Here is a 72089-nt window from a genome sequence, read left to right on the forward strand (position 1 = left end):
AAATGCATTTACTAAATAAAATACATTAATAGATCTAACAAAAAAATGTAAAGAAAAACAATACCTGAAAAATCTCTCTTTGCCATCAAGGCGAACCATGTGCAAAACTCAGGGAAGCAAAACAAACATCAAAATTGAACCATAAATAGCTACTAAAAGAATTCATAATCTGAGTGCTACCACGTTATTCTTAACCATTATAGAACAGAAAACCCAAATTTGCAGAAGACAAGGAAATTTAGCATTGGTTCTGCTCTGTTTGGGGGAGGGAGGAAGACTATTTACTAAAGTACTACAGGTACAGAACAGTGCCAGTCTTTGCAAACAGTACTAAAAAGGAATTTAGAAAGAGTTAATGCAGCAAAGCCCTTCATAAAACGGTCACTTTAAGTAATCCCTACACCTGATTTAACTATTTTCTCAGCAATAAATACATTTAGTTGTATCCTGTGTCACAGATCTAAAACGACACTATTGGCAGTTCTCAAATAAGTACCTCACCCAAAGATGGTTGCTATTCCAGGCAAATATTCCAACTTCAACTAATATGATAATAGTTCTCCTCCTTCTTGAAATGAGACCATTTTGAAGGCTGATTCTTCAGTGGTTCACTGCAGCACTTCAGTTTTAAACCTGATCTAATGAGCAGCAATAGAAGTTACGGCCTCTAAAGATAAACAATTGACATGTTAGCATATTAATGTACTCATATGTTACATAACTCACTAGAAAACGGTTTGCAGAATGACCCATATATTTGACCCTATACATGCAAACCTTGTTCACTTCTTAAATATAAAGCTACTTTCTGCTGGCAAAAGTCCTGATTAAAATAATACAGATTGTAGTCATTTAGAACCAAATTCTATTGCTTAAAATTCCTCAAAGTTGCAGATAATATATCATTAGTTATAGTAAAGCTTTAAAAATCAGTCAGCAGAGTCCACTTCAATCTCTGCATGATAATAAAGGATTATTATGTGGAGCAACCTATTTATGAAAAGGAAACAGTGTGCTTCTTTCAGACTTCATCAATTGCTTTAATAAGGAGTTGAAAAGCCTGGCCTACTTTATATGCAGATCACCATCCCAGTTGCATAAGGATTTACAATAGACAAAACAAAACTTTTTGTTGTAAATAAGGGCTGTTTGTTGAAATCACACAATGTTTGAATCTAAAAATTATTTACAGGCTACTAAGGCTCTATAAAGTTTGTATATCTCACTTGTTAATTGAAATGTTTTCAATATTCTCCAGGGAGGAAAAAAATGTACATTTAAGAAGTTAAGGTAAAGATTCAAGTAACACAAGCCCAAGTCAAAGGCAAAACAGAAAACATATTGAGTATGTTTACTGATGTTCTTATGAAAACCCATATTGAGATTAAAAGGTAATTGATTGATAAAGCCCTCTAAAAATTTAAACTACTGTACTTAGAGGGAGCTTTTTATCAGCTAGGTTAGGATTGTTGCACTGTTACTTTCTATTTAGATAGGGAAAACATGAAATAGTTCACAGTGCTGAAAGTTAGTATGATGTATTGATCAATCTCAAGCAGACTGAAGAGACCCAGGTTCTAATCTCACTTCTGAAATTTCTCTGAGAGTTTGTTTATTCATTTATATGTATGGCTGTGTGTTTAATGAGGTTATGTGGCGGCCCCTGCTGGTGTGCATGCTTATTTTAAAAGTACTACACCTGGCAAGAAAACAAACTGGTAATTTCAATTAAGAAGTTAGAAAAATAAACTCTGTTGTTAAATGTATAAAAATATCTAATTTAATGAAGAAATATATATTACAAGTAGAGTAATGTTTTATTAAGTATGAAAATAATCTTAAACCACTGAACATTATTGGCTGTGTTAGAGCTGCAGTGTAATGAATTAAGAAGGGACATTAATTGTTCAGTTCACTATGATGTCATGTTAAATGTCTTTTATTAATGAACTGTTACTCCCATCTGAGGCAGCTGATTACTCTAGTCCATTGCTAAATCCTCTTAGTGGATTTCAATGAATCACTTAAACCAAACCCAAAGGGGGGGGAACCCAAATAATTTACAGTTCAATATTTAAAGTCCTAGAACTACATTCCCTTAAAGAAGGTCTGGCTTCCTATAAATCAAGCAAGATTGTTTGATTTAATGCAGCTGACATATAGATCTATTTTACATTTTTTTTTAATTTCAAAAATACAACACATTAAAATAGGTTCAATTTATGAAAGCTAAGAGCAACAATTAAGTAATAATGTACTTAAAGTGCAAAGGCACTTTAACACAAGAAAGTGATGCCCAGTGGCTATACTTGTAATTGAAACAGCAGTATTGTATATATTATTTACAAAAAAGAGTTATAGTCCAGGAAAAAGATCTTTGGAGATCTTCTACATAATACATTACCTTTCCACTTTAAATTGAAGAGAAAAAAAAGGCCCCCTTCCTCCCAACTCAAAAAAAAAAGAGGGAATTATGCAAAAATCTATTGTCGAAACATTCATTTGCAGAGACAATTCCTAAGGGGAGGGGGAAAAAAAGAAAGATGTAGAAATAACTTAAAGGGACCTTTGCAAAAGCAACACCATACCTCCATAGTATAGTGTTTGCTTGTTTTCAGAATTTAAAAAGTGGAAATGTTGAGAATGTGACAAATCACATTGGTATAGAGTTCTGAATCAATCAAGTTTGACATTTAAGACCCTTTTAAAATGCTTCCTCCTCCCCCCAATCCACCCTCACAGCTGACTAATTGCAGTTTGTTTTTCCAGAACTTCGAGGTAGTCTGGTTCCGTTTGTAGCTTTCCTTGCAGCAAAGGATGCTCGGGTTTAGACTGTTCTGCAAAATATTTCCTGGGAGTTCCATACAAAACAGTCTTATTTATCCTGTCCTGGTTTTGGCGTCTGGATTCATAGGATGGAACAAACTGCCTTTTGGGTAAGGTGCAAAAGTTATAATGAACAACCCCTCCACTGGGGAGTTCCTTGACCCTCTCTGCAATGTTTTGATACAGCAGCTCTGGTTCCCTTGGCGAGGACTGCTTTTCCAGCAATTCAGCCGCACTGATTGTAAATGCAAGGCTGGCTGAGTCTTCCTTTTTGTGGTCAAGATTGCTATAGCTAAACTCATGGAGATTCCTGTAGTACGCAACCGGATCCCCTTCCTTCTGCATGTAGATAGGGTTTTGGCACATCTGCCCGACAGGAGGGGGGATGTAGTTATAAACGTGCCCTTCAGTTTTATCATGGCTCTCCATGTTGTAAGACCCATACTGCAGCTGAAATGAACTTATGTCTAAGTTGTTTGCGCTGTTGGGCACGCTTGGCACTCCCTTTCGGCGTTTCAGAACAAAGACAAACAAGCCTGCCCCAAAACAGACAGACAAGATGAACACAACCAGCAAGCCTAAAATTAAGACAGAGAGTGGAACTTCGGTGTGTATTTCTGGATAGGAGCTGGGCGAGACGCTAAGGGAGTGTGGTGTGTCTGTGTTATGACTCATAGAGAAGAGAGTAGAATCTGACAGGTTAGGGTTCTCCGGGCAGATGGCCTCTTTGCTCAGGAATTTCAGATGTTCTCCTGAGTGCTTAGCTGGAGACTCACATATCACCTCATTGATAACTACAGGGGGACTTGACTGCTGATTGTTCTGCTCAGTGACATGCTCAATCCAGTTCCTGAGCCCCATTATGTCACACGTGCAATCCCAAGGATTTTCTTGGAGGTCTATCTGAATTAAAGCCGAGAGCTGGTCGAGGACTCCTCTCACAGGCAAGTGTGAGAAGTGGTTGTTCCTCAGATTGAGCCTCGTGAGGGAAGTACCACCAAACACATTATCAGGCAAAGACCTCAGCAAGTTGTTGTTCAGAAATAATAGATGAAGGTTACTCAGAGCATCAAAGGTGCGTGGCAGGATTTCCTTAATGACATTATACTCTAAGTAGAGATACTGCAAGCTCTGCAGTCCATTGAACATAGAAGGGTACAGAATTTCAAGGTAATTGCCATTGAGATAAAGTCTGCGTAAACTGGTGAGGTTTATAAAGGCACCTTCCTGTATCACTGCGATCCTGTTGTTTCCTAAATGTAACAAATCCAGAGAGCTATATTCAAGGAGATCGGTTTTATAAACAACCTGTAGATAGTTACTTGTAAGGTAAAGTTTCTTTGGACTGGTGGGTTTGGGGTGGAGATCTGAGATGTTACTGATCTTTTTCTCTTGGCAGTTCACATTTAGACCATTGTCAGAGCTTTGTGAAGTGCAAACACAGCCACTTGGGCAGGTGATGGGCACAGGGGACTTGGTCTGGTAAACCATGATAGGTCCGAAAATTTGCCTGTCTTTTGACACCGTAACCCGAGGCGTTGGACGGTTCCTCATTTTGGGTGACCGGCTGGCTTTTGGGGCTCTGGTGGGGCTGATGGCAGGGTTGGCCGTCGGTGAGAGCCTCTGGATGTGCGTGTCTGAGTTGGAAGGATGCTTTTCCCTCTGGTGAGAGTCACTGGAACTTTTCCGAGGGCAGAGGTCTTGCCGGGTGAGCTGGGTCACGTCTTTCCCATGCAGCCGGAAGGGCGTCTCGCAGACGATCTCCCCGACAAAGACGGTGATGGTGTCCAGCCAGGCTTTGAGGGGGAGCAGGTCACAGGTGCAGTTCCAAGGGTTCTCCTCCAGCTGGATCTCCATGATCCCACCAATGTGCTCCAGGACGCCGGCAAACGGCAACATCTTCAGCCTGTTCCCCCTCAGGTCCAGGTGGGTGAGCAGGACGAAGCGGAAGACGTTGCTGGGCAGGGACAGCAGGAGGTTGTCGTTGAGGATGAGCACTTTCAGCTTGTTGAGCTGGCTGAAGGCCCCGGCTTCGATGGCGCTGATGTAGTTGTAATCGGCCTGCAGGTATTCCAGGCTCTCCAGGCCCAGGAAGGTGTCCTCCCGCAGCACCTCCAGCCTATTATTGTTGAGGTGCAGCCTCTTGAGGGTCCGCAGGCCACTGAAGGCCCCGGTGCGGATCTCCTGCATGTCGTTGTTGCCCAGGTGCAGGGTCACGGCGTTGGAATAGTTGACAAACTCATTGGGGTGCAGGCGGGTGAGGGCGTTGCCGCTGAGGAAGAGCTGGTAGATCTTGGAGGGGGGCGGCTGCAGCAGGCTGACGGTGGTGAAGCCTTTATTTTCGCAGTTGATGTTCAGCACGTTCTCCTTCTCCTCGCAGGGGCAGCGACTCCGGCTGCAAATGTCTTTGGCGGGCTTGCGGCTCTCGGTCGTGGGCGAGATCCCAGCCACTGTCAAGACGCTGAGCAACCAGACCCCCTTCAGCATCTTTAGGCGCCGCGGGTCCCAGCTCCGGTAGCTGCAGTCAAACCTGCAAGCAGGGGGGGAGGGGGGGAGGAGAACCCCAATTAAGGAGACCAGGGAACTGGGGGGGCAACAAGGCAGAGCAGGGCAAAAGCTCCCCCGCCCCCCGTCCGTCCACTGGCCCCGGGGGACAGCTCGCCCTGCCCCAGCCCAGAGCGGCCCCCCAAGTTCGCTGCACCCTCCCGCCCAGACGGGCTCAGCGCCCGCCGCCACCCAGCAGCTCCCCCTGCCTCTGCCAGCCCGGGGCTGCCCCACTGCCCGGCGGCTGCTCCTGCCCCGACTCCGGCCGGGGCGCCCCGGACCCCCCCCCCAGCCCCGCGCCCCGCCGCGGTACTCACGCATCAGGCGCGCCCCCGGCTCCCCGCCAGCGCCCGGACCCGCGCGCTCCGCATCCCGCCGCCCCGCTCCGCTCCGCCCCGCTCCGCAGGGAAGTTTGGCCCCGCGGGCCGGGCAGGGGGAGGCGCTGCCCCGGGAGCCGCGCGCGCTGCCCCGGCTGCCGCCGGTGCGCCGAGCACTTTGAATCGCGGGGCTTTTGCAGGCTGCCCTTGGACCGAGCCGGGGCTGACGTCACGCCCGGGGATGGGGCTGCCGGGGGAGGCACGTCCCCCCCCCCCCCCGCCGCCCTCCCCGCCGCCAGCCTCTTCTTTCGGGGACCCCAAGCCCGCTCCGCGGCAGGCTCGCTGAGCTCGCCGCCCGGATTCAAAAGCCGGCTTCACCTGGATCCTGGCGGGGGTTTGGCCCCGACCCCCCCCCCACCACCCCACTCTCCCCCCCCCTCAGTCCAAATAGAAGAGGCGTCCAGCTGCTTCGGCTGCACACCAAAATCTGGCGGCTGGAGCAGAGGGTTCTGCAAAAAACCCGGAGCTGGCATCCGGCTCCAGCCACATTTTGGCCCCGATTTAAAAAAAAAACAAAAAACCCCCTAGCGCCTACCTCCGTATCCAATGCAGGGAGAGGTCCAGAGCCGCCTAAGGGATCTAAACACGCGCGCCTCCCCCTCCACGGGGGTTACCGTGAATGGAAGAGGTGTTTCTAAATCCCTTACGTTGCTTGGACTAGTCAGGCAAGAGCTGACCCGGCTCAAACAACAACATAGTGTGATCGTTCACACCGCCTAGACTAGCGGGGCTGCCAAACTGCCCGGGGTACGGCGTGAGATTTGGCTGCATCTAGAAAGAACGAGATGTCAGAGCTGGGTTGTGGTGGCTTCACTTAAGCACAATGCATTGGATACAGTTTTATCTGATGTCAAAGGAGGGCTGAACTTGCTGTCTGTTGTGAAGGTAAAACTTTGGGGGGCTATCTGGGAGGGGGGGCGAAAAACGGACAAGATCATTCGTGATGATTGTTTTCCAGTGCTCCTGTGCCAAGATGTATCACCAGAGTTTTAAAGCGGAGGATCTCTATTTATGAAGTTAAATGTAGAGATTTTATGGCCAAAAATTTGCAGGACCTGGCAAGACCTAGTTGCGAGCTATATGAGGTTGTGTTGCTATTTAACTAGGTTAGGTGAGAGCTCGGATTTTAGGAAAAGCAACATGTATTGTCTATTCTGATAGGGCCTTTGGGCCAAAAAAAGGTAGGATCCATCAGGCTTCCAGCGCTGGATAGATGTCTCTGAGCTGGTGCTGAGCAGAGATGCACTGGGCTTGCATTGCAATCTGAGCAGCTGTACTTACTCTCTATTTAGTTATTTTAAAAAATGGGGAGGGAGACCCGAAAAAAATGATCCTGGTGTTGGAGTCACATTTTTGCAGTGCTGCTGCTCCAGCCCATGGGGTCTGAATTTTTGTGTTCCCTAGGAGTTGTTACATTCCCCCCCCTCCTCACACACACACACACATACAGTGCTGCGTGGGGCCAAAATTTGCCAAGCTCCATGTACTGGATCCAAAGTTTTGCGGTGGGATGCATCAGCGTCCACAATTTTTTGCAGCAGTTTTTTGCTTGTTTTCTCTTTAGACAGAATTTGAGGGCAAAATTTGGCTGGATTCAGAAGAATCCATATGCTGGGTCCAGGTTTTTGTAGTGCTCCTGCTCCAGATGATTTTTTTTTTCAGTAGGCGTGTTTAGATTGTTCTCTATTTTGATGATACAAATTGGAGACTTTGGGGCTAAAGATATGCAGGACCCACTTTTTCCCTGGGGGAATATTTTGGAGTGCCAGTGCCTGCACACACAGGCATTCACCCACCCGCTTCTGGCCTCCTTCTATGCACCACATTTACACACAACACTGTAACATCCTTAACACTCTCTTGAGAAATGCACAACTCTCTCCATCAGACGGCAAAAGCAGAAGGCAACAGTAAGTCCGCTGCATTTCTTTCTGATGGCTTTATGTATGCATGTGTATTCTTGTGCATGAACTATTTTGACATGTAGTGTGTACTGGTGTGAAAGTGTCCTGTCCTGGACTTGGTTTGTGGGACTGTATATGCTGTGCTTGCATATGTGTTCTGTAGAACCAAGGTGCATTTATGTCAGTTGCTAACAATGTCTGTGGAAGCAATATTCACGCACTGCACATCTCAGCAGTAATTGCCAGCTGTATGTGGGATGGAAGGAAGAGCATGTCAGGGGATGGCAGGAGTAATAAGCACAGAGAAGATGCTGATGCCATTACACGACAAGTACATATGTACAATGATCACGGTAGTAGGAGAAGTAAAGGGGATTTTGAAAATACACAATTGATTTTATTTAGGAGCAAAGTTATGATTTTCTCAGTACACCATAATTTTTTTATAATCCCTTTACTTAACAAGTACATGGTCAAAGCATTTGCTTTTCTGACTGTTTTTCTCCCCATTGACTTTGTTTAATTAAATCCAGATCAATTCCAGGCATTAGGATTGTGTGAGAGCCTCCATCTGATGGTGGTCTTGAACAAATTTCAATTTATGCTTATATTCTGGGTTGTCAAAGGAGTCAACAGGCGGAGAGGCTGTAGTGGTTTAGGGAGATGCTGGTTTCTGCCCAGAAACGCTCGCTTTCCAGACAATTTTTGTTGTTCCTCTCTCCCTCCCCCCCACACACACTTGGCGGAAAAGACTCATAGATAAGGTCATTTTTGATCATCTAGTTTGACCTCCTGCCTAATACAAGCAATAGGACTTCCCTGGATTAATTCCTGTTAGAAGTAGAGCACATCTTTTAAAAAAACAAAAACAAAAACATTCAGTTTTTTGATTTAACAATTTTGTGGGATGGAGAATCTACCTTGGTAAGTTATTCCAATGGTTAATTACCTTCACTGTTAAAAAATTGCACCTTATTTCAAGTTTAAATTGGTCTAGCTTCAGTTCCAAGCTATAGGATCTTTTTATATCTTTGTCTGCTACATTGACGTCGTATCCTCTGTTATCAAATTTCTGTTCTCCATGTAGGTACTTTTCGAGTGTAGAAGGATAGGCATGAAGTGAAGGACTTGCCTGATCCAAGCCTAGACAGCTTGAAATAGTGTGAGCGCACCTTATGCAGGTTAAATAAGCTACAGAAGATGTAGGCACTGCATGGTCTTAGAGCCTGCATGGTATCCCTTAGCTATTAAAAAGAATTGAATAAAACACAAAGGGACACAAAATGTCAATACCCTTACAGAACTCCACTAACCATACTGTCTGCCCCTTCATGTGTCTGGATATTGAAGAGCAGGTTTTCTAACTCCGTAGAAACATGGACTGGGGATACTTTCTTCAGTCATAATATCAAATTTTCTGAAGGAGGAAAAGTTGGCGAGGGTCAAAAACCTTTCCATATACAGGCGGTAAAAATTTCTGGCAAAAATCTCATCATCCAGTAAAAGAGGAATGAAAAAAAGAGAGAGACCTTCTCTAAGGTCCTGTGGTGTGAGATGCAAGACGAGAATGGGAAATTTCTAGAGAGGTTAGGTGAGCAGTAGCTACCTTTACTCATCAGTTGGAAACCATTGCCTGAAGGCGAATGTGTGCTGGAATGGCTAGGTGGTCTGTATGCATTTGTCAGGAATGGATACAGGAAATGCTTAAGCGTCCGGTTAGTTAAACAAGGGGTTAAGACTTGAGTTGTGAAATGATAACTGCAAAGCATTTGCATCCTCGCATTCCCCTTGTAGCTGAAGTTTTAACATCTATTTCAGTAGCTCTTGGTATTCCCAGCCCATCTCTCCTTGAGCTACATAATCTGAGAACTGTAATAATCTCACGGACACAAACCAATCCACTAAGTCTAAATGAGGGAAAGTGGCAATTTTCACACTACTTCTGTCCCCAAATGGTGCTAGTGCTTAGGGTCCTGAAATGAGCTCATAGACTTCACTACCTCTCTGTGTGTGCTCCCAGAGTCATTGTTACTCTGCCTGTGTATGTTTTCCTAGATATGCGTGGGTGGGTGGATGGCTTGAGTCATTGTCACTCTGTGAGTGTGTGTGTGTGTGTGTATGTCAAGTCATTGTTATACTGTGAGATATTTTTATTCTTTACTAACAGTGATTATTAAGAAAATAAACAGTTGCTGCATTTAGAAGTAAACAGGCAATAATTGTGACATGTAGTACAAGGCTTTATCTCAGCCAGCAGCAATAAAAAGCATGTTATAAAGGCGAGGGAGAAAGAGGAGGTTCCTGCTGCACTGCTTCCTTTGGGGAACGGAGGAAAAGGGATGGGAATGCAAGAGTCAATGTGAAGGGCACAGAGGAGAGAGAACTAGCAAACTCTGCCCACGACCTGCTGTGCCTTGATTTCTTTTCTTCCTCGCAACTGATGCTCAGCAGCGCACCGGGGAGTGTGTGCACCTGAGAGAGGCAGAGATGCTGCCTCCAGCAAAGAGCCAACAAGCAGCCACCAGACATCTCAGCTGAGATGCTGGACAACTTACCACACAGCCCAGTGGCTACCTGCGATGTGGACAGCTGGAGTTTGCCCAATAGGCTGAAATGTTTAACCGACAAGGCCATTGGCTAGAATACATTTCTTAAGTCCCGTGAGTGCATTTATTTAATTCAGTTCCCCTGCCCGCCCCAACACCCTAAAATCTCTGTGCTATATTGGGATTGTGTTTATTAAAATTTCATGACCATTTACTACAGGGGTAGGCAACCTATGGCACATGTGCCGAAGGCAGCATGCGTGCTGATTTTCAGTGGCACGCTGCCCAGGTCCTGGCCAACGGTCTGGGGGGCTGTGCATTTTAATTTATTTTTAAATGAAGCTTCTTAAACATTTAAAAAAACCTTATTTACTTTACATACAACAATAGTTTAGTTATATGTTATAGACTCATAGAAAGAGACCTTCTAAAAATGTTAAAATGTATGACTGGCATGCGAAACCTTAAATCAGAGTGAATAAATGAAGACTCGGCACACCACTGCTGAAAGGTTGCCGACCCCTGATTTACTATATAAACAAAATAACTCAATGATACACCTTAAAACAAACCTGCCATCAACTCCTATTCCCAGCTCCAGGCTCCTGCAGGAACTGAAATCTTAACCAGGTTTCAGAGTAGCAGCCGTGTTAGTCTGTATCCGCAAAAAGAACAGGAGTACTTGTGGCACCAGCACCTTAGAGACTAACAAATTTATTTCAGTAATTTACAGTGTTTTAATGGCTACTCTCTCCTCTCTAGACCTGAAGAGGTCACTCTCATCATCACCATTGTTTTGCATCATTTTTGTGGAATCCTGATTTAAAAAAAAATAAAAATATTTTTTTGAGTTATAACAACAAAATCTGATTCAGTGTGAAACTGGATATACAAGCACTTGCGGGGGGAGGGGGGCGAGGGGGGCGGGGAGGGAGGGAATAACAACTCTCCAGTCTGCTAATGCACTGGGTATATTGATACATTCTGTACCATGTTATTACCAACGCATATTTCCTTAGCTTGAGCCCAGTCCCTTCAATCTTTACTTTGAAAAAACTCCTCCATCCCCACCCGTCGATGTGAGGCCCAATTCAGTACAACATGTGCGTAAATGTATGCAAGTTCATATGTCCATCCACGTTCAGCAAAACACTTAGGCCTGATCCAAAGACCATTGAAGTCAATGGAAAGAATCCAACAGACTTCAATGGGTTTGGGGTTATTTCTTTAAACAAATGCTTAACTTGAAGTCTCATTGAGTTAAATAGGTTAAGTATCTGCTTAGCTGCTTTGCTGAATCCCTTAAATGGGAGTTTTACCCTAATAGGGACAGCAGGATTGGTTTTTCTAATGACAGATATTCCCATTATACACCATCAATGGATTTATTGTTCCTTTCATAGTGAGACGGTAACTATTAAACAGCTAATGTAGAATATATTTTAAACATATTTTTAAATGTGAGTGTCCAGTTCTGCAAACACTTATGATGTGAGTATCTTTAATCATGCAAAGAGTCCCACTGAACACAATGATCTTCTTGCATGTTATTTACTTTGGTGCCTCAGCACCCATATTTGCATGCTTTACCTTAAAATTTAAGGTCAAATATGCAGTAGGCTATGCAGGTACCGTTAATATTCATTGGTAAAAATCTGGCTGTGAGATATGTCTTTCTTTTGCTTTATTATACAGTAAACACCATAGTTAAATATGTTTCCTTATTATTTGTATGGCAGTAATGCTGAAAAAACCACAATCAGGATTCAAGTCCCAATGTCCCAATGGCATATATAGAATGGTATGTGAAACAACAAGAGCAGAGGGTGAAATTCACCCTGTACAGAGAGCCAGCCCAACAATTATACACCACCAAAGTTCCCAATTAAGTCCTCAAAACATAGGTTAAGTGGGACTTCAGTGGACATTAGTCTTTGTGCTGGTTTTCTGCACAGAGGTGAATTTCAGTTGGAGTGACTAATTCATAGTAAATAATGTATTCTGCTAAGTTAGCCTCTTTGTCTTGTTTTCTTGAATTTATTTAATTGAAATTACTCACCAGATAATTTCTATGAATAATCATGGCCTGTGGAGTTTTTTTCAGCACTTCACTATGAGCATTTGTATTCAATATGCCAAATGTGAGTGCTGTCATTTTGTTCTCAGTACACACAAAGGTCATGTGTTACTGCTTTTTCACCACAGTTAGTACAAAAATTACCCAGATTAAGGTTTCCAGCATGAGTACTTGGACATGCAAATTCAGAATGTGCTTTCTGCAAATATAATTGACTATTCATTTACAATTCAATATGTCCATGTGCTGGGTGAGGATTACCACATGCTCAGAGTCATTAATTCAAACCTTTATTTGAACCAAAAGCATGGTCTTGTGTTTGCAATTTGTATAAAAAACAATGAATGACAGATGTATTGAAAAAATATTGATCAATCGTCTTCTCCTGGGGCGTAGACTGGTCATGATGGATTTCTCCTACAAGTTTCTACCTATGCCTTTCCACTCTAGCATATTTATACCTTTCAATATTATCTGACCACCATAATTTGTACAATACGCCATACACCATATAGGGATTTTCCTGCTTTTCCTAATTATAGGGACTTTTTGGCATTATATTTTGTGTATTAAGAGGGTATGATTAACTCCCTTTTATGTGCCCTCCAACACAATAGAAAACATCACATTTATCCTACATAGCTATAAGCATCATTTAAGCAAGTCCACATGGAGCAACACTCATGTCAAGCAAAGACTAGGGCAAAGTCAGTTAGTCTTAGCATAAGTCTTACCCTGGCCAGTAGAAACGATCCACACTGATATTTCCAACACATGCAAATATATTCAATTAAACTCACTCACAACGATATTTGTAGAAAGCAAACAGAAAAAAGGGGTGCAAAAGGCCAAAGCAAATTCAATATTGTTAACTTGAGCAAATATTTGCCGGGTTGTGGCTTTATTTATTTTAAAATATTTGCCCCTTCCTAAAACTACTACTGTGTTAGCAATCCCCTGCAATATCAAGCCACGGTGGGATGGGTTAAATAGGGAGCATCAAATTTTAGCTCTGCAGTTTGTGAATGTTGTGGTTTCAAATCAGACTCTCATCATTATTTCTAAGGCTATTTCTAAGGCCCTGTTTCGTCAAACACATGCCTGAAATCAGTGGGATTACTTATCCCTGTGTAAAATTATTTATGGGCATAAAGGTGCAAGAGTGAGGTCTTGGTGGTGCTAGTTTATGTGGAGCTTTTCGGTGGCAGTAACCGTAAAACCCAGTGCTGATCAAGAGGTCACCTAGAATCAGTAGTAATGAGGAAGCTGTGCGGAAAAGGCGAGCAATATCTCTCTGAAAAGGGGGCGCAGTAACAGCTAAACAAGAAAAGAAATCAGTACCTTTCAGGAAGTGCTCATTTCTGTTCCAGTTGCCACTGGACAGAAAAGCCATCTCTAGGAACACATAAGGATTTTCCCCTTCTTCTGACTGGAGAAAAATATTTTGTGCTGTCTTTCAGTTTAAGCTACACTCTCCTTTAGGACAAACCCTGCTGCCGTTGAACAATATTAACCTAGCTAAAGAATACCCTACAATATTTCTCTTTATAGAAGTCAGGCTGCTTCAGATATAGAGTTTGACATCTGAGGATGTATAATTCAGAGTGGCAAAAGGAAAGTGGATGAGGCACTTAAAGCTTATCAGAATGGCAGTTGCATTGATAGTGTGTGAAGAACTCAATGGAAAATGGTGAAAAAAATTCAAATATATATATTTATATGAAAGTAGCACCCAGAGGCCCCGTTGTGCTAGGCACTGTACAAACACATATAAAGATGTGGGGGGAAAGCCTGGCACCATTGAAGTCAATGGCTAAACTCTTATAGACTTCAGTAGGGCCAGGATTTCATCCATGGTCTCTGCCCTGATCTTATATATATATGTATGTATGTATGTATCCCATGATGCCCTTGGCATTTCATACCATCTGTCACGGGCATTTGTGTTTAAATGACTCCCCATCCCTTTATATTTCATCTTCCCTTTCTACCTTTCAACATTTCCCCCTCTGCAGATGGCTCACTGAAGGAGACTTTGATGTCATAAATGCAAGATTATGACTTTACGATCAGGCAGCGAGAGAAGCCAGGATGAGAGAAGGAAAATAGGACATATTCATCTTTGGAAACCAGCAAGGGAAATCCAGAAAATTAGACAAGAAATGTTATAAATTTCCCCAAAAATGTCTTTGTGTCCAAGCTACTATGCTGATTGACATCTGGTCTTTCTAGCTATTCAAGTAGAAGCCAATTGGGATCAGATTTATCACTGGTGACATCAATAGAGTTTCACCAGGATGACCTGGGACCTTTATGCCTCTAGGGGGAAGATACCTAGAGATCTCAAATGCAAGAGTCACAGCACTTTATATGCTTCTTCATCCTTACCTACATTATGAAAGCTTCCTGTGTGCTTATATTAATTAGCTGTTTTACCAATGTAAACTATCTTTCTAAAATACATTTACATCATCAACGTGCCATGGGGCCTAATTTGCCACCCATACGCTCATTGAATAATACCTTATTCTGTGAATAGTTTGAATGGGCTACTACACAGGAGTAGAAGTGGCAAAATTTGGCCCAAAGTTAACTTCAGGAACAATCTGATTGTAATTAACAAAAAATGTTTGGTGTTAATTTTGTTCATGTTGTTGTTGATTTTTGATATTAGTGTGATTTATTCTTGTATTGCAGGAACCCCTAGGAGCTTCAGTCATGGGCCAGGCCCCCATCATGCTGGGCATTATACAAACAGAACACAGAGATGGTGTCTGCCTCAAATAGTTTACAATGATATGCTGAGAATTTTACCCTTTTTTTCCCCTTTGGCTGGATCTTAAATGGAGAAAATGCGAGTTTGTTTTTATATTAAACAACAAAAGTACAACTAGATTGACAACTTGCATGTCAGGGTTTTACCTGATGTAGTTTGAGACAGCTGAGATGTTATCTCAACCATCCCTCTTGCAATGAGATTTATAATGGAAATGCTGACAAGACACCTATGTTTGGAGACGGCACCATGCACTGCTTTAAAAACTTGTTATGAATGTTAATTGGTTATCTGAAGGGTTTTCTTTTTCCAGGTGTAGGCAGCCCAGGACACAGCCTCGGTAATACAATGTAACGAATGCGTGAAAACACAGGATGCTTATGTGAGTATTAGAATGGCTGGCATAACTGCAAACAGTGTTGCCGTTTTATTTTCAAAGTTTAATCAATAATAAGCTCTTTGATCTTGCTATGTACTTGGAGAACAGCATTTCCTTAGGATGACAGCAAAGCAACTTTCCCACGGTTTTATATCTAGGTTTGGGTTTTAATCGGTCTGCTTGGGGGATTGTCATGAACCTCAGTGCTACACAAAATAGATAGAAGGCAAGCCGCAAAATGGTCATGCGTTAGGGTGGTAATTGTTCACCCATCCTGCTGGTAGCCCACCATATTCTGGCTTTTGCAAATGGGAGCATTGGTGAAATTCACGGCCGTGTCACTTAATTCCCATTTACTGGAAGCCCTAATAGCTCATGTCAGAGAGGGCTTTGAGGGCTTAATTGGTGCATGGGCCTTATGCTTGCTCTCTGCATAGGGGTGACAGCAGGCAAGGACAGCAGGCAACCCATAGGTAGGGCACCATGCTGTGGTACAGCCCCTCAGCCTGTGGGCTACCTCAAAGCCTGAGTGACTGCTGCAAGGTACCTTTCTCCTGGGCTGTCACAGCAGAACCACTGGGTCCATTTAATCACTGATTCCTTGCCTCTGCCTTCAGATCTTCCCTATGCCCCAGGCTTTTTCGGGCCCACCTGGATCCCCTCTCAGTGGCACCAGGGGGGACAGAGAATCCTCTGAGCAGCCAGCCCATGCGGCACTCTCCCTGTGCACCACACAGCTCACCTCAGAGGCTTTGTGGTCTCTCCATGCAATGGGTGGATGTCACTCTTTCTGGGAACACCTTTTGTTGTTGTTGTTTGTTCAAAACTATACCAATTCAGAGAGCTGGCCCGCTACGGAGTTAACCTTTAGCAGATCACTAGCACTGAAGAGCACATTTCCTGCCGTGACGATAGGAAAGTGCTAGATAACAAAAAACAAAAATGGCTTTGTTCTCTACGTTGCAAAAGTCTGCACAAAAGCTGGGCTGGCTCCACAAAATAGATCTCTAGGAGCCTGCTCAGTGTAGAAGACAAGATGATTTATTAAATCTGGCACTGTGAGGGCACACGATATCAGCTTGGAGATAACCTTCGGCAGGGAACTCTCTCACAGACAAAGCACAGTAACTGGTAGATGCTTGGAAGACAAGAAAGCAGAGGCATTTCAGGTAGCTTGACCTGAATGTAATGAACTGCCATTAACATTCATGCACTCCCACTGATGTTGATGGAAGTTCTGTGCATGGCACCATTGCAGGATATGGCCCTAAAGGCATAGGGTCTGGTTCTGCTCTCAGTTTCCAAAGTAGCTTCACTGAAGGCAATGGAATTACATCAATATACAATCAGTGTGAAATCAGGGGCTCCCCTTGGCGTGTGCTTAACTCTCTTTAATGCTAATAAGAGTAAAGAGAAGAGTGGATGAGCCTACAAAGCTGTAGTTACTGTAGTTGCTTTAACTTTCATCAAGAATATGTTGTTGGAATTCCCAGTTGCTGTACTTCTAAGACATCGCTTTAGGTTTTCATACAGCTGGGGGACAGACATCAGATTCAAAATAATCCACTCAGGATAGCAAAGGAAAACTTTATTTTAGTTAAAAGAAACTAGGTCCCCTTACTAAAACCGAGTAAATCACTGATTCCCTGGGATACCTTTGCTCCTGTTGAATCATACCTGACACATTGATTAGTGCCAATAGGACCACCTAGTGGAATAAGGTACTACTCAAATGTGAGCAGGGATATCACAGTCTGACCCCCAGGTCTTGCTCCTTAATCAAAACTCCATTTAATGAGACCCATCGTTTGTAGCAAAAGTCATTCTCTGCTGCATTAAAATGCATTGGAAAAGCTGGAGCCTAAGTTTTAAAGGTTAATTGGATCCCACAAAGAAGAATTAACTGAGCTGTTTTCTCTCCTTTTTAAAGAGCCTTTATAGTTATTGTAATCTCTACTTTATTTCCTCACAAGGCAACCAACATACAGGATATTTTTTGACATTTTAATGTTGTTGTTTTTTAACAAAATGGTTAACAAATAATGTACAGATTTTGATTTATCTATAATGTACATACTGTAGTCTCATTGCATGATGATTTATGCACCAGATCTTCATATACATGCATATGAGCTTAACTATTAATCTTTGCTTATGTTTAACTATGTGCTAACATTATTCACTACTCCAGTATTAAAGGAGAATTTCATTTTCAGATGCTTACCTCTTGTTTGGAAAATAATAGCCTAAGGCACTGCTATTCAACAACTATTGGGAGTGGGGGCGGGGGGAGGTTGAAGTTCTAGCCAGCCAGGTTTTTCAAGCTCCCATTGCTCACCAACTGTGGAACTCTACTTTCGATTCAGGAATATAAATAATCTGCTTCGTTTTCCACTGAGCTTGGAAACACTGAGCTGTTGGCTACATGAAAATATGAGTCCTTGTATCCATGTATGGAAAGTAGACAAGTGACCTGACTCCCTGTCAAGAGAAAAATCACTTCCACACACCAGAGAGAGCTCTCAGAACCTGTCTAACCCTGCCAGCACAGCCAGATCACTTGATGGGAACATGCACTTGGTGATAATAGATTTAGATCACAGCTGATGACTGCCTTTTCAGGAGTCTGCCTTATGATTTCCCATTACACACCTTCCCAAATTTCTTCCATCGGCATAGGTCTGAGGATGCTGTTATCTGAGGTTGCTTACATGCAGCACACCCAGAGAAGAGAATAGCCTGCAGATTGGGAAAATCATCTTTTTCCTTCTGCTTAAAGCTGAATTGATTGGTTTTTGGAGGGGGATAGATGACAATTAAATGCCTAGTTCTCTCCACCCCACTCCAGCACCTCCCAATTTCCTCGCACATCTGTGTGTGTGTGCACCCATGGGGGAGAGGAGGGGTCAGGGGGTATATGTACTGTTTCTATAAATCCATAGTGAGAACCCAGGCCCTAGGAATCTTGGGAAAGCTCTAGGCGGAGGCAAAGATAGAGTAACGTCAAGACTCATACTGTTTTCCTCATTCTAATACGGTTCCTTGTTCAGTGTCAAATGAAAGCAACTTTCTGCAGATCCTTTACTATTGTCATAGGGGAATTTTAATGGGAGCTGGACACCTGTTTCCTTTAGGTGCCTTCATAAATCCCAGCCCGAGTAGTTTATTTTGTAATTAGTGAGATGTGTGTTGTTATTTATCATTATCATTATGGTAACTCCCAAAGGTCCCAATCAAGTCAAAGAGAAAATCTGTCCTGAAATGTATAATAGATTTTAATGATGTTGAAAGACAAGATACAGAAGTTGTATGTCAGGGATAGCCTCATAATGAAGAACCTTTATAAAGAGAAAGCTACCACACTCTGTCTGGGTAACCAATACAATAGAAATGCTACATTCATAGTTCCATGCACACTGCTAATGTAAACCCGTCCTTGCTTGGCATCTATGGACTCCTGAAACTAGCATATTACCTTGTGAACAGATGAGCCCAAGTAGGCAGCCAAGATATCATGTAGGGTCATCAAGTGTGTTTGTTAAGATCAGGGCTCCTAGAAAGCCAAATGGCAAGGGGAGCCTGTCTAGGGTTCTGTGCCTCCTGTATGTTTACTGGGTTGACCACAACCACTCCAGCTCTGATCTGAATTAATGTCAAAAATAAAAAATTAGTTCACACGGCTCTTATGTTAACACTAGGGAATTCACTGTGTAGTTAACAGTAACTGAATAAGGGAATAACCAAAGCAAAGGACTAGTGCTGGTGCATGTGTGTGTGTGGTGGGATAGGGTGGGAGAAGATGAGAAGTCTTGATGTACAGAATCTGAACATTTTCTCCTGCAATTTAAAGAAAACAACACGGTAACACAAGGGAAATACATTGTTTGAAATTAGGGATGGTAGCAAGCAAGGGGAATAGAGGGAAATGAGTCCTGGGCCTTCTCCATATAAACTCCACTCTCAGTATTGATGCACATGCGTATTCAAATTCTTCCCTCCACACCCTTTGGCCTCTTCAGAAATAGACAACTGGTGCCAAAATGCTTTTTTTTAAAGGCTGTGTGTTCTGGGTCATTTTTTGAATAGCTAGTTAGAAATGCTGACGTCTTTACTGATGAGAGCCCTATGGAATTAAAAAGTCAGCACAGAAACATACAGTTGATTAATATATGGAGACAAATCCTGCCCCAGCTGCTACCCTCTCTGAATGGAGAACTCTGCATCCAGCAGAATCAAATACATTTCTGCCATGAAGGCAGGATGGGGGACACATAGCCCTGTGGGAGGATCCCTCCCCAGTAAACATCAGCCCTTCTCAGGAATGAGAATCTGTCCTATTACAGCTAAGTGCAAAGATCTCCATTTTTTCTGGGATGTAAACATCAACAGAGCTGAGGAAATCTGTATTGCACCAGTCAGTACAACTCCTACAATGCAGTATTTTTCCCATTGCAAAAATCAGTGATTGTATTGCAGTCCCCTCTGCCGTCACTCAAAACCAAATCGGGATATATTGCAAGTCAGGTCATTGGTGCAATCAAATATGGAAGGACAGTGGAATCTCATTTGGAAAAGAGGGGTGCATAGCCTTCTTTTGTCCACATGAGAGGAGGATCAAAAAGCTTCATTAGAATTTGTGTGCAAGCATCACAATAGTCTCCACTATGTTACATGTTCAGGGCTTTAACCTATGACCCCCATTACGGGGGCTGAATACAGACCTTGCTGCAGTAGGACACACTGGAGGGATTCTGGATGGCAAAGACTATGAGGAGAGACATGCTATACAGGCAGCTAATGCAACCCTTGTAAATGGAGCAGTGTGGAGAGAAGGTGTAATCTTTTAGGGAAGCTAATACTGCCAGTGTCACGAGCTTGATGTAGTACTCAAGTATAGCATGTGCTGGAACCATTCTGGACCCCTGCACAAGGAAGCAAGAGGGGTGGGGAATTCTCCTTAGGGTTTCTACCTTATTAGTTATCACTTGTATTGTGGCAATGCTTTGGAGCCCCCATCAAAAACCAGGGTGCCATTGTGCAAGGTGCTGTACAAAAATATCCTTGCACACTTCTGCGGGCAAAGGCACAAAAGGCGCCTTCTAAATTTGATGAACTGGTGACAGACATTGCAATCCTCAGGATGTTTTCAATCAGTAGTGAATTACATCTCTTTGTATCAGTAAGCAGCTAGTTCTTTAATATCTCTCTGGATGCTAGAGAACAGCTCATTGATATTTGACTATGCACGAACATAGCTATATTTTCTAACAGGTGGACTGGCTGCACAGATTTCAGCTAAACCACACACTGAATGCTGCACACAGTATTCATTAGCAAAGGGATCAGCCTACATTGTTGTGTGGTGCATACTAACTAGTTGTTTCCATAGTTCTAGGGCATGGGAATTGCCTCAACCTACTCCACTTATGCCGATGTTCCTCCCAGCTCAGCATTTGGAACCCAACATTCTGCATTGAACAGTTCCACTCTGCACATTCTCTACTGGCGCATTTGGCTACTCAGTGGCACACTCGGGATTTGCATGAGGTGGGTTACATCAAGTGTACTTAACTTCTGATTCAGAAGGACGCTAGTTATGAAATTCAAGTGATTCTGTACAATGAGCAGAAGTGGCAGACACACACACACAGACAAATTAGATAGTAATTTGGGTACAAGTACTTTTTTTCTGACTGCTGCCTTGAGGTTTGGCGGGGGGGGGTTAACTTCCCTTTCACTAACAGGATACTACAGACCTGCAGCTATACAATATTCCCCCCCACACACACATACACAAGCAAATGGACAAGAAGAAAAATTATTCCCCCCCCCCCAAAATATATATATATCACATTACATCCCACACCCCTTCTCCCTTCTTCTGCCTGCCTTTTGCCTATAGTACTTAGTCCTAATATAAATGCAGGTTATCCCCTAATAAGTAAGTTTATCTGATAGAGGTCAAGGGTCAATCTTGACCAGTAAATCAAAATAAAAGAGGTGAACCTGAGCCTTTACTAGGGAAAAGGTTGTAGTTAAGTCAGGATCCACTAACATGCATTAGTGAACCCTGACCCAACCTTGTACTCTTCTATTGATATAGATAAACACTCTATGTTTTCTACTTAAGTCTGAACATTGTCAGGGTCGGGGACCTGCCTCTCTCTAGCACATACTTGTAGACAAAATCAATTCTTTTATATTCTCTAGGAAGTAAGAGATGAGAGACTTCTTAGGGAACTTAACATGTCATAGGAAGTGGTGCCAGCAATCCAGAAGGTGATACACTTCCTTGTGACCCAGTGCTTAATGATATCCCAGCAGGGTTTTAGGGTGAATTGTGTTACTACACGTGCTGTATTTCAGATCAGATATAAAAGATCCCCTGGCTTCTTTTTCACAATAATGGTGGGTTAGTTCTGGTATCCTGGCAAAATTCCAATTAGGTAATTACATTCTGCCTCCTGAAAATTCCTCCTTCACCTTCTGTCCTAGAATATTTTATGATGTTGTTATGACCGCTTTAAAAAGCTTACTTCATTTTACTCCACAAATGGCTGTGTTCCAGTGGTCAGGGAAATGTCCCCTGTATGCATATGTCTAAATGCTCAAAAGATGTTCAATCATGTCCCCAGATTTGGATATCTAAAAGTTGACACCTACCTTTTTGCACACTTACTTTTGAGGGCCATGTTTTTGCATTCAAATAGACTGAACCCTGGATGTGAAAACTTTGCCAAATCCTGCTCACTCCTTGAAGTCAAGGGGACTACTTGCATGAGTAAGGTTATGTCTACACTAGAGAGCTGACAGCGGCACGGCTGTACCAATGCAGCCATGCCGCTGTAAGATCTCTCGCGTAGCTGCTCTGTGCTAATGGGAGAGAGCTCTCCCTTTAACATAATTAAACCACCCCTAACGAGTGACTGTAGCTATGTCTGTGGGAGAAGCTCTCTCACCGACATAGCACTGTACACACCAATGCGCTTGTCAGTGTAACTTAACGTTGCTCAGAGGGGTGTTTTTTCAAACCCGAGTGACATAATGACATAAGTGATAGTGTAGACATAACGTTAGGCAAGCAATATCAGAAACCGTATTTGTATGTGCAAATGAGCGAGTGTAGTTTGTGCACCCAGAGTGGCTTTTCATGTGTTACCAAAAAAGAAACAAACACTCTTATGTGTGAAAATTTTGAGACTTCTTCAGAAACGATGTCACATAGTTTACAATTGATTTGAGAGGAATTACAGTGTTTATAATCTATAGGGAGGCTAATCCAGAGGATGGAAGTAGCCTACAATGTGGAAGACCTGGGGTCAAGTCCTGTGTTCTACCACACACTTTCTGTGTGACCTTGGGCAAGCCACTTAGTCGCCCCGTGATCAGTTTTCCATCTCTAAAACCTTAAAGAGATGCAGTGGGATATTGTACACTGATATTTTTGATTACATTAAAGATGTGATACCCTAAAGATTGTGAAGATCTCAGCAACGGAGACCCTATAAGTATCTAAGATATAAATTTATCAAGAATCTTTGGAATTGGAAACGAATGAGTCTATGTACATAAGAATTGCTGCTATTATGATATACAAGTGACACAGAGCATTCAAATTCTATTAAAAAAAAAGCCAGAATGGGAGTTCCTTTTCTCAATAAATATATTGAGTAATGAATATGTAGGATGATCAAAAAATTGTGTTTGTGCCTTATGTGTTGAAGAAATTAATCATGTTCATCCCTGGACAAATGTAATGCTGCAAATGTCAATGTCTGCAGGGTCTATCTGCCATATAAATGCCAAACAGACACATTTACACTTCTAAGGAGAAGAGTTAGCTTGTGCATTTGACTTTTCATGTTGCTTTCAACATTTGTTTGTGATTTCTCACCTAATTTCAGTTCGTGCACTCGGATCCTGATCCAAAGTCAATAGAGACCAGTGCAAAGATTTCTGTTGACTTTGGCCACTGACCGACAAATAATCAAATCTGTGCAAGTAACTGTTTTGTGCTCAGTAAAAAGTGGTGCTGCATTATTTTCCCACGTAACACACAAATCAAAATGATGAGGGATCCTTGATATAAGATTTCCTGTCCCTTTAATTAGTATTGTAGCATCCAAAAATAACAAACTACAGTACATAAAATGCACTAATGAAGTCAGTACACACTAAAATGTCATACTGATAATGACTTATGCTGCTCTTTATACTCTACACTGACATGTAAGTATTATATTTATATTCCAATTGATTTATTTTATAATTATATGGTAAAAATGAGAAAGTAACTAATTTTTCAGTACTAGTGGGCCATGGCACTTTTGTATTTTTAGGTCTGATTTTGTAAGCATGTAGTTTTTAAGTGCGGTGAAACTTGGAATATGCAACACAAATCAGACTCCTGACAGAGGTACAGTAGTTTGGAAAGGATGAGAGCCACTGGTCTAGTCTGCTGAGTAGACGGCCTGCTTCATGACAATCTGTCCAAATGCAAAATAAACCACATGTTTTTTATTTTCCTCTATGAAATAAAAATTAAAGCAAACAAGCCAACCACTCTCATCTCAAAATGTAACTTACATGAAGAAATACATGGTAGAGGGAATTTGTACAGTTCTAAGACCATTTTGTCTAGTTTCATGTAGGTCAGCTTGAGCTCTGAATTTCCTGTCATTTGTTTGTCAATATTTGTTATCTGAACATAACTTTTATGTATTTATTTAAGACTAAATTCCAACCTTGCCTGACAGCAGGGTGTTTTATGCGAAATAATTCTGTCTAAGATTGGGAGTAGCACTCCAGTACATTTAAACCAACTTTATTATTTTTACTTTGGGTATTCAGCTATATACTAGTTTGATGGAGCTGCAATGGGGATAGCCACTCAGCCAATGCAAATAAATAAATAGGTTGAGAACCTTAGCAGGTGTAAATCAGCACAGCTTTACATCAATCTGTGGAGCTTGATGCAAACCAGCTGAGGATCCACCCTAGATTGTATGAGGCAGTAGACTGGATTCTGTGCATGAAGATTTCATTTCTCGTGAAAGATTTTTATGAGTGTGTCTCTTTGTATTTAAAAGTTATCTATAGTGCAATAAATGAAGATTAGAATGAAGCTGAATCAGGATGTCTATTTAACTTCCCACTAGGATGATTACTGTGTGTAAAAAGGGGAAAGGGCCAGATGCTCAGCTGGCCTGGCTCTAATGAAAGCAAATGAGCTATGCCAATTTACGCCCGCTGAGGATCTGTGTAGAAAGTCTATACTGGATAGGTTTAGCATGGAGGCTGCAAAAGCGACTAATAAAATGTGCATTAAATTAGAAGCTGCGATGTAGTGTTGTGGAGCTAAAATTCTATTATGAGCTTAGCAGTATGTGTATTAATAAAATAACAAACACCTAATGGGCACAGCCGAAACACCAGTACTTGAGTAAAATAAAGTCTTCATAAACAACATATTCCATTAGCTCTCTCTTTTACAACTAATATACTTCCAGTTCATTAAGCTATTGCATGCAACAACTCCTCCTACAAATGGATCCCATAATTCAGTCTTTTCCAGAGTTGCACATTCTTTTAGTCTACAGACTACATTATCAGAACACATTTTAACAAAAAGCCTTCTGTTTAGTGTGTTTTAAGAAAAGCTATATGAAATGCATGTGGTTTTATTTGTCAGAGGTCATTTGTTTGCTTCACTGTTGCTTTTATTCTATTTGTACAATCTCTAAATTGTGGTTATTATGGAAAGTCCATGGTTATTCATCCTAAACCACTTCAGATTAATTTCCTTATTTTGTCTCAGACTTTTCAGTGTGTGTGATTGAAAGTATGATCTAATACTATCAACTGTCCTTTCAGAAACAACCACAGAGACTTTTATAGAGACCAGTCGTACTCATTTGAAGGGTAATAACTTCCGCTGGTATGCAGTGGAAAAGCTACACAGTGAACAGAAGTGGCTGTATGTTGTATCCCTTAAGCCAAAAGATGCTCCAGGGCAGGGTCCAGCTGTTGGAGGGAGATGATGAATCTTTTTGGATGTGACAATCACAAAAATCCATCTTGGGGCCTGCATCTAGTCCCCATCACCCCCTGCCATTCTTGCACACAGCATATTCAGAAGGAGAACAGTTGAAAAAACACATCGAGAAAAATGAAGAGGGGGCAAACAGGCATCTTGTGCTTACTCACAAAAGCAAACCTCTTCTAGGCTTGTATCAAGAAGTGACCAAGCACAGCCTACAAGTTGTTGTCATGCAAGATCTTTCAAAGAATTCCCAGCCTCTAGCCCACACACCTCTTCTGCATATACTCATGATTCATTAGGTGGGTAATTCTAGCCCCAGTGCAGCCCAGTGTGGTAGGATGCATCATTGAGGAGTCAGATTTCAGAGTAGCAGCCATGTTAGTCTGTATCCGCAAAAAGAACAAGATTACTTGTGGCACCTTAGAGACTAACAAATTTATTTGAGCATAAGCTTCCGTGGGCTACAGCCCACTTCATCAGACGCATCATTGAGGAAGGGAGGGACAGCGCTAACAGCTTGCTGGAGAAACAAGGAGTGGGACCTGCCCTCTCTGGAGAAATTGCCTAGCCTGTGAGTTAGGAAAGAAGACTCCACCACCTAGGGAATCATGAGTATGTGGAGAAAAGCAGGTGGGAGGGCTAGGAGTTCCTGGAGAGACCTTGCACAGGGAGGAACTGCAGTATGTGGTGGAGGGCACCTGGAATGCAGGCCAGAAGCTAAGAAATTGACCTCCGCACTCCAGGGAGTTGTGCTGGCTGTACAAAGCTGAAAATCGTCAACTTTTCTTTTGAGACTGGCTGAAAGAACCTGGGTCTTGATTTCTCTGCTTTAGAGATGGGCAGAGGAAAGGTTTTGGGGGGCATATATGGACCTGAAAGTCACAGGTTGCTGTATCTTTTTTCAGTACTGGCAACCCCAAGCATTCCTAAATTATGAGTCAGGCCCCCCAAAAAACATATAATTAGTTAAAAAATCATGAGATTACAATAATGAAACCCGATACATTTGGGCTTCTTTTCATTTTCCTTTTAGTTTTAAGCCTTTAGGGGTCCCGTGTTCAAGCTTTGCTCTGCAAACAGGAGGGCCGGAAACTTTTTTTTTCAATGAAAACTGAGAATCTCACATAATCTCCTAACTCCAGCAGCTGGGTCTTGAAGAGAAACATCAAATACGGTGAGACTCACAAAGTTGGTGGCACTGCCTTTTTTGTCATATCTAACAAAGACAATTGGCTACACATGCATGTTTTGAAGAGGTGCAGCTGAGGAGGGAGAAAAATGCCACCCTCACCAGCACACAAATTTCTAAGTGGATGGACTGAATTCATGGCCAAGTCTAACAACTGGTGATAAACCAACCTCACCATAGCCAAGCATGCTTGCTGCAAGCCAGCTCCAGTAGAGCCCAGATATATACAAATCAAGGGTCATAGGAACTCACAAGGTTCAGGTGGCTTGACAGACCCCACTAGGCCATGCAATCCTTCTCTACTCAGTGCTCTGCCCCTGAAGTACAGGGCCAATGACCTGCTATCCAGCTCTAGAATCTTGGACGGATGGATTATTCGGCCCAATTTTGTTTACCTAGTGAATTAAATCTAGTTGTGCCTAATGTGCGTTACATGAGGACGCTACTGTAAACCATAGGAGAATATAGACATGGATCTTTCCTACCCTTTTTGGTCTCGTATCTTTCTCCTCTACTGAGTCCAAACTTTCTTTTGTTCTTTGATGGAAATTAGCCGGTTAACCTTTCACAGAAGCGAAAACAGCAGATGCAAAACCTGCAGCCATTTCTCCACTACTACGATAATCAATACCCCCCCCCACCCCACACACACACATCCCTTTCAAGATCTCTGAGTACTAAACATGCCTATCACAACATGTGGGGTACCTCATCAGTGCAGCAAATGCCCCAACAACAGCTATGTGGCTGAAATTAGACAATCCCTACTATCTCACACAGAAAGATAATAAAACACAAAAACACCCTGTCACTCATGGGTGAACCCTTTTCACATAATGATCACGCCCTGTCGGACACCTCAGTGCTCATATTCAAAGGAAACTTGCACAATACCTTGAAAAGACGAGCTTGGGAGCTTAAATTCCTCTCTCTGCTAGACACCAAAAATCAGAGACTCAATAGAGACACTATTTTTATGTTTCATTACAACAACCTGTAACCCACTTACTTTTCTTTAGGTCTTATTACCACCAAGACTTTCACTGATATCCATCTTAGAGATGACTGTATACAATCAGATGTATCTGATATTGAGCAATTCAGTGCAATATGTTCAGTTCACTTATGTTTCTTAAACTACTGCCACTATTTAATGTGATTTGAGCCTTTGATATTTTATTATCAGTATGCAACTTTCATACTTAACCCATGAAAAAATATTGCTGATCTGAAATCACAAGGAGGAGAAAAATGGATCAAGAAATCTACAATTAGTTGGGACTGTACCCTCCCCAAAGTCAGTAATTTATAGAAGTGATAAAGGGCCCCAGACTTCAAAACACTTATGCAAGTGATAAAGTTACTCACATGAGTAGACCTTTCCTATCAACGCCAATGTTTGTTGTAGTGAATTATTCCAACACTGTATTTGGCCCAGCATCTCTTGACTCTCACAGTATGTTTTTAAAAGTTGCTATTATCTTTTAGCTCTGCTTTTTATCAGAGAAAGTTTTAATGAGAAAATTTAGCAGCTGCATGTCTATTTTTCTACTAATTAGGGGAAGTGTTTTTCTTTTGCAATGGGTTTTCTTTATCTTGCACTAGTCAACTACCATGTAGCATCCGTGCAAGGTGTTACCTTCTTATCTGCTTCATTGGCACATACAGCATTTAGATTCTATAAAAGTCATTTAAATGGGCATTTAAGAGCTAATGCTTGTGTTTATCGTTTCAGGTTTGCAAAGTGCTACAGCATAATGGTTGAGCATTTATATGTTGTCCCAGTTGCAAGGCAACTTATGGTCAAAACTGTTAAATTTGACAATGTACGCTTGAGGGCTGTGTCACCTGCAGTAATATAAATGATGTGTTCTTGCTTACTGGTACACCTAACTGCCTTCATTTTTGTGATCAGCATTCATTCCTGACGTGCTGGCTGCTTTTATACTAACAGCCCTAGCATAGTTAGATACAGTACTTACAGCTGTCTTTTTTAACCGGGGAGTCAGGGCTAGTGCTGGGTAAGCGATGGTGCTTTGCTAGAGGGAATGTGTGATCTATTTAATCAAAATGGCCCTTCATTGTGGGTGGAAGGCAGCCTCCTTTCTAACTCTCTTCACAGTGCTCATAGGGATGGAAATCATGGCCAGATTATGAAAAGGCAAAGCCATGGCTTGTTCTAATTGCACTGTGGTTCGAGATACTTTCCCCAGATCTTTTATGGGCAATGCAGATGTATGTTTCTTGGATCTGCACTTATTCTCTGCACAGCTATGGGTCCAGGACCATGGGGCGAAGATATCATGGGAAGCCTACAAATGTCCCAGCCACCAGAAGAACCTTTCACAACAGAACTAGCAGCAGATGCGAGGGCGAGCACACCTCAGCCCCTCCCTACTTCTCCCTCCCTAGAACCAGCACATTCGCTCTGGGACTTAACATTCTCCACACAGATGGCCAGGACCAGCCCAGAGGATGATTCAAAGTCAGCCTGTGAACGATCCACCATCTCAGGAGCAGTTTTCAGACCATCTGCCTCCTGACACCGCAACTGATATTTACGCTTGGACATTTCAAATTTTGAAGTACAAACTTCAGTCCAGTCATATGCCTCACCCTTCCACAGCAATCCCTTCAGTCATCCCTGCTCGCCTACTATCCCTTGCTCCATCCTTCTCAGTCTCTCCTTACTGACTGTCCTCATCCCGTTTTTATCCTTTTACTTATCTGCCTCCCCACAAGCAAATCACACTGAGTCCTAGCACCCGAAGTACCATTTTTCTTGTTAAAAATAATACCCAGAACTGGCACAATAGTTGCCAACCTTTGCCATGACCCACCTACTGTTATCGTAGAGACCCCTACCTGATATCATGTCCAGTTCTGGTGTCCACTCTTCAGAAAGGATATGGATACATTGGGAAGGCTTCAGGAAAGAGCTACCAGGTGATTCAAGGTCTACAAAACATGGCTTATAGTGAGAGACTTAAGAAGCTCATTTCATTTAGTTTATTCAAGAGAAGGGTAAGAGGTGACGTGGTCATGGACTATGAATATTTTCGTGGAGAAGATGTTTCTGATAGTAAATGGATTTTTAGTTTAGCATAAAAAGGCATCACAAGATCCAGTGAGTTTGAGCTGGAAGATGAAACTAGATAAACTCAGACTAGAAATAAAGTGTTTTTTTTTTAAACAGTGAGGATAACTAACCGTCAGAACAACTTCCCTCAGAGTGTGATGGATCCTCGACTACTAGAAGCCTTTCCATTAAGACTGTATATCTTTCTCAAGTATATGCAATAGCTCAGACAGAAGTTATGGGTCTGATGCAGGAATCAGTGGATGAGGTTTTCTGGCCTGCATTATGCAGGATATCGGGCTAGATGATCAAATGGCCCTTCCTAGCCATACAGTCTATAAATCGGTGTCCCTTCCTCCCACCCTTGACACAGTTTAATATCACAGGAACTAGGTCTTTCTACAGGCCTGGAAATACCTAGATACTTGGGGTACTGTTGCAATCAAATAACAGTCTCATTGATGTTAATAGGAATTCTGAGCATGAGACAAAGGCAGAGTATACAAGATTTAAAAACCATGGACAGAAAACCCGCCTTGTAAATTGCAAAGCAGAATTTTGCTTTGTCTTTTCAGATCTGTGCCTCTACATTACGAAAAATAAATAAGGGTTATACAAACTTGAAAAATAATGGCCTAAACCATGACTTCTAGATCCATTGTCCTTTTAAATCTCTTTTTTTTTCATTGTAATTGAACACGTTTTAGAATTATTCAATCACTCATGATGGATATTGGCACTTAACTGTCAATAAAATAAAACAAAATACAAAAATCTGGACTGGATTTTACCAGCTCTCTACTTGTGCTTTATAGTTTTGGATGAAAAGCTGTAGTTTTATGTTTTTCAAGCATATTGTCTACTAAGGTATTGGTTTTATTTTCTAGTTTAATTTGTTCTTTAGATTCTGTGGTCTTCAGTCAATTCACTAGCTGATTGAATTATTATCCCAATAATGAGATGTTACATGATTAGTGTCAGTTACCTATCTGATCTTTTAAGTAGGTTAATTGGGAGCTCTGAATAATTATCAGCAATCTCACCTTGCTGACTGAGACTCTTGGAGAATAAATGAAGCACAAAGACACAGGGGTGAAGGGTGGAGGGAAACAATTCTAGATCTAAACTTGAAAGTTAGTTAGTGTGAGAAAAGCAAACGTTTTCACTAATAACTTTTACATAAAATGAAACAATTTTGAAGTATTTCAAGTGTCCCATCAAAATTTTGGCTTTGTAAAATGTATATTTTTGCCCCGCAACACTGATCAAGAGTCTTTCTCAGCACAACAAGGAAACCATTGAGAGGTAGATAAATAGGTCCTACCCCTGTAATCAGATTTGCGTTGTGGGATCATTGTGCTGTCGAAGTCCCACTGAAGTCAATAGGAATCATATAGGTGTAAAAGTGTGCTGGAGTGATTCCTTCTGGTTTTTTGAACCTCAGAAGTTAATGTTTTCTTGCTTTTCTCCACAACTATCAGGGTTAAAAACTTACCTTTTTTAACTGGAAACTGAGATTATCACATATTCATATTTCTCCAGGAACTGGGATTTAAGAAAAATAAATATCATGAGAACTGGCAACACTTAAATTATGTGTATGTTATTCCTTTTTTACTTAGTCCAGTTTAGAAAAAAACTGAAGTTATGTTTCTGATTGGTTTTTACTACAAAGAGGAAGATTTGGAATGTGTGAAGGAACAGAGTAGACCATGGAGAAGCCAAGGAGAAAAAATATAGTAGACCCAGTCCTGCAGTCTTTTCTCTATTAAATCTCTGAGGAATGAAGCCGAACATATGATGTGCTTGTTTCCCATTAAAAAGCAATTCCCCCCCCCCTACATTCAGCGTTGCAGAGAGGTGGCTGTAAAAGAGCAAATAGCATCTGTCACATTCTTCCTCATGGTTTATCAACAAAGAGATCAGTTCCAGAATTCTGCTTACTTCAGTGACAAAAAGGGTAACATCCTGTTTTCCTCAATGGATGCAAATAGCCTTAAACTCAGCAGAACCAGTGTAGATCTGTTGCACGGGGTGGGTGTCAGGGCTGGGTCATGGGCAGCCAGTGTATTCACTAGAACCAGAGTCAGACATCTGGAATTGGTGGCATGGGTCAATCTGGGGTCAGGAACCAGGGGGTCAGAGTCAGGAGTTGAGGCCACGTCAGGAGCCAGGTCCGGGAATTAGGGCTGAGATCAGGAACTAGAAGTTAGAAGCAGGAGACCATTTAGCTGAATTAGAAACTAGTTATTGGAGCCGGGAGGTAAAACCAAGGTCAAGAACCAGAGATCAGGAGCAGGGCTTGTAACAGCAGCTAGCTGGGGTTCCATCTCATTGCACCGACAAATTTCCTGTATCCTCCGCAGGCTTAAGTAGTATGTTTGTATCAATCAGGAATTGGGAATGTCCTGTCAATCGGGTCCTCTGCGATGGCACGTTCCATGGTGTGTATGGGTCCTTGAAGCTCATCATCACCTGCCAAGTATTTCTGCTACCACATCTGTTAAGTGGCAGAATGAAGATGGTTGCTGCTGGGTATTCTGCAAACCCAGGTTCGACTGCTCCTTTCAGTGGGGTACACTTGCAAAGACTCAATGCCAGAGGATACCAACTGCTCCGTAGAAGCTCTGTGCCAAGGTACAGGAGTTTTTTTAAGGGAAGGTGGAGACACAGTGGACTTGGGATGTGGGTAGTAGCCAGTGTGCCCCCAAGTAAATCTCACTAAGGATTTGGAGACCATTCAGGAGCCATGAACATAGTAGCATAGGAATTGCCATGCTGGCTGAGATGATGTGTCCACTGAGTCAAATAGTCTGTCTCTGAAAGGGGCCAAGACGTGATGCTTCAGAGGAAAATGAAGGGAACCCTGTAGCAGGCAATGATGCAGTAATGTGCTCCTAGGAAAAGTCCCTAACTATGTGCCGTCACGCTGGTCTGAGAAGGCCCCAACGCACTACACAAATAATGTCTGCTGTAATTTCACATTATGACTATTCAGTTTTAAAACAATGAGTCAGATCCCTCAGGTCTGGGTCAGTGGCCTCCCACCAAAGGCTGCTCCTTGTTCCACCCAGGAACACCCTCTATATCAGGTGTGGGGAGAGAAAATGGTATAGGGCTGTATACACATGTAACCCACACACCTCCTGGGTATGGTGCTCTGTCCCATCTAGTGGCACTGAGACCACTTACTGACAGAGATTAATGAGTCTGCTCTACAGCCTTAGCTAAGAGCCATAGGGCTTTTAACTCAGGTAGTAGAGACTCATGCATTTAGCTACAGAGATCCCAGGTTCAATCACAACCAGGGTCTATCAGCATTCCATACACACCTTCCCTCTCCTCCTCCCCCCATGTGATGTAATAGCAGCTATGTGATAGATAGTATTTACTATGCAGCTTCAACTGTCTCAGGTTCATTCACCTGAGAGAGAAGCCTAAGCCATGGCTGGAACCTCCATGCCATTCTCTGCCCTAAACTCTGCAGTACTTCTAGTTATCAGCTACCTGGAAATCTCAGAAACTGCTCATCATGCATTGGTTTTGTAATGCAGGGAAATGTCAAGTAGAAATTAGCTTGATCCACGTTAAATTAATGTTCACTTCTGACCTCAGACAAATTTTAACCCAGATCCCCAGAAGTAAGAGACTTGAGTAATCATTACTTCAGATAATTTTGTTTGCAAGTCCTGGGTTTTTTATTTATTTATTTTACAAATTCACTCCCACATCCACATGCTCTTGCTATTGAAAGACAGGGGAGATACATTTCTGTGGACAACAGAAGAGTTCTTCACCTAGGGCCTGATCCGAAGCCCAGAGATGATAGTTTGAGTCTTTCCATTGATTTCAGTGGGCTTTGGATGGAGGCTTATATAACCCACCAATCCAGCAAAGCACTTAAGCGGGCGTTTAATTTTAAGCATCCGAGCAGTGCCATTGATTTCAACAGAAGTACTCACATGCTTGAAAATTAAGCACACGCTTAAGTGCTTTGTGGGATCAAGGCCATATTGAGCAATACTGACCTCATAGCAGTTACACCTGAGATGAATCTGCCCCCTCAACTCCTACCCCTTTTTCTCCAGGGCACATACCTACACTTCCATCCAGTAAACGGTGTCATTTCTGTTTCCTAAGCGCTCCTTTTATTTGAAAACTTTATGACTTGTTTAATATCTTATAACCATGGGTTGAGTTCCTTCATCTTGATTTTCTCTCAACAGGGCTTTCTATTCCTACCCAAAGGAATTCACTTGTACAAAATTTAATCAAAGCTAAATTGTTGGAGCTTATTAAAGACTCTGCCATCTCTTTGTGCTACTTCATCTACCTTAAAAAAAAAAAACTGCTGAAGATCTGATGCCAGGTGAAGCTGCTGTCTATACATGGCAAAGATAATAAGGTCTTTCAGCTCTCTGCTTGTAAAAATGTATACTGGTATGTGGTCCTGGTGACTAAAATTACAGGCATTTAGACTGTCAGACAGGGGAAAATGAATAGTAAAATAGCAAAGCGATGCTGTCGTGGTAATAGTTATTAGGTCTTTTATTTCTTAAAATAGCCTGGTTGTAGAAGGTTATTTTCTAGCAGGTATGTTAATAAGGGGTCTGCAGTATTTTGCAGCTCATTAATTGTTGATTACATAAGTGGTTTTGAATGAAGCCCCATTGGAAAGTCCTGCCACAGAGACAAGCTGACAGGATTTCGCTTTCTTTTTTATTATAGTCAATAGCTTATTTGTAAAGAACATAATTGCTCTTTGTTCTCATGTTAGGCTTTCATTTTATGGAGCAGGCTAACATTTTAGATCAACAAAAGTATTTCTAACAAAAAAAAAAGAAAAGAAAAGAAAAAAAAGAGCACCAGGCAAATCATTACAAGACTGACTGACTTTACAGCCCTTTTGATTGATTTAGCACCCATGGTCAACCAAAGATCTTTGGCTATTGACCCTGTAATTCCTGTCTGAGGTCTTTTTATTAAAATCTATATAGAAGTTGATATAACATTATTATACTGTCTCTCTTTATTAGGAATTTGCCCATGAAGTGGTTGTACGAGCAAATACGTTGTACAAATGCCCCCTACATCTATTTTTTTCTTCAACCAAAGCATGTAGTCGTCTACCTAGTATATACGGCTTTTGTATTTGTATCTCTGTGTAAATTAACAACTGGTGGATTATACATGTTCTTTTCACAATGACCATTGCTAGTGACATGTTAATAATGGCAGTAGAATATGTGTCCTGGACAAACTGTTCTGCACTATAAATAGGCACATACTGTATAGGTTCACCTGAAGAATAAGACTTACAGTGTGGAAACAACACCCGAAACCACATATGCTATGTGCAATAACCACAACACTTTGCACTTACACAGAGACTTCCGTCCAAATAGCTCAATATTCTATTCAGGGATTTGATCATTTAAAACATACAAATGCCTCCATAAGAGGAAAGTATTTTACACCCATTTTACAGCTGAGGAAACTGAGATGCAGAGCGGTTAAGTGAAGAAGCCTGTGACACAACTAGGGTTCAATCTCCCTATTCATACAGCCCATGTTTTAACCCATGTTTTATCCATCTTAATTAGACAGGGACAGCAGAACTTGGGGGTGAGGAGGGAAAGCTAGTGCACCCACAATGGCAATATTAGGCGTGATCTATGTTTCTGCCCCCGCGCCACGATATCTCATGGATGCAAAAGATGAAACCTGGAGGAGGGATTGGAGCAGACACCATGACACATGAGATCAGTCCAGCCACCGGGAGCAAGTAAGAACAGTTCTCCTCTTCCTGCCTTCCAACCAGCCTGGGTCCCATTGGAGTCCCAGCTTGGGGGGAGGAGCAGGAGCACATACGCCAAATGCTTGGCTACGGGACAGGGCACCAGCACCTGAGCCATAGGGCACACGGTGCCATCTGCCAAGGGGGGAGGGCAGCAGAGGGTGCTAGATACCAGCTGCCGAGGAACTACCATAGGAAGGGCAGAAGGGACGGTGGGGATGCCCCTTCCCATCCTGGAGCCGGATACCCTCCTCCTTTCCTCCTATCAGATCTCAATATCTCCCCTCATTCCCTCTTCTATCCCTCTGCCCCACATTCACAGCAAGCTTTCTCCCCCCCGATATTAGATCTCACATGGGAAGATTAATACCTACATGACTTTTGAAAATGGAACTTAAGCTTCTAAATCACTTAGGCCTAGATTCAAAGAGACTTAGGCACCTAACTGCCACTTCAGGTGTGTAAATCCCAGAATCAGGCCCCACTGGGCTTCACAAAATCTCTGCTCAGCTGCCGCCGAATGCCATAGGTGCCTAAACTCACTCAGCCTTAAAGTTTTTGCACTAAAAAGCTCGCTAGGTGCCTATGTGCCTGCCTCTGAACAGCTGGCAGGGACGAAGAGGACGATAATGACTTCATGCCCATTGAAGCTCTTGCACTTTGGATAAATAAGCAGCATCATGAGGGGGAGGGAAGGGAGTAGATAGAGAGGGAGCACATACATGTAAGGATGAGAATGACATGACTCCACAGCCTGGTTGGAGCACTCACTTGGGATGTGGGAGACCCAGGACCCAGTTCCTCTACTCCAGTGACTCTAATTATTCAGTCCAAAGTGGAATAGCTTCAACAGGAGAGATTGAGGGATTCCACCCATGAGAATATCCCACAGTCCAGAGGCTAGACATGGCAGATCCCTGTTCAAATCCCTTCTCCCACTCAGGCAGGGGGTGTCTCCTGCTCCCCAGGCAAATATCCTAACCACTGGGCTAAAAGTTATGAGGGAAGGGCTCATCATTCCCCAACATCTTGCAAAAATGGCATAGCTGCTTACCACCAAGAAGGGGTTTGCAGCTGAGAATCTCAGGCAGGAATAGGTTCTGAACTCCCTGGGTCAGGGGAGACACCCCACTCCTTGTCATCTCCCACTGGCTAGCTTAGGCAGGGAGTCACTTAACAGGATCATTTTTGTGATTCCTATTCTTAGGTTCTCCCACCATTCATTGGATAGGGAGTCTGAGCACCCAACACAGGCTTTGTAAATTTCAGTGACTTTCTAGGCACTTAAGAGTTAGGGGTGGTGGTGCTGAGCATCACAACACCTACGTTTCTTTGAGAATCTAAACTCCAGGTGCTTTTTTAAATGGTACCTTTTTGTTCATTCACGCCTATGTGGAAACGACTTAATGGTAGTTTGATAATAGATACTTGATTACCTCTAGCTAACTTGTCTCCAGGGCATGAGGTCACTTTATAGACTCAGATTTCTGGAATCTTAAAAAAGAAAACCTTCAGGGATAAAAGGGTAAATTTCAGATGAAAAATAGCAACAAGTGGAACCTCAGCTAACATAAGCACTTGGATCCAAAAAGACGACTATGCAAGAGAAGTGCCTCTCTCTCATCCAGCATTCCCTAATTTAAATGCCTGAGATTGCAGTAGGTGTTACAGACCCAGTTGTCTATCTGTTGCAAGCTGTGAGTGGTGTACGGTGATGTAGTATCTCAGTAAGAGATAGCTATTAATGCTTAAGAGCCGAGTAGGAGACAAGCCACACAATGAGTTTAATCAGTAACTCCTTTTGACTATGACTTTGGAGATCCTGTTTTCCCTCCCCTGACATGACCAAATTATTACTTTAACAAAATTGTTAGGAAGTGGGAGCAACACACAGACACACATGGTATACTTAGATAAGGATAGCTTATTTGGTACATATGTTACAGTTTCACAATGTTAGTGTGTAATGACATTCATAAGAATAGGTTAGAAAATGAATCAGGCAATATTAATTTGATTTTTTTTTTGTTTTTTTTAAACCATTACTAATATCAGTTTACTGTTTGATGCTTCATGCAGATCACATCTGCGTCTTCATGGAAGGTATGTATAGAAGGCTCGATCCAGGTATCCCATTTAGAATAATGATTCTGTAATAAACTTCACTAAACATTTCTTGGTAATTTTTCCAGAGCCTTTTCAGAACCACAGAGTCCTAGAGGAAAGCAGGGTCTTTCTACAGGTACTGAAGATTATGCAATGGAATTCACCCTGCCAGGAGAAAAAAATCCTCAGAATTTGTATTAAGTTAACTATATCCTACAATGCAATGTGATAAAACACGTAATAGATGGTCCGTAGCCTATGCAGGGACCCGATGACTATATCGAGATTAAGCGTGCTTGTAATGGTGATTCTAGAGAAGGGGTTCCAGAGGTAAAAGCCAACTTGGTGTTTTATAAAACAGGTAACCAGAGAAACGTTAGGGTTAATATAGAGCATAGCCAGCTTTTTAAGCTTATGATTAGGCTCCATTAGGCCCAATCCTGCTCCCACTGAAGACAATTGGAATTTCAACTTGGGAACAGGATCTGGCTCAGTATTTCAGACATGTAGTTCTGGGCCAAACTCTCTGAGGGTTAATGGTAAAACACCAAAGTCAATGGTGCTATATCTGTTTACACTGGCGAGACTATACTTTTAAGTAAATGAAAATTCCTCAGGGTCTTGAAAGCCCTGCCAAGGTGTAACACAGGTTTAGCTGTTTAAATGAAAATAATTCAAAGTGTACTGTATCCTTTAATATTGTGGTTCCTAGACATGCTTCGCTGTGAACTATTCATCACAGAAACAACATATGAGAACTTGAATAATTGTTTTTAAAAGTAAAAAGTTTGATGAGTTCTGAGCTGAAGTCCAAGGTTAAAGGCTTGGATTTACATGACATTGAAACATTTTACTATACATAGAAGGATAAAATGAACAACCTAGCCTACCAGTTGCTTGAGTACTCAAAATAAGCTTCTTTATGGCTCATTGAAGCCAATGCAAAACCCCTAGAGTGAAATCCTGGCCACACTGAAGTCAATGGAAGATGTTACCATGGACTTTAATGGGCCCAGCATTTCACCCCTATTGATATCGGTGGTGCAGGATCTGGCACAACAGGGCTAATGCAAACTCCACTGAAATCAATGTAAAATCTTCCATTTCATCAGTGGAGTTGGAACAAGTTAATCAATCAGTAAACCAGATAGGCAAAATATGCACATCGGATGAAATTCACACCTCGTGTGCAGAGCCCATGTGAGAGGCTCCACATCACTTGAGACTTTAAGTTGTGGGGGAGCACTCATGTATGGGTGGCTCTGCATCCCTCCCTTGAAAGCTGCAGAAGGAGTCTCTGCACCAACGCAACACAGAAGGATGCATGGAGTCCGTCACCCTCAACTGGAAATTCCTTTCTTATTGCACTTAATTTTCTCTTTCATTTCTTTTTGCCATTATATTAATCATTCTCCACGCATATTTTAAATTCTAAACTGGTACCTATTTGCTTCATTTCTGGAATAAAATGCAAGCAACACAAGTATCAAGAGAAATAACAGGGGTGTTGCCAATCAGAAGTGGCTCAATCCCTATTAGAGTTTGTGAAAAAAAAAATAAAACCTGAAAAATAATTTCTCCAAAAGAAGAGGCTTCCCATTAAAAATGAAAGGTTTTGCATACAAAAACCCAAACAAACAAATAAAAAAACCCACCACACTTTTAATTGCATTTTCCAGTTTGTTGATGAAAAACAGAAACCAATTTTTTTATATTTTATTTTTTATACATATTTTGGTTTAAAAAACAAAAAAAATTTGCTCAAATTGATTTTTGAAAACCAGAAATTTAATCAAAAACTGAATTTTTTTGTCATTGGAAATGTTGCCAAAAAATAAAATACAATTAAAAAACAACACAAAAACACCACACACTTTTTTCTTTAATTTTCCACAAAGAATATTCGTATTTTTCAACCAGCTCTATGCCTCATATGTACCAATGAACAAAGAATTCATTACCTGATTTCCTGAGAGTAGAAAAAACCTAAGGTGCCATTTTTCCATGGATTGTTTTCTAGGAAGTTACATTTTTGTGCATCCCACGTTCCAAGGAGATAAAATATCCTGCCACAGAATAACTTCCCAAATGGTAACACTATTACTTTTATGAAAAAGGGATACAATGCTTTGTTCATATAATAGTCCAGCTGAAATAACATAGGACTGCTTAGATTGGAAGCTCTTTGGGGGCAGGGACCATATTTTGTTCTGTTATTGTACAGCACCTAGCACAGTGGGGCCTTGGTGCATGATTGGGACTCCTGCATGTTACAAATAATATTAATAAAAAGTCATATTGTGCAGCACCATTTTGAGCAATACAACTGGGACATTTAGGCTCACAATTTTGGTTTGTCAAAACACAGATTTTGAAATCTAATAGTAATAGCAATGATTTCATTAGATTAGAAAAAAAATCAATGCAATCTGTTTTTTGTTTGCATTTAAACATGCCCTGGGGTTCACTGAAAATACACAGCAGCGTCAACAGCTAACAAGCCAGGAAGCTTATGGAGCGTCATTGTGTTTTACATCAATGCAGGCAATTTTGGTTGAAAAGAGCCCCATCCATATTTTAAAAAGACAACGGCTAACAGAAGGAAATAGCTTTAAGCCTAATTGATATGCTTTCCCTGCTCATTCACTGCAGTCAGTTTGACAGATGGAGATCAAATTAATGGCACACATGATAACCTGAGAAGCAAATATTCCTATTAAAATATTTCCCCAGTATTCATAAATCAATACTTTCCCAAACTCCCTCACTGCCAATTAAATAACTTTTTATGCTTCCTATTAAATACAGTGAGTGTAGGTTACTATGATGATCAATAGGAGCACAGAAAAATCTCTGATTCATCATAATTGCCCCATGTTAGAAGAGAAAAAAAGTGTCAAACATCTGAACTGTATCGTTCAGTTTCAAAACGGCTCTTTGAAACAACAATTGCTGTCTGGAGATATAAATCTGTTTGATGAGGCCCATGTAACAGTGGATGAAGCCATCACTAAAATAAAAATGTTACAGTAGCCAATTTCTTCAGGTAGAAAGGGACTCTGCTAGGAAGCATCCCAAGGCTCAGCGGTGATTCCATTTCATAATCAGAATCCTCATATTATTAGTCGTTTTACGCTACATATTAAACACAAGACGCTATGTGAAAAGAATGATAAGGGTTACGGATAGACCAACCAAAACATGACAGGCCAAACTGTCTCACGGGCATACCCTGTTTATGTACAACCCACCCCTTACTGACATACAGAGAGGCTCAAAGTGCCCGCTGTGATGTGCCTTTATGTTATAAAAGAGCAGTGTCTACTGCACTACAAGTTACTTTAGTGACTTTCACTAACATCACCTGCCTTAAAATAGCTCTTATTTCCTAGCCTTTAAATAATCAATGTTGCTCTGAATTTGACTTTTAGCCTGTCATCTTTTTCTAACATGGTTTGCCTTTTGTCTTAAAATTTCTAGACAGAGCGTTCAAAATCTAAAAGATGTGGGAAATTTACGTAGACACTAAAATGGAACCTACTTAATGGAAATCCATGGGGATGAACAATTAACGTAACACCAGTTCCTCATCTCTGGCCCAGATGTTATTCTTCATTATGTTGCAAGTGACATGAACGCAAACATTACTGAGCAATCTATCTACCATGTAATAGTCACCTTAAAAACAGACATTTTAGGAGCCAAGTGATGGTGGATTTTATTTATGGTCTTTTTGATCTACGTGTCTGTCTAATACCTGCTGTGGCAACAATATAATCAAACGTTTATCCACAGAAATGTCCCTGTTCAGTGAAGGACCTAGTTGACATCTTGATAACTGTTGCTCGAAGGAATACTGAGTCTTCTCCAACTTACACAGCATTACTCCACTGACTCCCTTATTACACAAGCATACTAGAGTACCCAGCACAGATGCTTGTACATATGAATGTACATTTCAACATCTACATGGCGTCACACAAGAAACTTGGAACAAAGCAAACCAAGGCCCACAAAATTTGTGGAAGCAGCTATGCTCCAAGCTGGCAGCCTGCTAACAATAGCTTACTGGGACGCTCAAAGCCCGGCCCCAGTGTGAGGCTCCACTCCTGAGGTCTGACCGGCAGAGTCTCAGAGTGGCTGATTCGCTCGCTGGCCCTAGTTAAGCCAGCATCAGGAACAGGAAGCTGTCTGAACAACTGGATTCCACCCTGCTCTAGACTGTGTGCCTGTGATTCCTACTCCTCTGGCTAGATTTCCTGGCATCCAGACCTGGCTTGACCCCAGTGGTTCCTGACCTCCCGTTTGCCTCCAGCTTCTGAACCCCATGATGTGGGGACCTGGCCTGACTCTGGCTCCTAACTAGTAGTTCTGATCTCCAGTTTGTCTCCTGCTTCTGACCTCCTGGTATTCTGACCCAATTGATTCCTGACTCCTATCTCGTGACTGTGAACTCGGGCACAGGCTACGAGGTCTGGCTACCCATGACCCAGAGTGACAGTGTGTGTGTAGATAAACAAGTCACTTATACTCTCTTTATCCTCATTCTCCTTCTCTGAAATGGCTATTAGATTTCCCAGCCACACAGGTAGGCTGTGAGGATACAGGCATGAATGCCTGTGAGGTACTCACAAAGCATGGGAAGGAGAGTCATTAAAAATCTGGATCAATTCAGCAATATGTTCTGCTGCTGCTATTTTTAATTTGAGGTCAGAATTATGTTCTAAAGTCTAGAGGAAGGAAAATAATAAAGAACAATCATGAGCAGCATTTGATGAGGCAATTTGATGTCCCAGTTGGAGACTTCAATCCGAGTCATTTCTTACCAGGAGAAGGTTTCAAAGGAACTGTTTTAGGTGGGGAAGCTGCCACTTTTCTGACAGAACAAAATCTAACTTCTCCTATGACTTGAGATCCAGGGTAGAGTGTCTTGAGTGGAAATAAAGGTGGATGAACTAAAAGTTTTAAAGCAGTCCTGTTATCTTTTCCAGCATTCCAAGCCAAAGCACACACTGTAACAGGTCCAAGATGAAAACCTTTTAATAGGTTCCAAATTGTAACTTCAGCTGAAACAGTAAAAGACAAGCATAGATAACTGCAAAGCAAGTTGCTTAGTCAGTTTGGGACAGATCATGGTGTGCAGTCATCACTCAATGCTGGGGCTATTGTGTGCCTCCATGGCACAACGCCTCCTGGAGCGTGTGTGAAGGTTGGGCAGAGCAATCTGTGACGACCTTTTAGTGGTGTAGCATTACTCCTCTGAACACGTGGTCAGCCACTTCTTGTATTATTATTGTTATTAATAATTAGTGTTAGCCTAGTGCCTAGGAGTCTAGTCATGGACCTGGACCCCATTGGGTTAGGTACTGTGTAAACACAGAACAAAAAGAGCTCACAATGGAAGTATAGGTCAAAAGACAACTTGTTCTCCAGAGGGACATATTTCTTACACATGCAGTATTTCATTTTCTCAGTGTGGCTATTTTACCATGAAAAAATAGTTTTTGCCTCCTATGTGCTAAATCGTGTGTAGGATTATCCTAAAGGGATACACACAGTCTGAAAGGGAGACTGAGCCAGAAAAAAAGATCACCAGCAGTCTCTTAATTGGTATCTCAGATTCAAGAAACAAAGTCATATCTATTCCCTGCCCCTTCTCTTAGAATCATAGAAGATTGGGGTTGGAAGAGACCTCATGAGGTCATCTTGTCCAACCCCCTGCTCCAAGCAGGACCAACACCAACTAAATCATCCCAGCCAGGGCCTTGTCAAGTTGGGCCTTAAAAACCTCTAAGATTGGAGATTCCACCACCTCCCTAGGTAACCCATTCCAGTGCTTCACCACCTCCTAGTGAAATAGTGTTTCCTAATATCCAGACTAGACCTCCCCCACTGCAACTTGAGACCATTCCTGGGCAGTTCTGTGCTAAACATATTCATAGCTAGCAAAAGTATAGATTCCCCCATTCCTCCCAGGATTCTTAAGTGCTGTTCAGTTGTTAGAGGCACTTCTGAGGCTAGTTCAGTCCAGCATTCCCTATTAATGCTTTTCTGCTGCAAGCTTGTCCTTTTCCATAAAGGTTTTCCAGTATGACTGTTTTTATATATGCCAAACAAATCTTTCTAGAAGCTGGGATGGTTGAACAGCACAAGTCTCCATAAAGTCCACTTTGGATTTCACTCTACAATTCTGATCTACCTGTGTAGTGTTTTGATATTACAATGATGGGAATTGTAGGAAGCCTCACACTGCTTCAGCTCATTTTCACAGGATTGTGCTGCAGCCTAGTTTTGAAGGCTACATATACAGTACAGAATATAGGTAGTTAGATCCTAAGGGCCCCCAGAGGAAATTTCAAAAGTGCTTAAGCAAGTTAGGTGGTTACTTTGTGTTGATTTTATCTTTAGGAATCTAAATACCTCTGGAAATAAGCTGTAGTGAAGTGCCTAAGTCACTTCTGAAAATAGGACTTTTCTAATATTAGCAAAGAAACAAAAAAAACCAAATGGATATTGTCGCATTTCACACTTCCTTGCCAAGCAATAACATTGGAGAACAGACCTATTAAAAATCCCATACAAATGTTAGCAGTTTTATTTTACAGTAAGAATTTTATAATGTTTAAATAAAAATATGCATGTGCAAAAATTGTAGTCTTCAATTTAGTTCCAGTGTTAAACCGTAATTTATCACATCATTAGTCTTTACTATTAATTCATTAAGGGTGAATTTCACCCTAGGTGAAATATTCAGCAATCGTTATGTTTTGTATTAAACTCCAATGAGTAGCTTCTTATTGATTTTTAACAACTGATCTTAAGAGGAAAAAAAAGAACAGGGAATGTTTTTTAAGAGTATCTTGCTATATGGGGAGTTGCATTTAATTAATTGGAAGCTCATTTGTGACTCAGGGCCTACAGCACTTCCGATAGGATTACAGGGAACATTCCAATGAACACTCCATTGTGTTTGAAGTAGCAAGTAATTAGCTTCAGCTGACTTCAGTTTTGACAAAACCGATCCTAGTAGCAGGAAAGTCTGAGCTGTTATTTCTAGCCACTCTTATAAGCTTTGCAAAACCCCCAACCACTCCCAAAAAGGTGTTTCAGATCCTAAAGCCTATTTCAAATCACTGATGAAGAGAGGGTCAACTCTTTGGAACAATGACTGTCTTTTTGTTCTGTTTTGGTACAGTGCCTAAGACAAGGGGTTAGGGGTCCATAACAGGGGCTCCTAGGCTCTATGTTAGTGTAGTAAGTGCAGGCCCTGATAAAGGCCCAGTATGAGGCCTGAGGCCTGAACTAAAGTAATGGTCAAGACTTTGCTAACATAAAGCAAAGTTAAGCTGTGAGCCAGAGGTAGGCCCTGCAGACAGAAGCTGGCAAAAGGCTGATGGCTGCATTCACTAGCATAAAACAAGCACTAGAAACACACTATACTGAAACATCATTCCATAGATAAAAGGACAGGCCCGACCATCCCAATGACAGGGGGCAAAAAAAAAAAAATGGGATGGTTTGTTTTTGTTGTTACCAACATGTACAAGGTAGAAGGGGTGTTTTGTGTAAGTTGTAACAAAGTTTGTTGCTACGATGTAGAGCAATTAGTCAATTGTGTGATGTGTGATGTGTGTGTCGTGTGTGTATAAGAATGCATCCCTGGGAGGTGTCTCTTGGTCAGTCGAGGGGAGAGTCCCAGTCCCGCCACTAGTCCTGTCAAGGCCAAGAGCTCTTTCTTTGCCCCTGGAACCTAGAAAAAAGAAACCTGGAAACCAGGGAACTGTCGATGTGTCCGAGCCAACCTAGCCCGTGGCCGATGTGGCTTTTACTCTTACTGGACTCTGGGGTCATTGGGTCTTCTGCTGTGTCAGCTGCTGCAGAGCAGAGCTGGGGGACAGACACACACACACTCACACGAGCGCACACGAGACAGCAGAGAAGGCAGTTAGTACAAATGATTATTATTTTATTTGATGTGATTCATCACAGTTTCTTAGCCAATAGATTTAAATAAGACGTTTCAAGTGCAAGCTGAGGGGTTCAGTTGTGTATGCGCACAGGGCAATTAGAAGCCCCCTTATAACTCCTGCATAGGCCAGAACCTACATGGGTCGAGGGAAAAGCAGCCCCTGCTGGCTAGCTCCATTGTCTCTGGCAGAAGTGGGCAGGAATTGGATGGCACCTCGGTTCTACACGCCCAATGGATCAGCCCAAGACATGAAGCCATTACAGGGCAGGGAAGTAATCCACACCACCAAAATGGTTGGTCCAACTTACTCACCACTGGGAGCAAATGGAAAGCACCAAATTGTGACCCTTCCACCGCTGCTGGAGGTGTAACTTCCAGTTTGGCCAGACATACATGTACTAGCTTTGATGGAGTTACTGCTCTAAAATTAGCAGCATGGCTGCGGTGGTGCAGGCAGGGACACAGGCCAGCTGCCTGACTGGAATCCTGTCTGGGACCTTGGCTAGCACTTGCCCATCGTGCTGCCGCAGTTACATTGCTTGATAAAAGCTAGCACATAGACGTCTACCCACGCTGGAAATTACAACCCCAGCTCCAATGTAGACGTACAGCCACAATATAGTGCCTGCTGCTTCCTGGGGCAGCAGACTACAGCCCGTAGCATAACAATCCATCCCCAGATAAAGGTCTTTGTTATTAATCATATTTTTGGTCCTCCTAAGTTATCCATATTCTCCACAGAACACTAATTTTCTCTGCCCTCTTCCTTGAAGGCCTTCTGACACAGTCACAATCTGCCAGCTGCAAAAGAACAAACTGTTCTCATGTACAGACCAAAGGACAGGTATATCTTGGGACAGGTGCTTCCACCTCTTTTGAGCTTAGCACGCAGCCACCACATGAATAGGAGATGAAGACTAGAATTCAGTACCAGGAGTCTTATGTGCCATCACTAGTAGTAATTATTAAAAGAATCTTTCCCCTCATCCTCTCTCTCTCTCTCTCCTTTCCCTTCTCAGTTCTAGCATATGGTATATTATTTCAAGGCACTTCAGTTCTGGCAAAGCAATTCCATACGCAAACCTCAGAGCAGTTGTAAGGGCCATGTCAGAGTATAATATTTCATATGCTTCTCTATATATCATCATTGTGAAATGCTAACTTCGCCAAGAAAGGATTTAAAGGTGGTTGTTTTTGTAGTGTCCCGTCTGAGAAGAAAAATGTGCCAGGTGGGAAGGGAAAGGTTCAGAGATGGGAGTTTCTAATCCATGATTTTCACTCACAAATCGAATGCTTAGCATTTAATTTCACTTGCTGGGGGAAATGTTCCAATGTTTGCACATCCTTTCGCTCTGGAATGAAAGGGCATTATTAACAACGCCAACGTGCAAGCAAAGAGCACATAACTTTGCCCTCAGCAGGCAGTGGTCCTTTTAAACACAAAGGTCAGGAGGGACTTTTTAAAATCAGAACAATGGACCGTGAGTATACTTGTGAATGGACTTTCCATTTTGATGACTTATGCACATGCTCATTCCAAATACCCCAATGGTCGACCCTTGCAGTCAACATCCTACATGATTCTCCAAATTTTAAAGCTCTCTGATTCAATAACATAACTTACATGACAGGCTAATTTGTAAACTACAATCATAAAATATAAAAAGGGTCTGAGTCCCACATCCTCAAAATTGGCTCCTAATTACCACTGAAAAATCCATGGGAGTTCAGTGCCTAAATACCTTTCAGGACCTGGCCCTGAATGTCCCTGAATTTGTGATTAAAATGAAACTTGGGGCTAGGGTCTGAATTTTGTGGTTGGTCCCTTTTGCTATCATGATCCAAGCTATCATCAGCTGTTGAAAACTGGTATAGCTCCGTTAGGGCTATGCTGATTTACAAAAACTGAGGATCTGCCCCCAAGATGGTCCTAATTTTTAGAGGAGGGGCACTTTCAAACTCCAGATCCCCCTGTTGCACCTTTACATCCATTAAACTTGCTTTCCTGGAGGACATTTCATTTCTTCCAAAGAGTAGCTTTTCTTGCCAAACAACTAATCATTTAGCAGTGTTTCATTATTACAAAATTGGAAAAAATCTGATGTGTAAAAAAAAAAAATCTGATTCATATTCCCAGGCATTGAACAACCTTTATCTCTTTGATAAGCAGAAGCAATATTTTTTTTTAAATGAAAATGTAATAAAGCTACCAGACATTCTGATCTGACTGTGTTACATTAATGAAAGTAAGTTCCTACTTCAGGCTCCTTTGGATCATCTAAATAATTTTAAATGCAATAGGCTTTTTATTAATATGATGCATGTGGCTTATATAGTGTTATTAATATAGTGTCTCCGGTCTCATGTATCTAAGAAGATTGTTCATAATTTCACCCTATGTAGTAATATGTACCCCCCCCCCATCTGTTTTTATTTGTATTTGAGCCAGTATGAAGGATTTATCTGTGTACAGGGAGGAATGCAGGCATTGCATGGCTTTATTAGATACTGAACTTCTGCAACTCCCATTCAAGAGTTATGAACCAAATCACTATTTTACAGCAAATCCTTTAAGACACTGCCGTCTTCCAAATTCCCCAGAACTTTGTCTCCGTGTTGTGGTAGAAAGGTGTTTTTTGTTTCATTTTTTTATTTTGGGAGGGGAGGGAAGGAAGAAGTATATACAATTTGTCTCCCTGTAGCAGATCTTATCATTATCCTAAACGACACCTAAATAAAATTTATCTTCTCTTTTCTTCTCCCACACCAAGAGGGAAGATAATAACTCATCTCTCCTGCCTTTTCTCATCAGGTGTGCAGATAGAATCAGGTTCACGCGATGGCTCTAATTCCATCTCCGATGTAAACGGAACCTGAAACACCTTCCCTGAAAGGTCTACCTGGAACTGCCAGGCACCCCATACCTCCAACACCCACTGGGCAAGGGCTAGTTCCCTGTTTGAGGGGAGAAATGCAGGGTCTATACTCTAGTTTTTAACTGAGTGTCTGATTCAGCCACCAATATGCTGAGTACATTTACTCCACGGCCCTGACCTTAGACCACCCTGCTTGCTCTTTGCATACTCTGATGGTGGAAAAGGGACTTAACACTAAAGAGACAGCAAAAACTCCCCTTGGTATCAGGAAATCCTCACTGGCCTTGAGCTAGAGAGGCTGACTCTACACTACATTGTACATTCCCAGCCACCCTCCACCAGAACACGGGGTGTGCCAGGGACAGGAATGGTGCATGCTAAGGCTGCTCTAAGGCAGCCTTGAGGATGCTCCAAGTTGCACCAGGAGACACCTCTTAAGCACCTGAGAATTGAAGCCAGTGGAAAATTGCAGAATAATGTTCTGCTCAGCAATAAGGATCCTGCATTAGGACTCGTACCACTGAGGAGCACTGTTCTCCAAAAGGACAATGTCCAGCTAGGAATCAGTTTAATCACAATCCTCAACATTTCATAATTGCAGGTAAAAAGTTACTTGGAACATTGAAAATCCAAGAGGCCAGTTTTCAGTGAGGGACACAGAGTTGTTACCGTTCAACCCCAATTCATATTAAAAGAAGCTGCATGACTCAACCCCAGGTCAAGGTTCTGGAACCACTCCCCTAATTGTGGCTCTAACCCTTCTGATGTATGTTAATAAACATAATAATATATGGAGATATACCTATCTCATAGAGCTGGAAGGGACCCCAAAAAGGTCATTGAGTTCAGCCCCCTGCCTTCACTAACAGGACCAAGTACTGATTTTGCCCCAGATGCCTAAGTGGCCTCTTCAATGATTGAGCTCATAACGTTGTATTTATCAGGCCAATGCTCAAACCACAGAGCTATACCTCTGAATAAGTACACTGTAAACTTTTAATAAAACAGAGTAAAACAAACTCTAAGACAGGTCAGATGATATGCTGAACAGAGCACTTGTGACTACATCAGTATCTCCATGGGTGATTATAACACTAGCATGGATTGACCAGTGTGTCTGACTTATTTTGTTGGGTTGAGTGTTTTATTGGGTTGATCCTTCATTCTACTTTTTTCTGCTATTTGCCAGGAGACCCAAGAAGTATTTCCCCACTCACAGACAAACCTAAAAACTAAATATTTAATGCCATAATAAAAGCAGTTCTGTGATGTTTCTAATGTATTTTTTAATGTTTAAATGCAGCTTGTGTGACTCACACAATGGATCAAATCCATCTCCGGTGTAACTTCACTGAAAGCTATGAGTTACACCAGGTTTGAAAGGCGCTCAGTGTGAGGGGAATATGCTGAACAAATGGGGAGCCAGGGAATGGTTTCTCAAACTGGCAGTAAACCCATATAACAACCTCTTAATTTTAATGTTCTATGTAGACATGTGAACTGTACGAACTGCTCTAAATCATGACTCACTTAATGCAGTGGGAGATGGAAAGTTAGGTTAGAAAAAGAAACTTCATCTAACTAGATTTTACAAGAAAAAGCACATCCATTTTCACATCTGTACTTCTGCCTATCCGTCTAGCCCATCACACTTCTGTTTCCCCTTTTAGTTACATTCAGTGAATGAGAGGAGACAGAGAGAGAAGTAGGAAAGAACGAAGGGGAAGAAGGAGCTAATGTGAGAAACATTATTTCCCTTCTTCCTCTAATGAAGGAAGCACCTGAAGAGAAGACATTGCTGAAGTGCTCTAACGAGAGATGGTTTGTGCAGGTTGCCTGATGGAGTTGTGAGGCCCCAGGTTTCCATGAAAGAAGGAATGAACTTCAGGCTGTTCAGCTGGCTGAGGAGCAGTGAAGACAGAATAGTTTTTCCGTCTCTTCTCAATATAAACTGACTCTGAGCTCACTTTCTCATGTCAATCTCCACTGGTGGGTTGTGAGGTCTGAGGGGAAATGGGTCGCTCAGCTCCCATACTGAGCTCCTCAGCCTTAGATCCCTGTTTTTCTCTCTGACACTACCCCAGACGTCCGCACCATTCAGAGATCCCCAACATTCTGGCTGAATGAGGAGGCTAAGAAATGGCCATTATTTGCACAGTCTGTCAGTTTCAAGTTAGAGGGACTCCATGAGGCTGATTTTTGACTGTTTTACACATTATGTAGCTATATGTGGGTATAAAAAAGTCTACCAGATCAGGCAGGGAGGTAGTATTTAGACCAACTTTGCATGTCTCCACTGTAGCTGGGAGTGTGCCTCTCAGCCTGGGTAGACAGACTCATGCTAGCTTGGCTCAAGCTAGTGCTCCAAAAATAGCAGTGTGGATCTTGTGATACTGCCAGAGACTCAGACTAACCACCTGAGCTTGGCTCTCCTGTTACCCAAGGTTTTCAGAATCCAAAGCAGTGGTAACTGTTTCACCCAGGTGGTGTCAGGAATAAATCGGTGTGAACACAGCACTTCCGGCTGATGAAAAATCGATACAAGCCAGTTTGTTCTTATCTAAAACTGTTTATTAAATAACAATTATCTATTTATTAGACTTAAGCACACACAGACATAAGCAATAGATTTAGAACACATAATTACCTAAAATCTGAGATGGTGTTGAGTAATTAGCAGCAGGTCAGTGATGGCCGGTCACTTCCCCGCCGGGGAATGAGGTGTCAGGAAAAAAGTCTCTCAGGATAGCTTCAGGGAACTGCTCCAAAGTACACTCTATTATCTAGTCTTTTGATAACTAATTTTTACAAAACACACAGCTCATAGTGACTCCTACTGAGTCATCACTTCTCCTAACTTCAATCAACTACTTAGCAACAAAACATTCCTAAAAATCTTAGCCATAATAAGCGTCAATACCAAAAGGCACCAAAACTCAAGGTCTCCGTCCACTTATTTTCTTTCAGCCTCAATTTATTTAGTCTCTCCTCCTAGTCTGATTAGCAAAACCTGCAAGCCTACAGCTAGCATTTGACCTTACTTCTGGAAGCCCTGCTTGTTTGAATTAACCCGCAATTAGGTGGCGTTCTATTTTATTAATTCATGCTGGCTGAATGCACACGATATGGTTGCAATTAGCGTGATCAAAATCTGGGGTACACACATGCCTCCATTTCAGGGCAATACTCCCAGCTCCAGTGTAATACAATGTACCTTAAGTGATCACACAATGTGCAAAGCCGTGGCGAATCAGACCTCAAATCTTTAGTTTTTCAAGGACTGTAGTTGGGGTATATTCCAACCGAAGATAAGCCTGAGATGGGATTCTGAAACTGACAGGTCCAGGAAAAGCTTGATTTCATTCTTACTGGATCATCCCTAGGAGAGGCAAGTAATTAGTTTGTCATCACTATAGAGGACATCATCATATTTGTATTTAACTTCTTTTCCATGGGACTATCTGGTCCCAAACAAGAGATTACCTGATGAGAAGTAGGTAACTCTAGGATTTGCTAGCCATTTCGCTCAAAGAGTGCCACAGACCCCTTCTGAGCTGGCACTGAATGAGTTAATAGCAACTGCTTCCACCTCCTTCCCTCAGAAGACTGCAATTTAATAAATGTGGCCTCGTGAGTATATGTAGAAATTTCTAATCTGGGGCTGGGGCTGGGGGTGGGGAAGGGGCATGAGGTTTCCTAGATGAGTGAGATGTGACACTATATATTTTTTCCTTATGAGTATTCCTGTGCATGTTGTACCACTTGCTCCTATTTATCCTTTAAAAATATATATATTTGCAAACCCAAACAAACAATACACCCTGAGGGATGTTTCAGCCCTCTAGTCCTGTGTTTGGATGTTGGAATGTGGGGTTTAGAAGGAAAATTAGCATTGTGCTTGCAGAGCTGGTGGTTTAATCTATTCTCTCCTTTGTGTAACAACAATACAGCCTAATTCTTTTCATCAGTAGTCTCAAAGCACTTTACAAAGGAGGTCAGTATTGTTATCACCACCTTATTTGAGGCACGGAGGGGTCAAGTGATTTGCCCATGGTCATACAGCAAGTCAGTAGCAGAGCTGGGACTAAAACTCACATCTCCTGAGTTCCAGATCTGCACTCTGTCCATTAAGCCACATAGCCTCTCGTGCCTAGCATCATGAAAGCAGCCAGGGAGTTGTGGCACCACCACATCCATCACTTAAAAGAGACAAACACAAAGTGCTGCCATCCTTGCACATTGGACTGAGTTATTTGTGCACACTCCAAACATCAAGGGTTGCATATTCATTGCAAACCATCGTAACTAGTCTTTAACAGCATCCTGGCTGAGGGACATATTATACGTTCCTCCTCTACTATCATTTAATTAGTCCTACTCTAAAAATCAGCAACCATGACAGTGCAAGAAACCAATAAAGGTTTACACTGAAACTACCCTGCAAATATTAAGCAGCTGAACAATGTGAATTTGCAGCAGGGAGAGGAGTTATTTCTTCCATAAATCCTGTCACTTTGCGCAGTGGAAAGAGGTGTAACTGGAACTCACGATAATGCAATGAAAATTAGCAGAGAACTGAAGGAGTGTTTGTGAGGGATTTGCGAGCCTCACGAAGCTCTTGTTGACTTTGCAATTGCAGTTTTTCTTAAGCTCCCAAAGTTCTATTTTAGGGAAAAAACGCAGACCCTCTCCTATGGCCAAGGAGCACATAGCGCATCTCAGGAGAGGATGGGGACAAAGATGACTTCTTTCACCTTTCTATGCCCCCTCTTCCAGGTGTGTTGGGCCAGTCCTGTGTTATCTGATAGAGTAGCTTGGAGGTTATCTTATGTTATACCAGCTGCTGCTGGTTCCAAGGAGTTGCTCTGACCAGTAGGGAGTGCTAGCCTTGTGAGTAAGGCATTGGCATAGAATTCAGATGACGTGGGTTTTGTTCCCAGCTCTATCACTGACTGACTGTCATTTGGGGCAAATTGTTTGATCTCTTTATGAATCAGTTCCTTATCTGAGAGAGAGCATTAAGAATACGTCTCACCAGAGGAGCTGGTTCATGAATGCCTGTCGGGGACTGAAGATACTGTGGTCATATGGATGAGATATGTATCTTGGTAGATGGATAGGGGAGAAGTGTAGTGCACATCTCCTCTCCTTACTTTGGCAGCATGGAAAAGGGGTGGCATAGGAACCACTACGGAGGCCCTGTGGTATCAGGATGAGGCAATCCTCATTTGTATGCCTACACAGGCTTCAAGAGGTGATTTGTGATATAAAGTTACTTCTGCACAGGGGAGAATCTGGGCCCTACCATTTTTAATAGACCAGTTAGGTTAAGAGCAAGATATTAAAGCTGCACATTTCCAGTGTCTCTTGGTGTGGTTTTCTTATCGCCTTTCCAACTGTTCCACAGGGAAGCAGATTTGCTGAGCCAATCATCCTTTTTCTTTAACAAGTAGAGAAATTTAAAAGGGTAATTATATCTCAGGGGCACCTTTATCGTCCAATTTCCTGACCAGCTTCTGCTGTCAAATATGACGAAGGAAAACAATCTAAAATGACCAGACCCTGTTCCATGTGCTATATGTAAGAGAATACTTAAACACAGACACCATTAAGTAAAATAATCTCACTATCAACATTCAAAAGTATAGCATATGGAGACCTTATTACATAAAAAACTAAAGTGAGAAGCCACAGTCTATTTTAAGAAACCCTTTCGTTGTCAGACTTCTGCACGAGATATACAAGCATTAGCGCTAACTCAATTATAATTAAACTGAATGTAATCAAAATTGGCAAATTCAATTTTCCCACATTTCATTATAATTTAGCTGTACAGTAAATTGAATTAAACTATTTTCCACAACCTCCTACAGGTATAGCCACTATCAAATTCCATTTTACTTTTTGCTTGACAAGCTTATTTAGATGAAAAAATCACACAATATATTGTTGTCCTAGATTACTGAAGAACTATCAACATTGGATAAATGATTTATAACTAGATTAGGCCTTTGCCCTTTAAGTTTCTGCCTGATTGAACAAAACTCTGCTCCCATTTTAGGAGCCCTGAAGTGTAATCTGTGAGAAAACTTGTCCTGATACTTGCAAACCCTAGCTTGTTTGATGTTATGGTAGGTTTGTGTAGAAGTGTTATGCAACTGGAGATTTGTGCATTTGAGTAAAATTCCGAGTGAGGATCTAACTCTAATGCAGCTTCACAAGTTATAGGACTTTAGAGATCGCATCTTCAAAAAATTATTGGCCCAAACCAGCCAGCCTATGGGTTAGAAAAGACAAATACTCTCCTCATACTTACATAGTTTCAGGCTTTTAATCTAACCTTGTTATCAAGATAACTTGCTCTCTCCTAACGGTCTGTCTGTGTCATTACTTAGGACTGCAAACATTTCATCCTGCCCAGCGAAGCTATATAATTATTTAGCCACACTGAACTCATCTCCTGCAGCTCATCAGAATTCACATCCATTCTTCTCTCAGCTGAGGACAATGGATCAAACGGGAATCACGCCTGCCATGTGCCAGGCCACAAATTGTTATCTTTTAGCAAAGATCAAGATTTGCAGTATTTAAATCCTGTAGATGCCAGCCAAGCATTGATCTCCTAGGGGAGTTGAAATTGTGCTGATTCTACTCTCCTAGATGCTTTATTGAATTCCTTCTAAAATCGCCGAATACAGTAATTTCTCAGTGCAAGGAAAAAGTGACAAATATAAACAACATGCAGCCATGGGCTCCAGTACACATATAAAAGTAGCAGAGCAACACACAAATATGTCTAGACTGCTGCTCTTCCATTCATGGCCCCTCTTCTGCACAAACAGATGTTTCGTGCTCTTTCCAGCGCAAATGGTTCATGGAGTTCCATTGCAGGTAATTCCGGAAATGACTGCAGAGCTGGTTCCTGCACCAGCTGGGCAATTCAATCAATAGCACATCTGGACATTATTGATATTCAAAACCATGGGTGCCTGCAACAGAAGGCTTTTCGGAGATGGAGAGATCATGCTAATGAGCATTTCTGCTCTGTCCCCTAGGGAGCTTCAAGTTGGACTCAAATGTGCTGTACATTTCAAACTTGGAATGGATAGCATGTGTCCTAGCCTCAAACTTTCAGCTACTTCTGTCAATCAATTCTCTGACTCATATTAGCTAGTTCTGAACAACAGTGGCAATAATATTTTCAATGTTAATTTTTATGTAAGTACAGGAGTTAATTTTACATTGCATTCACAACTTCTAAAATAGACTGGCGAATTTTGCAATCCATTAGCAAATTGATTTTTGTTAAAATGATGAGAATGATAAGAATGCAGCAGAATGCAATTGATAAGACATTCTTATTGCACTGGCAGTATTAAATTATGATACTATGATAGGTAACCCAAAAGACAATGTCATAATAATGCTTCCATTGCACTGTATCAGAGGGGTAGCCGTGTTAGTCTGGATCTGTAAAAAGTGACAAAGAGTCCTGTGGCACCTTATAGACTAACAGACATATTGGAGCATAAGCTTTCGTGGGTGAATACCCACTTCATCAGATGCATCTGACAAAGTGGGTATTCACCCACGAAAGCTCATGCTCCAATACGTCTGTTAGTCTATAAGGTGCCACAGGACTCTTTGTTGCTCCATTGCACTGGTTAATTACACATGGAAATCCCAAAGTATCACTGAATTATAATAATTAACAATGAAATTCACCCCTCTGCAGAAAGCCAGCACATGGTCTATGGACTTGTTAAGACTCACCCAGAATAAAACTTAAAATGAGATACAAGTGGGGAAAGAGGCCCTAGGTAATTGAGATTTTTTTATCCCATTCATAAAATTTAGATATGCCATCAATTTGTTGATAGAGGTACTTTAGCATAGAATACTGCAAGTCTGCAATTACAAGTCTCATGAGAATACATGAAGGGTATTGGGCCACAGCAGATGTCATGCTTTTACACATGATAGCTGTGTATTAGCCAAAACGTAAAGGCAGGGCTGTGTCTTTTTAAAGAGATTCCCTCCCCCTTCCATCGAATCTGTGCTGCACAATCCAGTTCATTCATCAATTGTATTTAAATTTAGGCTTCTTAAGCCCAGTTTTTTTGTTGTACCCCAGACTGCTCTTGGTGAGCCATGCTTCTCACTTTTGAAGATATACCGATATGGCCCACGCACATTGGTCATATGCTTACTGCTAGGAAATCGGGCTTTTTAAGAAAAAAACCTCAGTATTCTCAAATGAACAAACTGAAACATGGCTGCCCTGTATCTCGTGAGAACTGTAAAACCAAACTGCTCAGGTAGAGCCCAGAATCCACATTAGATTAGGTTGGGTCTGAGTGTGAGTGCAGATGTGAACACAAGTCCAAGTTCAGAGTTCACAAATCTAGGTGAAGTTGGTTGCACAGTCTTCTACCTAAAGGTACCTTTCCCATTTTCTTTGGGTGTCCAAGGACAGGCTGGTGACCAGATGTCCACTCTTGTGAGGATCATGAGGCTGGGTGGTCATTTCTGCCCTACTGTCTTCAAGCATTGCCATGTGACTATTCCAATAGGGTAGGCGTTCTTTCATTGCTCTTGCTCCTCCTTGTCTTTATTAGGGTGCAGCTGGAATAGGGAAACCCTCCTAAGGCAGGGCAGAGGCTTCCAGATTTAGCAGCATTCTCTAGGGCAGTAGGGCAAGAATTCAATGGAATTCCCCAGACACGAGAAAAGATGCAATCCCTATAGGATGGGACTTTCACAAAGTACTCAGTGTTGGAGAACAACGTAGTGGCCTTTTGGATTTTACAGGGAGTTCCTTCCATGCAAAAGGACAACATGACAGAAAGTACAAAGGCCTTGTTAGGAAAATTAGATGAGTGGGTATCGTTCCCAGAATATGAATACTCGAGCTAAATATTATAAGGCAAATAGTTCAACTAATTTCTCAGCTATTTAAAATTCATCTAATTCATTCTGTATCCGAGTGCATTTTTTCATTAGCCAACCACCTTTAAGAGTGCAGTAGATTTAAAGTCCCACCTGACTGCAAGATAGCACAATGTACAAATTGCAGTTTGGGCCGCAGCAAACTCTAGTGTGAAATTCACCTCTGTGCAGAGGCCCAAAAAGGCCTGTGTGACGTGTAAGTCCCTCTCAAACCCCAGTTTTAGGTCTTTAGTGGACAGTGCAAGCTGGCTGCATGGGGTGAATTTCACCCACTCTGATATTTTTATGTGAATAAAAGTACTTCTCATTTTGACACATTTAGATCATGCATGTTATTCTCATTCATCATTAGTATCATGGACTCTTGAGAATTAACACTGGGGTGGCAAGCCTCTCTTTGTGGCTATATGCTGCAAGTGCCCAATCTATACAAATGAGATATTTTCCAGACTACAATTTATCTACCAATATTTCCTTTTTTCACTCTGCTGGCTTTATCAGACATGGCCTTTTAAACTCAAAGAGTGTTTCAGCAAAGCAGCTCACAGTTATAAGAACTGAATCAACCAGCACGAGTGTTTTGAAGTCTTTTGCTTCTGTCCTTAAGGGCACTATCCCACCTGCCTTACTATTGTACCATATTGAATCTACACTGCTTTCTTTTAATCATGGATTCCAAACTGTGCTGCATATATTGTGCCAGGCATCCTGGATTCAGGGCGACTGATTAAAAATCTGAGACAATACAACTGGATTAAGACTGGAAGAAAGACATTTTCCCCTCTTTGCATTAGTAGCAATAATATTAATATCATACTCTAGCAATGCTTCATGGGATTCAAAGCGACTCAGTTGCTACACTAGCAACAGCAAACAGTGGATGCTCATGGTGATTTTAATCATTTGAATGTGTCATCCATTACTCCTGTTTGTAGAGGTAGAACCTGACTCTCACTGTGCACTGTTAAAAATGTACAATCAATTAAGCTAAAATAGTGAAGGAAAAGATTTCATTAATATACTGAATGAGTTTGTGCCCATATGGGTATTTAAGCCTCTTTCAGAATATACACTTTAATGAGCTGGTCATGTTTGATTTATTTTTAATTTCTTTGTATAGACCTTATTTCTGAAATGAAAAAAAGATTCCCATGGGTCGTGGGTAATTCCACTATCCTTGCAAATTAAACAACTTTAACTTACACTTCTGCTGCACCTGTGTGGCTTGAAGGAGGACTTGTCTGGAGAGCCCAAAATATTGCACTTCCTATCCTGTGCCTACTTTTTGGTTCCCCCTTTGGTAGGCCAGTACCCTCCATTCATCTTTCGCTATCTTCTGGTGGTGGTCAGAAAAGATGTCCAGACATTCCCCTCACCTTCTACCTATTTTGGGAATTGGCCTTCTTCTCTTTCCTGGGTTGGCTAGAGACGGTTATATAGTGGTTGGGGTAAGTAAATTATCGGGAAAGTAGTTGCATGTGCCCCTATTGCCTTAGTTTGGCAATTGCAAAACTCTAAGCACAGAAGCTGTTGTGATACCATAATCTGGTGCCCAGTGGGCCTGAGAACGTACTGGTATTGGCTATCTTATATGAATAACAGCATTGCTGGCCTTTATCTTCAGATGGAAGCTGCTAAAGGAGTTTCTACAATTGAAACATTTCTTGTACCCCTTCCAAGAGAAGCTGAGAGGATATTACAGGAAGCGGGACGGAGCACTGGAAATATAGGAAGAGAAGATTGCTGCCTTTGTCTCTCTCAGTTTGGTGTTTAATAAAAGGGATAACATGACTATGTTTTTAGTTTAAAAAAGATAGAAATAGCAAAAATAACATTTCCCTGTTTCTATCAGCTTTGGGATCTGCAAGGAGACTGCTCTAATGCGTATAACATTGTCTTGATATGATCTGAGAATTAACCTGAGTTCTCAACTAATAAAATACTTGCACCTTTACAAACTTATGCACACACAGTGCAGTATTAAACAATTCACCTCATTATGGTATATCAGAATAAGTTAAATGTCTATTGAAGACATGTGTGCAATTAAAAGCAACCCACAGGTGTCTTCAGCTACCTCCCAAAATTATCCACTACAAATTACTCAGAGCAATTTTTTGTAAGATGTTCAGAAACAACAGATTACCTGAAAATGACTGTAGCTGAGGTTGGTCCAAATTCTGTCTCATCAGGTTTTTGCACAACTACAAAAGGATGAAATGAAACAGACTCCATAATGGAAAGGAGAAGTGAGAGAAAGGGAAAAGTGTTTGCTAATTATCCTGCATGATTTCTGTAAAGATCCTCCTGCTAGCACCAGCCATTGCTCTGCTTACTCATGGTTTTAGGAAGTACATTTTCATATAACAAATACTAGCTTCTCAGAAGGTGTTTTACTCCTTTCTCCTGACACTGCCAACGTGTTTTTGTCTTTCTCACATTGACAGCCATAATGTTGCAAATATATTAAAAGTTATGACAACTTGGCACAAAAATGGTGATGGGAACGTAAGGACAGGTGGCATTTCAGTTACACTTTAATGGCATTTTCTGTCATTTCAGCTTAGAAATGTGGTGAATGAAAACTCTTGACCTAAAGCTCAATTCTGATCTCACTTTCAATGGATTTCCACTAGTGCGACTCAGCTCATGTTACTGAAATTAATGGAGTAAACTGGCAGGTGCATTTCTGGGTAATGTTAGGTGTGCTGGTAGGTCTGATGCACATTAGCAGATACCATTAAACTTCCCAGTCATAGCAGCTGTTTCCCTATCCATATGGAAATAAAGTTTTTTGCATTAAATACATGAGAAGAATTAATGGAGAATTTTTATATCACAGTAATTTGAGAATGACCTATGAAGTGAATTCTAGAGCTGGTCCAAAAAAATGTAGATGTAATAGTGTTCTATTGGAAAATGCAGTTTTATCAAAAAATCTACACATTTCATTTGAAGGTGTCAAATTTCGATGAAATTTTCGATAAGGTAAAAACATTTTGGTTCAATTTTATTATTCTGATTCGTTTTGTTCCCTTTTTAAATCATATTACTTATATAATAATTACCATTGAAGTAAAAATCATACTCTGGTTTGTACTGATTTCTCCTCCTCTAACACCTCAGATAGGCTGCTGTGTATTTCATAGCCAGAGACAACCTTGAAAATGTATGGATTCAGAATAAAAGTATGGAGATTTCAGCCTAAATATTTCAGTTTTCTATTTCTCCTTGGAAACTCAGAGTTTTCTGCAGGAAAAAAAAAAGACCACTTTCCAACCAGCTGTAACGTCTATGCATAAATAAGAGTCAGCTGAGAGGAGACAGTGAGCAAGACTTGGACCTGTTCTACCTACAGCAACAAACCGCCCCATAGCTAAATGCTTAGTTCATTCTGTTTGTGGTACATGAAAGAACCCCCATTTCGTCTATTTTTCCATTCTTCATCCTATTATAATGAGTACCAAGAGTGATATAAATAGGAAGACCGTGTCAGGGTTACTGTATGAATAAATATGACAGATCCCTTAAAAGTAACTCTGATTTCTCACCTGGATAAATGTTATATTCACAGGAAAGATTTTTTGTACATGCTCGCTAAGACTCTATGCAGAGTTTAATAGTATCAGATTTGTATTCAGGAGACAAGTAGTATTTCTTTAACGCAACCACAGAACTCAGTTTCTGGGAATCCATCTCAGAGTTTTTAATTATCTCTCCTCCCTCTAAACCCACCTTCCTCAACATAAACCATAAAATGGAAATTGGCCACAAAAGATGGTGCCACAGATCAGGATAGCAGGATCCGCTGACATCTGCTGCAGTGAAGGAGACTACCAGCTTATTATGGAGAACGAGGACACAAAGTGCTAGGGATGACACATTACCATCACTTAAGTCTAAGTAGGTCTCAAGAAAGCAGAAGGCACATCACTGTTCTGCTAGAGAATGGTGCCAGTACTCTGTCACATTATTAAGTCAAAGTTGAAGGAAAACAGTGGGAATTAATCAGAGTCAGATAGCAACTTGAGTAAATCACCAAGGAAGAGCTCCTACAGAAGTAGTGGGCTAGTAGGATTCCCTGTTTTTTGGAAATAGGAAAACATGCCAAGAATCCACGCTTACTGCATAAAACTACCTGGACAAATTACTTTGGAACCCATAGTGGAGGAAAAAAATTGCTTCTATATCTAAGTTGTCCCCAGAGTGGCATTGTCACAGAACAGTATCTTGAATGTTTATTTTCCACTCAACTGAGAATCTAAAGATAAAAAACATGATTTTCAATGGTTTCTTTCCATGACATGGAAAATGAGGTAAAGAGGAAAATATTGCCCTTTAAAAGTCACTGATCCAATGGAGAAAATCTGATGTGGAATTGTGAAAAAGTTCAAGCAGTTCTGCTCAGACAGTGGCAGACTATGCCTTCACATGAATTCTGAAAAAGAGTCAGCATTTGGTATATAACTGTTTCAGTATGGCCAGAGATGTATTGTACCTTGCGTATTAAATAAATGAATATTAATTAGGATTACACTGTACAAAATGTATAAAAAAAGAGTTGTTACACTATCTCTCATTACACAACTACAACAGCACAGTTCGCTGAATAATCTAATGTGCACAAATGGACAGATGTAGGCCTGCTAAAGAAAGTCAAAGGGAATTAGATGCCTAACTCTGTTAGCTCTTATTTTAAAGACCCCAACACGTGTCTATTTGCATTTTTAGGCACCTAAATACTAGTGTGAATTTGGCCCAAACTTTAATTAGCACTTATCTGCCTGACACCAGTGAAAGAGAAAATATTCGGTATACAGAATTTAACCATTTAACGGTACATTTATTGCCCTTTCACAATTTTTTCATAATCCTGAGCTGAATATTATGGCTTCGGACCAAAACTCTTCCAGAGATCAGGCATCCAGGGTTTTGTTTCAGACCACTAGCAAGAAAGAGGTTGTTATTAGAGCTGGTTGGAAATTTTCCAGCAGAATGTTTTACTACCAGAAAATGTTAATTTGCTGAAAAAAAATATTTTGTAGAAATGAGTGATTTCAACTAATTTTCCAACAGAACACTGGCAGGTTTTGAAAATTCCCTGCTGGGCAGGTTTCCATAGACCTGCTGGGTTTACTGCCAGCTCACTTGTCTGGCTCCTTAGCAGACCATCTGGCAGACTGCCTTGAAGTCAGGATCAGAGAACTTACAGGGTCAATGGCTCCAGGGCAACTACCATGTGGACAGCTCCAGGGCTGGGAATTCCAGACTCCATGCCATGGAGCTGGATCCCTGCTCCACAAAAACCCAGGAAACTGTAAATATTTCAGAACTTCCAGGATCCTGGCTGCAGAGCCAGGAGCTCGGAAGCCTAGGGAGCCATGGCTGAGCCAGAGGCCTTGTGCTCTCAGACAGAATTTTGTTTAAAAGTTTTCTAATCTAAATGAAACATTAAATTATTTCAAAATGAAACTTTCAGAATTTCCTTGCTGCAGGAAATGAACAAATTTCATTTTTTCATTGTAAAACAAAACAGTGTTTTCAAAAATGTTGGAATATCCGACAAAAGGGAAATTCTGGCTTTTGACAAGCTCTAATTCTCTATGAAAGAGTTCTCTATAAAATAGACATGTCTGTATATATACCTAGAGAGTTAATAGTGAAAGCTCCATATACTGAATTAAAGAAGATAATATAATGCATGCACATCAACATGGGTTTATGGAAAATGAATGCTGTCAAACTAACATGATTAAAAAAAAGATTACAAATTTGATTGATAAAGGTAATAGTGTTGATGTAATTTACTTAATCATCTGTAAGACATTTGACTTGCTACAGTATAAGATTTTGTTTAAGCCAACAGAACAATATAAGATTAATATGGCACACATTCAATGGATTAAAAACTGGCTAATTGATAGATCTCAAAAAGTAATTTGAAGTGTGGAAGCATCACCAAATGGGTGTATTTCTAGTGGTTTTGGACACTATGTTATTTAACATTTTATTAATGATCTGGAAGAGAACATAAAGTCATCACTAATAAAGTTTGCAGATGACACAAAGTTTGGGGGAGTGGTAAATAATGAAGGAGACAGATCACTGACACAGAATGAACTGTAAAGCTTAATCAGTTAAGTGCAAGGAAACAAAATGAATTTTAATATGGCTAAAAGTGAAAACATATAGGAACAAAGAAGGGGAACTCTAGTCTGGGAAGTAGTGGCTATGAAAAAAATTGGGGGTCTTGGTAGATAATCAGCGGAACATGGGTTCCCAGTGCAAGGCTATGGAAAAAAAGGGCTAATGCAATCCTTGGACGCATGAATGGGGGAATCTCAAGTAGGAGGAAAGGGCTATTTTACATCTTTATTTGGCAATGGTGTGACTGCTGCTGGAATACTGTGTCCAGTTCTGATGTCCACAATTCAAGAAGGATGTTGATAAATTGGAGAAAGTTCAGAGAAGAGCCACAAGAATGTTTATTGGATAGGAAAAGATGTCTTATGTTGATTGAGCTCGAGTCTATTTAGCTTAACAAAGAGAAGGTTAAGGGGTCACCTTATCATAAGCTACAAATACCTACATGGGGAACACAGACTTAATAATGGACTCTATCTTATAGAGAAATGTATCACAAGATCCAAAGACTGAAATTTGAAGCTAGACAAATTCAGACTGGAAATAAAACAATTTACCAAGGGTCATGGTGGAGTCTCCATGACAGGCACTTTTTAAATCAAGACTGGATTTTTATTTATTTATTTGTTTACTTATTTTAAGATATGTGTCTAGTTCAAGAGGAATTATTTTGTGGAAGTTCTATGCCCCGTGTTATATGGCTAGATGATCACAATGGTCCCTTCTTGCCTTGGAATCTAAGCTGGCGTATAAAAATATGTAGCATTGTTAGTAGTTTTGATGAATTAGTAGATTTGATGAAGTTGTTATGCACTGCAAATAGCTCTTAGTATGCGGTTCTGAATATGTAGATCTGAAACTTCCACCTCAACCTCTAAAACAGCATTTGCTTAGAACACCCTGAACATTTTTTTAAGCTAGAGGATTGTTTCCAATAGTATTTACTTCTCCTTTGTTCCTTACAATGGCAGATTTATCTTCTATTATCACAAAACCAATGGCTCGGAGGGTGAATCATTGTCTTTATGAAACCCGTGGAAGTTCCAAACAGTGCTGCGCTGCCCATTTATCAGATATGGGAAGATACAGCTATAATTTTAAGTTACAAGAACTCCAGGCAGTTTTCGCTGTTGACACAGAAGCAGCTCTAGAGCAGACTTTCCCAGTATTCATCCGAAGAGATTTTCAGAGTTTATGAATACTACAGTCCTGTGCCGTTTTATCAGTGATGCAACTGAGTGTATTTCCCATCTTCCTAATATTTCTCTTAATATTCTTGGTGTTCGATAGTTCTTCCTTGTGATTTGTTTGGCCAGCAATACGTGCCTTTGGTGTATTAGAGTCATAGAGTTTCAGGGCAGAAGGGACCACCAGATCAGATAATCTGACCTCCGGTACAGCACAGGCCACCAACTCCACACAGCGCTCAAACACTAAACCCAATCTCTGAAATTAGACCAGTGCTCACAGGAGACTAGATTATTAGGTTCACCGGTGGGAACACAGGAGGCATCAAGATGCACCACTGCCCGAGGCCCCTGCAATGGCAGGAAAATGATTAAGTGAGATATACCCAAGTGGGTATATCTTGGCAAGTGACCCGCACTGTGCAGAGGAAGGTGAAAAAACCCCAAGGTCACTGCCAACCTCAGTCTCACATATGGCAATCAGCTAGATCCTGAGCAAGAGCCAGACAGTCAAATACCTGAGAAAAAGAATGCTTGGTACCTCCTCAGAGCCCTGAGCCTCCCAGTCCAATGTCCCATCTCCAGCAGGGGCCAACCCTGATGCTTCAGAGGAATGTGATCAAGCCTACTCTCTGCCCAGAATACATTGGAGGGCGGGGGAACTCTTCCTGATCCCCTGCAGGTGGCCAGCTGAAATCCTGAGCTTTTAGGAGTATAAGACATACACCAGAAGGGAGCCCTTTTCATCACAAGCAACCCCATCACGAAATCAGACTAATAAATTTGTCTTAAAACTAAGTTGTTTGCCCATTCAATACCTATTGGGAGGCGGCTCCAGAACCTAACCCCTCTGAAGGTTAGAAACCATCTAATTTCAGCCTAAAATTGTTTATGGCTAGTTTATATCCACTTGCTCTTGTGCCAGCATTGTATTTTAGCTTAAATGGCTCTTCACTCTCCCTGGTATTTACCTCCCTGATGTATTTATAGAGAGCAATCAGATCCCCTTTCAACCTTCTTTTTGCTAGACTAAACAAGCCAAGCACTTTCAATCTCCTCTCATAAGATAGGCCCTCTGTTCTCTTGATCATCCTAGTAGCACCTCTTTGAACCTATTCCAGTTCAAATGCATTTTTTTTAACAGGGGTGAATAGAATTACGTACACAGTATTTCAAATCATGTCTTACCACTGCCTTGTACAATGGCAGTAATACCTCTTTCTCTGGAAATGCTTTACCTGATGTGATCCTAGGATATATTTGCCTATTTCACAGCCTCATCACATCGGCAGTTCATAGTCATCCTGTAATGGACCGACACACTGTGACTAAATGCACCCCTGTATTCAAACCCTACACACTACTGTAAGAATATTTGTACAAAATATACACTGTGAGGCATCAATTAACTCACTGGTCAATAGTATCACGGTGAAATGTATGTAGGGATATTGTGTGTCAAGTCATGCAATTCCCCCTGTATAATGTTAAAGGAACATGTTCAAACTCACGAAGCACCAGTTAAGCCATAACTGGTGAAGCATGTCTTAAAGGGATGTGCGATTACTTCAATTTTCATATAAAGCCTCAGACAGCGAGAGAGAAAAGAAAGGGTAGATGATGCTATGGCCCCTCACTACGTAACACCCCAGAAGGTCACACTCACACAGGTCTTTCTCCTCCTCCTGTAGCTTCCAACTGATGAGCCCCCATCTTGTAGCAGCAATTCTTCTTAGACCTTAAGTGCACGACTATATAGAATTTCATCCCATTTCTGTCATACCAGTCTTGGATGGTATTTATCCAGACAATACCTCTCTGAGGTAGGGAATTATCCCCATTTTACACGTGAGGAACTGAGGCACAGAGACTAAGCAACTTGCTGATGGTCTCACAGGAAGGGTAAGGCAGAGCTGAATTCTGAAGTCAGGTATCCTGAGACTCAAGCTAGTGCTCTAACTACTGGGCCATCCTTCCTCTCCTAGCTCTGCCATAAAACCCCGACATAGTCATGGGCATTACAGACCAGGGCGGGGAGCCCTTTCTCAGCACTTACTCAGAAGTACTTACTCAGAAGACTAGCTCTGTTGACTTTACTCTGTGAGTAAATGATCATCAATGTGAGAAAGGGCTCCTCAGTCTAGCCTTTGATCTCTCTGGTCCTGATTCAAGATCCTGGTCCCAAGTATGGACATATCCCCCAGATATTCTCTTGAGTTCCCAGTATTTTCTGCATATTGCAACTGAGACATAGAAAGTCCTGTACCTATCATATTGAAATAGGTTCCTCTTCATTCTCTGGTGCATTCGCTTCCTTTAAACTTTACAGCATATCCATTATAGCATATAGCTCCTATTCATGCCACAGCATAGATCAGTCTCCTAAATATCACAGTTTATAATTATACTATTTTCTGCAATTGGGCATACTAGGATCTTCTCATGTAGCATATGAGAGAAACATCTATTTCATCCACATCACAACCATTCATATTCCTGACTATATTGTAAATTAAAGGGTTCCTGGTTTTAGAGATCACCCCAGAGATGTTTCAGTTCCTCACTGATTCCCACTACCAGACCATGACAGTGTTCCCTACCCAAGGCGTATAAATGTTGATCAGCTAACATAAAAGAAGTAATACTAATGGCTGACTTAAATCCACAAGAGCAAAGACATTTAAAGTCAAGGCTGGAAGTTTTCCATAAATGCATTCACCCGTGTAAGCCTTCCTCTTGCAGCACTGCAGATTTCAATGCAGTTTTCGGTGGTGATTGTGATGAGTTAAAGATAGAAAATGAGCTTTAGCTTTCCATTTCCATGCTTTTGTGAGTTTCATTAGAGCCTTATTTTACCTTAATGTAACCTTGTCATTTAATTTTGTTTCCCCTTTTACGGTAATGGTTTTTACAATAGAGATACTACAATGTAATTAGAGATCTCCCTTAGAGTCAATCTGATTTCAATGAAAGTTAACTGAGAAACCTTACCTCTGCAGTAATAATGCTATTCTATTTGTTTTTCCACAGTTACACTTTTTCCACAGTGAGATCAAAGATCCTGTACTGACAACACTTACACTGAATAGCACATACTCAGGCAATCCCATTGGTGGCCCAGAAAGGCATACTCAGCTTAATAAATGCTACATGGGTGAGGGTTGCAGGATCTGGCCCAAGAATATTTTATCTTTGGCAGCCTTTCACAAATCGTACTTACCACCATTGTTTAACCCTTGTGATCACAAGGGTTGGTCAGAGAACCAGGGATAAAAGGGTGTTGGCCCTGTGCAGAGCTCTGTTGCAGGTAAATCCTGCTTAGAGTTGGTGTGTTTGTTAGTTCTCATTGCTCTCTGTAAAGTCTACAGTAGATAAATTTATGAAAAAACACAAAACCAGACACATTTTGAATAATGGAAATGTAGGGTTATCTTGCTATGGGCAAAAGGTCTAATTTCCATTGCAACCTGACAAATAGATGCCCTGAGAGAGCTTAAGCTAGTGTGTTTCTGAACTAAGCTCTTCACATCATTTGCCATTCCAAATTTTATCTGACAAAAAGGAAGAGGATTTGTCAAGGGTTCATCTTCATCCCTGTCTACACTATTGCAACAACTTTGGGCCTGTTGAAGAAAATGGAAAGACTTCCATAGACTTCAGTGGACTTTTGATCTGGCCCTTTGGTTACAATGAGGTAGGTGAAGACAGCATGGCATCTGTGACATCCTTATCAAGCAAGAGCTTGGGGAGTGGAGGATCAGAAGCATGGGGAATCTGGGATCTGAAAGTCTTCTGCCTGTGTATTCTTAGCCTCTGCATGATCTGAATCTCATGACCCCTTTCAGGGAGAAGATTCAGCAGATCAACAGTACCCCAAGACTGCATCTGTTTTAGCACTTTATCTCCTATGTCTTTGGCTTGAAAATCATCTAGCATGACCATTAATGTCCTCTCATTGTCAATACCAGGAATAACTGCTATTAACATTGTTTGTAGAGCTGGTTGGAAAACGAGAGGGAAGGTTGGCTGTGGCGGGATATTTCAACTTTTCCTAAAAAAAATGCTGGAAAATTTTCAGTCAGCCTGAGTTGTGTGCTTCTTGAAGTGTAGAGGTGCAGAGAGTAAGAAGGAAGAGGTCAAGAGCTCATCATGCTGGTGGATTACCACAATGAGAAAAATTTTCTTTTGCTTTAAAAAGTAAGAGGATTGACTGCTGTCTTTGATAGCTCTGGCATATGGGAAGAGAAAGAGGAAATGCAGCAGCAGCCACGACCATTATTGTTGTATGTGTTCAACATTTATTTATTAAGATTTTTTGTTTTAATACAAGCCTCAACTCATATTGAGGTCCATGGTGCTAGATGCGTTACAGAAATGTAGTAGGACAGAGTCCCTGTCAAACAGCAAAGTCACCGTTTTTCATGTACAAAAATGAAGCCAAGATAATTGATTACCTGCAGGTATTTAAAAGTTAGTTTTTCAACACACAGGATTAAATCGTGGTCTGACTGAATTCAATGGCAAAGCATCCATTGACTTCATTGATGCCAGAACTTAATCCAGGTGTTGCATTTGTGTGTAAAACAAATAATAAATATGAATACATTTACAACGGGAGGTTTGTACTTAATATTACTCCATAATTACTGCGTGGGTACAGATCAAGGATTAAAGAGGTCAATTTGGTAATAATCACTCTAGATAAGAATGAAAAACACTTTTATCCCTATTTTCACATGCTTCCAACATTCCCAAAGAGTTACCTTTTATGATGAATTTCTCTGTATTTAGTCTCTACGTAAAAGTGACATTTTTGGAAAGTTTGAACAAAATCCCTTTGGCTCTGTTTCTGAGCCATGAGAGGATGTGACAAAATATGTTCTGGTGCTCATTAAAAGGACTGCTTTTTACTGGTGAACAACGTAACATTACACTGTTCCTCATGATTACACAAATTAAAACACAGCAATATCACGGAGTGGTCAAGATGAAGGATATTGTGGTCTGATTTTGGAGCTAAAATGAAGCGGACTTGGTGAATATTTAGGAGAAGGAATTAGATGGAAGTGGTGATGGAAAGAACCACGGTAGTGCCTAGATGTATGAATTAAAAATGATAGTTGCCAAGGTACAGGTCACATCTTAATCAAATCTTATAAAGCTGGTAGCACAATACCGAAACGGAGAGAACTATTAATAAAAAAAATGAATCTAATGTATATGATCCAAGACATAATTAGGCAAAAATATTTTGGAATGGAAATGACCATGAAATTTGAAAAGACACTGGCAAAGAAAATGTCTATGAAACTAAAAGCACATCCTTTAAATGACATTATAGATTAATTCAGAAGCGATTGCAGATCCCTATATCTGTCTAACCACCAGGTGATGAACTGTGTCATAAACATAAATCTAGGCGGATTATCTCTTTGAAAGTATATTTTTTCTAATCACCACATCGACGCTGGAGAGGGTTCCCTGTCCAGGCCAGTAAGTATTAACATCAATATACGGTGCTGGAGAGTTAAAAAGTGCATAGCTACCAGTGAACCTGGGAATGCATTACCCTTATGATCACAGGGATTTGGGTCTAAGGGATTTGATGGCTTGGTCAAATTAGAGAAGATTACACTGGGTACTGAACAATGAAGATGGGCAAATGTATTTTAAAATGTCATCTGTATTATCACCAATTCTTTCCCTGTACATGATTACAAACATTTTTTCTTAAAAAGGTTCTACACTCCATCTACTAGACAATACCTATAATCTAAGAGTCCATCTCTGCCACCATTACACATTGAGCAGAACCATACTCAACATTTAGTCATCCTGGGCCAGATTGGGCCCTGGCCTAATTAGCCCCGGAGGGGCATAATGGGGGAGTAAGGAATGGCCACTTTTGTACAGTGCATGTTAGGATGCTTGGATTGCAACTCCAGTTCTCAAGGGAGCACAGCCATTGCCCCAGAGATCCTCCTCACAGTAAAATGTGGTCAGAGAGTGGACAGAGGGAGAGGCTGGGATTAGACAGAGCCATGTGTCCCAGTGTAGTTGGCTGGATGCAAGGGGATAATATATTATTCCTTCCTCCACCGGGTGCAACAAGGGAGCCTCTGGTACAAAGAGGCTGGATCTCCCCCACATAAAGCCACCCTAGCCAGCCCTACCTCTCCACCATAGGCTCCAGCATATGCGACATTTTTTCCTTTCTAGGGGAGGAAAAACTGTCTAAGACAGTGCTTCTCAAAGTCGGGCCACCACTTGTTCAGGGAAAGCCCCTGGCGGGCCGGGCTGGTATATTTCATATACTTTTCTATCTTAATTTTGAGGGTCCCATCCAAGAACATTGACTTTCCACATGTGAGGTAAAATACTTGTGCCTTTTGTCTGGAAGACGAAATGTGTGATATACCAGAACCCTGTTTGGAATTTCTTAATACTATCCAAAATTCAGGATTGCCTTTTCAAAGTACAATTTTATGTGAATTTTTAACATACGTTTTTGCAACCTCCTCCATTTTACTGTTTGAATGTATGTGGTAATGAACAAGCCGAGTACAAAGACTCAGCAGATAATTTTGTATTTAATCATGAATCTATTCATGTAGTACAACTTCTTATCCAATCATAAATTTAGAACTAATCAGAACGATGTCTGTCACTATATAATTAGATTGCTTAGTTGTCAAATAATAAAAATCCATTATCCTTATACAAACCGCTGGTTTCCAAGGCAATTCTGGCTCTGAAGAGCTGGTACTTAAAGAAGTGTAATTTACTTTTAATGTTAGTTTAGAGAAAACTAAAGGCAAGACCGGAGGATGTCAGAGAGGTAAGAGCAGAAAAACGAAGCAAACCAAAAATCAAATGATATAATTTTTTTACATTGTCTCAGTTGTGAGCTGGACCAAAGACACAAAGAGATGTGTGTATATGCATTTTAATATATATATTAAAAAGGGGGAGTCTGCTAAGGAACACCGTAAAAGATTAGTCTGGACTCTCATGTTATAGAGGTCCTAGCCAATGCCTATTAAAGTCAATGGACTCCAATAGATATTTCCCCTCGCTTTCGCCAAGCCCATGGGAAAGCCTTTGAATCCTAGAATGACAAAAAGAAATAAAAAGGACCCTACATGAAAAAGGAATGAGCAGAAGGACCTTGCAATGGGAATTACTGAGTGACTGCACTATTTGCTTTCAGAGAGGAGGAGGATGAATGGAAACTACTTGTTTATTCTTCTAGGACCTGATCCAAAGCCCACTGAAATCACTGATGTCAGTGAGCTTCAGGTCAGCCCCTCTGAGAGCCGGGT

At 41.3% G+C, this 72089-nt stretch overlaps 1 protein-coding gene and 1 long non-coding RNA gene across 4 annotated transcripts; one reads left to right on the forward strand and one right to left on the reverse strand.

Moving 5' to 3' along the window:
• Nucleotides 1–2308: 2308 nt before the first annotated feature.
• Nucleotides 2309–5344, reverse strand: SLITRK2 (SLIT and NTRK like family member 2). The gene has a single exon (XM_039489588.1). The coding sequence runs from the start codon at nucleotides 5311–5313 to the stop codon at nucleotides 2737–2739; it is 2577 nt and encodes an 858-aa protein (XP_039345522.1). The 5' UTR covers nucleotides 5314–5344; the 3' UTR covers nucleotides 2309–2736.
• A 2117-nt stretch (nucleotides 5345–7461) lies between these two features.
• LOC120372446 lies at nucleotides 7462–41723 on the forward strand. 3 transcript variants are annotated; one of them, XR_005584972.1, is made up of 5 exons: nucleotides 7462–7657; nucleotides 15364–15432; nucleotides 20819–20976; nucleotides 37592–37639; nucleotides 41123–41723. It is a non-coding gene; the product is annotated as an uncharacterized LOC120372446 (long non-coding RNA). The 3 variants fall into 3 exon arrangements; XR_005584973.1 differs by lacking the exons at nucleotides 37592–37639; nucleotides 41123–41723 and adding an exon at nucleotides 28932–29600; XR_005584971.1 differs by lacking the exons at nucleotides 37592–37639; nucleotides 41123–41723 and adding an exon at nucleotides 25303–28310.
• Nucleotides 41724–72089: the final 30366 nt, after the last annotated feature.

This window comes from Mauremys reevesii, linkage group 9 (assembly GCF_016161935.1).
Source record: "Mauremys reevesii isolate NIE-2019 linkage group 9, ASM1616193v1, whole genome shotgun sequence".
NCBI lineage: Eukaryota > Metazoa > Chordata > Testudines > Geoemydidae > Mauremys > Mauremys reevesii.

Bases quoted from the DNA above. Each gene is read 5' to 3' on its own strand.
- SLITRK2 (XM_039489588.1), bottom strand. From the start codon at position 5,313: ATGCTGAAGGGGGTCTGGTTGCTCAGCGTCTTGACAGTGGCTGGGATC.